Below are 71388 nucleotides of genomic sequence, written 5' to 3' on the forward strand. Positions count from 1 at the left end.
ACAAACAACTTTGCCAAGTGAGCCCCTCTTTCTGTCTCATCGGCGTAACAATCCACTTCCAGCCCGAGGCCAAGATCCTCTTTGTTTATGTAACATCACATGGTGTTCTAGATGACCCTACCTGAAGCGAGAGGCTCGTATCTATTTCCCAGCTCCAACTCAGCATCCCCCCCCCCCCACCCCCCGCCCCCCAGTCAGCCCTCAGCTTAGCCACACAGCCGCTATCCCATTGCTCGGACAAAGGGAGCTTCTCTGGGATGTAACTCATGCCTGCACATATAGAAAGTCAGGACAAAGCCGTCTATTCTCCTCCAGTAACAACAAAACCTTTTGTCCTCACTCACGAAAGAGAACACACTATGTGCATCACAAAAAAAAAAGAAAAATCATATACACAACATAGAGGGTTTTTCTTTTTTTAATGAATACTTCAATGACAATTAAACTGAGTTTCCGCAAACGAGAATTCTTCATTTTTGTAGCCAATTTGCACTTTGAACATGAAACTGAACTATGTAATCAAAATCTTATCTCAGAGCAGTTTGTTGCTGTTCCGATCTGGCGGCTGTGTGAGAGCTCATGTGCGTAAAATGGTAAGGCACTTCATAAAAGTAAAGGTCATAAGGAAGCAGCATGATGATAACAATGTTTCCATGAAGATGATAAGGATCTGAGGTTGAAACATAGAGCAATATTATTCCAAAGTGAACAAACAGTAAGCAGCCTTGAACTGATTGCAATAGATCATGACCACGACTGAGGTGTATTAATAAAAAAAAAAAAAGCAGGTTTCTGTGATGAGGAGATAAACTACTGATAAGCCTTTTTTTGCCTGTTTGAATTATTTCATGCACCACTTCCTGTGTGACATTATGGAGAAACACAAATAAAGCAAAAAAAATAAATTAAAAAAATACACCTTGGGAAACAAAGGCTCAGCGAAAACAAAGATTTTGATGATAATAAAGATTATCGCTACACACTCAACACTCAACACCTTGATTCATTTTTCACAAGGGCCCCCTCTATAAACTCTGATTTTACATCACAGTCCAATCAAACAACGGCGGGCACATCAACTGCCACTAATACACATGAGCTGCAGCCTTCAGAGTAACTTCAGTTTCCCAGATCTGCATTAGATTCTAGGAAGTGTCTTGGGCCCTTTTTACACAACATCGTTTTCAAATGAAATCACAAAAATGTTGTTGCGTTTTGGATGATTGGTTGACTTGGAGCCACTAAAAACACGACTTTTTGAAAAGTAGAGGAAAACAAAATTTTTCTGAACAGCTCTTCCACATGCGTGAGATCATGGACAATAACAACAATGGCGGCCTCCCAAGTGGCCTGACTCCCAGACAGTTGATATTCTACTGCAGCTTGGTACTTTTATACTGAGAGTCACCTGTAATAGCCATCCAACTTTGTTGTCTGTCCATACAAATGTCTGTATGCTCGCTGTTGTTAACGGTTTATAGTATATTGTTCATTACAAAATGGTTTCATTACTGCCTTTAAGTTGTAAGATGAATGTCTTATCTTTATTTACATATTTCCCCCCCTTGTTTTGTGTTTTCTGTGAGGATTTGCTTGTTGTTTTTAGTTTTTTTCTTTCTTCTTTTCTTCATGTCGCATCTGTTTGTCTATTCCTTTTACTCTCTTCGACAGGCTAATAATATACCTAGTCCATATCTGTGATATGTGAAAATGTTTAAGATATTATGTTAAAACAAATAAAGATTTGAATGCCAAAAAAACACAGGCTGAATAAAATGGATTATGAAGATGGAAGATATGGATGCCCTTCATTACTTACTTAAATTCAACTAGTGCTAAAGTCTCCTTGTTTCCACCCCCATCCTCGAATCATCCCGTCTCCTCCCCCTCCCATCCAGCGTTTCTATTATTTTACAATCTGAGAACATCTGCTCTATATACAAACATAAGCCAGCGGACATAACCCACACTGGCACGGCGACTTGGCATGAATATGAATGCAGAAGAACCTGCAGCGAGTTTTCCTCAAAGAAACACATGGCAGAAACTGGGCAAGTACAAACAACTAAAGAAGAACCAGAAGGTGAACTGGGAAAATAAATCAAACGGGTTTGGTGGGAGGTGGACGATTTTAGATATTACACATTTTGTGGGATATCATAATTTTAATTATGCCCATTCAATAGATTAAGTAACCACTTAAAATAGCAAAAAAAGTAAGTACAACCTGAGCCAACAGCTCCCAGTTTCATCTTAAAAACTAATTAGATTACAGTTTCCTTCCAGTAATCAATCTGTTTCCAACACTTTCTGGGGGGAAAAGCTCTTTATATAGCGATTAGCAATTTAGCCGGTGAATCAAAAACTTAATTTTACATATACATTTTTTTATATATATTAAAAAAACGTATTTCTGAAGTCAGTTTAAAATACATTTAGAAAACAATTTTCTCAAAGAAAGAGAGCACAGCATTGTTCATATTAAATGAAAGTGTTACTTTATTAGAATCAAAATGACTAGCAATCATTTAGCAATCATTTCTTTAAAATGCGGCTGAAGTTCAGCCATGTCCTAGCGTCGACCCTTGCGTGACAAAAAAAAAAAAACCTTCGATTGACTTTTATGGATAAACCAAATGGCGGCTACAGCTTGTGGACAAACTGTGCAGGGAAGCCCGGGCAGGCCTGCGACAGATGGTCAGAGTGAACGGGTGACTGTTAACAATGTGTGCTGCTTTCAGGAAAAAGCACATTCAGCAGAATGACACAGAAAGAAACGGAAAACAACCTGAAGCTTCTGTTGTGTCACATTAGACATGTATAAACCCACACTCGCAAAAAAGATGAGGACACACACGAAACGTGCCACGGGACCGAGACATGCCTTCAGAACCCGAAACAGGAAGGACACAGCAGCCTGGAGCCTATTTGCTGCAAATGGCTTAGGTTCTGTTTTTTATTTTTTTATTTTCATCTGACATTTCTCCCCAACTCATCCTCACCTGCGGTCTCCATTAAATCAATCTCCCACCACAGAAATTACCCTTCCAATCCCCACATAATGAATCTTTTTGTTTAGTCTTTGTCCTGCAAGCTCTTTGCAATTAGGCAAATGGGTCATTAATTAATCGCTGCAGGCAACGGGACACACGAGGAGTTAATCAGAGTGGATGGATGGACTGCAGGGAGGAAGTGTGACACACAAACACACATGCACATCCGCATGCGCGCACGCCCCCCTCTCTCGCAAACTATTGACATTTGTGAAAAGTGAGCCTCCAGTAAGACGTGCATGAATAAAATTACAGAAAATGGCAGCGGCTGATGAAAAGCAGCTTGATCATTGATCCGTGTTGTCAAACTGTGCTGAGTGGCAGTTTCTTCCAGGAGGAAACTTTAGTTGAATCCGTGCCTCGGGCCATCAACATTCGGAGAGAGAGCGAGACAAGAGGATATTTTTTTTCCAGCATGTGATGCTACGCAGCTCAATCACTGATACTAAAAGAATGCTGACAAGTCACTTTCATGAAGTATATACAAATAGGCCTATTGATGAGAAACCCACACAGGATTCACGTCGGCCAGAGCGATGCTGAGCAAATTGGTATGATGAGTACGGGGCCGGATCCAGACAGGTGCAGGCTCGGTGCTGAGACATCACTTTGGCTATAGAGACAGAAGCTGATTGTGAATGCAGACATGCTTCCCAGACCTTATTCCACTTTAAAGATGGGCTTCTCTTGAGGCACGTAGAGCATCTCTTTTTATCTGCCTTTCTCTGTTTCTACCCCCTCTCGCTCTGTGTCTGATGTGTGTGTGTTTGTGCGGTTGATGTGTGACGAGTAGGACCGGGGGTAATAGAGTGCACAAACTTTGGGGAATGCGTGGATTCCGGCACCAGCAGAAGAGAATACCAACTACGCCCTGCAAAACACAGCGAGAAGTGCGGAAAAGTTCATCAGACTTAATTACTGTTAAGTGTGAATTAGGGGCCTTTTACATTGGATAGTTCACTTTCACACCTTCATGTGGTTCGGGTGGCGTTCACATTCAGTCTTGAGACCGGACCAAACTGTCTGTAAAATGTCACGCGATTACAACAGCTGCTCGTCTGCATTGTGCACGTCATGTCCGACCCTGTCCTCTCACCCCACCCGCGAGAAAGATCCACTTCTTCGCACGAGCCAATTTCCAGGAGAAATCAAATGTTACAGGACTCTATATTGTATCCGGACATAATGCTAGAACCGAATGGAATAATGGATGGGCATCTCTGGAACGGCACCAAACTGGGATACAATCTTTTTGTCAAAGGGTTCAACCTCAAGTCGAGATTGTGCAAAAATGAAGGGCGGAGTTCCCCAAGGTTCCATCATTGGTCCACTTATTATTCAACATTGACAGTCCAATAAAAACACTGAGTGAGTATATTGAACAGGTCCACCTACAGATGTGCTGGAACTTTATTAAGTTTAAAAACAAAAATCTATTTGAAGTAGCATATTTTCAAGCCAAAGAGAAACAAATAAAGATTAATACTTTCAATCTGGGAAGTTTGAAGCACAGATCAAACCGTTGATGTGGTCATGGACTGTGACTAAGATAATCATAAAGATATCTTACAAGCTGTATTGTAGCCGATTCCGAATGTTGCTGCTAAAGCACTCACACAGATAGTGGACCACAACAGGCCAGTTTTTCTGGTCTTTGCGCTTGCTTCCGGAAACTTTTCAATCCGATATGAAAATACTACTACTACTGGCCTACAAAGCTCTGAATGGTTTAAGCCGAGTGTTCATCTTCCGGTATGTCATGAACTATCCATACCTCTCAGGTTTTCTGTTCGCAGAGGCAGAACAAAACCTGCAGATGTTGCTTCTAGTTGGAACAAGCTCCCAGAAAGCTGCACAAAAGCTTTAACTCTGTTCTTTGAAAATAAGGCTGAATGAAGAGCTGTTTGCTTTCGACTTTCAGAAAAGCAAACACTCATTTTATGCTTCAATCTTGCATTGTATTTACTTTTTCTTGTGTTTATTCTTTTGTATTTCTTTAAATATTGGTGTGTTTTTTTTTAAATCTTTCTGTGTTTTTATTCATTTTTCCTGGTATGATTCTACATGTCTGGCTGTTTCTTTTTTTTGTGTAAAGCACTCTGAAAAGCATTTCTTTTGCTGAAATGTGCCACACGAACAAAATTACCTTGTTTTGGGCAGAATTACAGATTTAGAGCAGAAACTATAATTTGGAGGTGGGAATTTTTTTTAACTTCACTTGTTTATTTCACTTGCCTTCAGTGACTGCATTCTAGTTGAATTTGGCAAGCCTAAATTGTTTGTGTCTTCCACAAATATATTCCATGTTATTTGTTCATGCTAAGATTTTAGTTATTCGCTGTTTGATCACCAAATCTGTTTGGTGTGCCAGTTTTCTCTGGGCACTCTTATTTTTCTCCCACAGTCCATGGTCATGGTCAACATGGTCAATCGGTGACTATAAATGTGAGTGTGTGTGATTGCCTATCTCGCTGTATTTAAATGGTCATAACTTGTTACCCATAATCATTGTGGATCAGCTCCAGCAACCTGCAGTCCTAAATTGGATAAAGCAGCGTTCAAGTTGGACAGATGGATATTCTGGCCTGCGCTACAACAATCTCACATTTTAGGTATCTTCTGTTAAATGGCTGAATGATAGACATTCAATCACATTCATTCAGTCAGTTGTTGACGCTTGGGCACAGGCGCACATCTTGTTCAGTTCTATTATGTCAAAATGTCTGTTACAATTATGGCTGACTGATAAAGTGTATTTGGTGTGTACACACACACACACACACACTCACACACACACGCACACTGAGACGAATAGAAAATTAATAAAAAGATGTCAATATTTATGCAACCGCTATGCCTGCTTTATTGCTTTATTGAACTTAGGGTTGTTTAGGGGTTGGAGACAGGGACCAGAGCTGATACAGAAACACAGTCACATCCACACTCAGGATTAACTAAGAGTCACCAGTATAATTAATCTAATGAGCATGTCTTTGGACATGGATATCACAATATAATCTTGCAAAAGACTGACTGATTTTCCATAAATGATGGTGTTATGCCCAGTGCATTAAAGCAGCAATTTCTATGTTCATTTTGAGCCTGTGTAATGTTTTACTCCTGTTTTGGGCTGAGCCGTGCATATGAATTTTAAATAGAGCTACAACATGACTGTCACTTATTAGTAGACACATAAAACTAGCCCATGATAGAGTTCTTCATCATTAGATTAACAGAATTCTGAGATAATGATATAATTTACATATTTGTTCCAACTCGTCCCTGGCCTAAATTACAACTTCTACCGGCAACACACATTTTAAGTCACATCCTCAGATAATACACAAATGTAACAGTAGTTCTTCATTTGTTAAAATGCTGGAGCTCCAATATTTACTCTCATGAATAATAATCAACCAAATACTGACTAATTAATTTTCTTTCAGATAACAAAACATTTCACGCTCTAAACCATATAAGCGATTAATGATCGCCCTTCTCAAGCCACATACACAAATATCCACATCATGCATGCATAATGACAGTTGAACTCAATGAGGCAAGTGAGCAGGTCTCCCTTGATAAACATTGTGCTGCATCCATATTTCTCCAGTAGATGTCAGGCTTCAGGCCTAATCCACGTACCATGTCTGACTGAAAAGTGAGTGAAATAAAATGGAATGAATGATAAGTCCGAGCTGGATGGAGTGACGCAGCAGACAAGATGTCGGTTGCTCTTTTCATATAGGAGACAGTCAGAAAACCACGTGACATTACATCCTTCCCTTCAGTCCCGGGGGGAGGAGGTGTGTCCTCTTTGGATATCCTCTCTTTTCCTTTAACCTCTGGTGCCTGCCCTTGTGCTGTCAGCAGGAAAGGGACAGCAGTGTAGGGTGAGGCAGCCAACATGTCAAAGGACAGGACGGGGCAGGACCAGGAAGTCACAACAATAGCCGAGGATGAGGTGTGTTTAGCTCCAGCTCAATCTGAGACAACCGCAGGAAGGAAGCAGTGACAACAACAGGGCCTCTCTCACCTGGACAGTCCTGGACCACTGCTTCTTTGCATACATGAGGAATTGAGGCATTGTCTGACTGAACACCACTGGTTTAAAACATTGTTTTGTCAAAACAGCCAAGGTAGATCAAAAACACATGCTTCTCCAGTAATATAACACATTTATTTCAATTATTATTTTAATTGGACGGCCCGACTCCTGCCGATAATGTGACATAAGTCTGCACTGAAGTGATTTGACTTGCATTGTCAAGATTTTTATTTCATTACTGAGCCAAAACAATGCATGAGACATGGAACCGGAGCTTATGTAGCAGGGCTTGTGATCTAATAGTCTGTGTAGGCAGTTAGGGGAAATAAGAAATGTTTTATGTTGCACTTCCTAACTAAATGGATTCATTTGTTTCTACTGCACTCCTCTAATCAAATTTCTCTCCTTCATTAGTCTAATTACTCAGACAGTCTGGAACAAGAGAGCCCGAGACGAGACCGGCTACTGTAATTTAATTACCAGAGAAAGACTTTGTTTGGCTCTGACAAAGCCGCACAGCAGAGGGGAGGCTCGGTAGATAGTTAGAGAGATAAATACCACCGAGAAAGTAAATGTGATAGGTACAAATCATAAAGAGAGGAATGATGAAGATTAAAAAAAACTGCAGTTACAAAACACACAGATAGGTAGCATAGAGGCTGCATGTGAATATAGACACAGATGGAGACTATGGAGCTTGAATGATAAAATTAGATAGATAGATAGATAGATAGATAGATAGATAGATAGATAGATAGATAGATAGATAGATAGATAGATAGATAGATAGATAGATAGATAGATAGATAGATAGATAGATAGATAGATAGATAGATAGATAGATAGATAGATAGATAGATAGATAGATAGATAGATCGATCCCACAGAAACCAGATATCCAGATATAAATCAATATATAGAATAAAAATAGATTGACAGGTAAATCACTCAATACACATACACTAAAGTGGTGGAAATATATCCATATAATAAAACGTTTGAGATTGTGTGTGTGTGTGTGCACGTGTGTGTGCATGTGTGCATGTGCGCTGAATCATCAGTTGGAATTTACAAGAGACCAAAGATGAAGAAGAACAGTCAAACTGCTCACCTGGGCCATTAAAGTATACAGCCAGTGAAGTACTCTATTTCATTATGGCAGGATTTATTACTCTGTATGTTCCACTCAAGCAAGAAATTGCCCCGGAGTGCCCCCAAGACCAAACCTGAGAGGCTGGAGCTGGTTTGTGACGACTCAGTTATGCTGTCCCTTGGACTAAATTCAGATTCATTGTGGATCGTGATTCTCTCCACCAGGTGGTGTTGCAGGGCAATTACAATCATTCACAGTGAGACTGAAAAACACAGAGGAGCCTAAACCTGAACACTGACCATGTAACACAGTGTCTACATGTTTAATTAACCACAGAAGAGGTATTTTCATTAAGTACCCCCCCCCCCCCAAAAAAAGTGCAAACCTTCTGCCAACTTTCTTTCCAGCCATAGAAAGCCCAAGACATTATTTACTGTGATCAGACCATCCAGGAACAGATATGCTTCCAGGCCAATATAGTGGTTAATTCCACAGTTTGATTCCTATCTGGAACTGAAGGTCAAGTGCAGTATTAGAGCACAGCCACAGACTCGTATGCCATTAAATGAAAACCTTCTGACTCAATTTTCTCCTTAACAACTGCAATAAATCAGAGGAGCGCCACCGCTGAGCAGAGCGTGCCTCTCACCCAGGGCCTGCCAGCTGTTCCCAGCCTGGCCAGTTAGTTCGCTATTGATTCTCTGTCCTGCTGTTATACCACTATGACCATCTGACCTATGAATGCTGAGCTCACCACGCTGGCTTGAAATCCAGCGCACGCCACCGTCGGAGGGGAGAGGGAACACCGTGAGAGGAAAGACCCGACTCGCCCTCTGGGCTTTGAAGTGGAGTGTTTTTCTCACACACACACACGCATGCACGCACGCACGCACGCACACACACACACACACACAAAAGAGAGAGAGAGAAAAGAAAACATCTGCCCCCGACTCACACCTTGTTAAGTCTGTTGGCTTTGCACCTTTCACCCTGATCTCCCTGCGCCTCACACACTGTGATTATTCCCACACATATACAGATTTTTAAATCTTCCAGCTCAAAATTAAATACAAAGTCCATGCTATGTGTGATATGAAGCTTAAAAGCAGTTTATACTTTCCATCAAATACTGTATATGTTTCCTTTTAACTGCTTTTAAAATGGAACAATCTGAGGAGCTCACTCAATTCATGTCCACACATAACTCCTGCTCTGGGCGACGTTAAAAAGGTCACAGGTCTGAAAAGGGGTTGTGGTGCACTGACTCAAGGGGACAAAATTAATCGTGGGGAGAAATGCACAAGCCCAAATGAAAGTGACTTTCAATCTGGATTTTACTGCCGATGGACTTTTCAAACACAAGGAAAGGATAATAAGGAAATTAAAAAAAAAATTCCTCCTTGGCACACTTGCATATCTCTGCCTGCTCGGTCAGGCCCTTCCACTTATAAGGTGTGATGATTATCCAGCTCAAGTCAAAGGTATGTGTGCATCGGCTCCCACCTGTGCAGCGGTAATTACACTTTCACTCCTGTCCAACAGTCATATGGAATGAGGTTTTACTCCGAAAGTGAGAAGCTACTTAATCACATATACACAGGCCTGAATAATGTAGAAGAAGCCCACCAGGATGTTCACACTCGCATCCACGCTCCTCTCACACCCATACAAAACCAGCATACAGCTTTGTAAAGTTAGCCTCATTTTGAGGGATTTATTGCATTCTAAAAAGCATCAATGTGATTTAATATAGGAAGTGATAGTACATTTTACAGCACAATTTAAGACTCCTGGAATCTGTAAAACCGCATTGAAAATGATTCAGTACAGGAAAAAGTAGAGAAAGTACCGCAATCAGCATATTCCCACCTGTAAAAAAAAAAAAAGAGGCAACACATTTCTTGTGGTGCTCCGTGATTTACTGAGAGAAACATACTCCATCTTGGAAACATAAGAATTTTAAATAGACTTAAATCTAGCCACGTGATAGTTCAGAGGTAGACCGCAGGGAAGGTATGAACTCTAATTAACATCATTCAAAGACAAAACCTGGAAGACCTGTTCAACAACAGTAATTTGCCCTCAGTGGAGATCACTTCAGAAAAAAATAGACTGTACACATATATATTACCTTAATATCATCAGTGTTTCATGATCAACTGACCAATCTTGATATATTGTTTCCAAAATCAGAACACATAAAGGTACCATCACTTAAGCATAATTGTCTCAAAGCCTCTGATTTCATAATTCCTATGTCACAGTGAACTTTCTTAAACTTCCTCGGAAAGTGAGCAACACTTAATAAAGTGACGTGAAAAGTCTTATCCCAACATGTTTTGGACCAAGCCTCTAATGAAACTCAGTCCCTCGGGTGATTTTGTTTACGTGTACTAGTGCAATGTGGGTCAGGCTGCATTTCCAAGGGTGTGCTCATAAAGGTGTGTTCAGAAATTCAGCCTGGCAACCTGATGAAAACAATAATAACAAGGGAAAAAAATGGGTGAATCCATTCAGATTATATGGATAGAAATAAAGTTTCAAGGAATTTGGCCCCTATTTTCGAACCCACATTTAAACGCTGTCCTGTACTTCCTTGCCGACTTGTGTCGAGCTCCTGTGGTGGACACACACAGAAATTTGACACGGGTGTCACATTACTCCGACGAGCCAATTCTAACCCATCGGAGGTGTTACATCCTGGTCATGAATGAGCCGCTTTTTTTGTGTGTGTGATGTCAATGAATGTGCCCTAATCAAATGGTGTGGAATCAAAGAGGTTAAAAAAATGGGATTGTGGCTCAATCAGGATCAGAAAGAAACACCTCTGAACTAAAGTTGCAGTAATGAAGACGCCAAATAATTACACACCTAAACCAAAAAAAACGACACAAGGAAAATGTAAGAATATACAACAGAATTACTCAAGGTCCATAGGAAATTTAAATCCTTGTATTTATATATTAAAGCATCGCTGCGTTGTTTCTCTCATTTGACATTATCACTTGATTCCAAAGTGCAGGCTCAGCGTACGACAGGGAAACAGCTTTTATAAACAGGGAACTTAACAGCATCCTAGTTCGTTGTCGTTTCCGTTGTTGTTGATGTTGTTGTTGTTGTTGTTCATGCCCTCACAGTCTCCGAGTCTCCCTGGAAGACTGCGTTGTCATAGTAATGCTGCTGACTCTCCGCGTTGAGGCTCGCTGGGTCAGTCAGTGGGACTTCATACAGGGCATCTCCTCCCGTCACCGTGACCACAGTGACCTCTTGTGGGGATTCAGCGGGCATGCTCTCTTTCGTTTCCTCTTCAAACCCAAGGGCCTTCATGATGTCGCACTTACACATGGGGCAGGTTCTCTTATCCAGCAGCCACGGCTCAATGCAGTCCTTGTGGAAGATGTGGTTGCACGTCAGCACCGTCACCACGTCGCCCGCCGTGTAGGATTCAATGCAGACGGCACACATGTAGGTGTCAGAAGTGGTTTCCTCGTCACTTCTTTTGAGTGTGCGTAGTGGCAGACGGCCAATCGCCTTCTTCGCCTCGGATTTCAGTCTCTTCTCTTGGCGTCTTCCTCTGTTCATCCTGTAGAGGCGGTTCGCGGATATAAACCCAAAGTAGGCGATGGAGGCCGCTGTCACGATGAAGAAGGCGATGGAGAGAATGTAGAGCCAGTATGTGTCCATATAGTCGCCATGCGGGCTGCCCACGTCGACCACCATCTTAACCTCAGTCCCGTTCTTCACCAGCGTGAAGATCTCCATGCCCTGGATGTTGCCAATCATGATAGCCACGATACCATCTGCGTCCGAGTGTGCCATGTGAGTTGTGCTGTTTCCACTGCCGTCCACATTGTACACGACCACGCCGACTGCTCCTTGACGTTTGGCCGCGTTGATCTTGTCGCTGAAGGTGCAGTTGCCCCTTTTGACCAGGGCAATCCAAGGTGGAAAGCTGAAGTTGCGGCTGTAAACAGCATCTTGGCCGCAGCCTTTCGGGTCCCCCTTAGGAAGTGCAACGATCCCCGAGGCTCTGAGCACTGGGGAGTTGCGACCAAACACACCACACTCGCATAATTTGTTCACAGTCTCGTTGTTTTTGACGTAATCTGTTTCCACCACGGCCGACCAATACAGAATGGCAGCTGAACTGTGAACGAGCCCGGACAAACACAGCAAAAACGGCAGGTAGTGTCTCTTCTCACCCATGGCAACGCTCTCCTTAAAACAACAGGAACAACAGGAAAGCCTCTTGCTTCGTTCTGTTTTCAGCTTCTTTAAAAATTCCTCTGTTAGTTCCAGTTGCTGGTTTGTTTGAGCCAAGGCGATCTGGATCCAGCTATGGTTTCGCCCAACCTGCCGTCTTTCAGTAATATGATCTGAGGCGGTGGTAACACAACACGAGCTCTGCGTCAGCCACTCACCTCTCGTTATCTTCCTGAACCTTGAACACTGAGCACTCCTCACTGAGGGCAGGGTGCCACTATTCAACAAGTTGAAGAGAACACAGTCCCGTCCTCTGTCGTGTACCAAGGAACAGCTTTGGAGAAGGCAAGCCTTGATAAGGAAATGATAAAGAGAATATTATGACTGAGATACAGCTGCTCTGAGAAAAGCTGCTGACAGTTCCTTGTGTAATGATGAGTTGCGACTCGACCAGTCCTTCTGGTTTGACTCGTTTCCTTCCTCATTTTCTAAAAGCAACGTCACTGTTTTGCGTAAAGTAAACTAACCAGTTTTTTTTCTCTCTGAAGACAAACACCGTCGTCTTTTTACTGTACAGCATCACAGATGTGCACACATAAAGAGACACACTGAGTAAACCACAAGAGATTTGCCTTCAACAATCAAGTTTTTGCTTTTGTCCGATTAACTGGAGACACTTAAAGCACTTCAATCAACAGGCCTGAAACGCCAGGTTAACTGAGAAGGGAAAAGGGTATTGTCAGGTTTCATTGTATCTTCTTACACACCAGTGAAAGCACACATATTACCAGACACAGAAGTTTCCAGTGACAATGAAATGAAGAGGTTCCTTGCCAAGCTGCTGTTTTTAACCTTCATTACGTGTAAGACAGCAGGTCTCTGAAGGATTTGCTATTCAATAATGTATTTCAAAAACCTGGAAATAAGAGGGAGTCTGATGTGCATTCTTAGTGCACCTGCAGTTCACAGCCCTTGATAACATGAACAATGGTGCTCCTTCCACCCCCTAAATTCCTGAACAAATCACCTGCACAAAGTGAAGCACAATCTGAAGCCAGAGGGCGTGTTGAGAAATCACATTTTTCCATCCAATAAAACGAATCATTGCTCTACAGTGGTGTGAAGTTCGCTGTTGTGATTTGAAGTATTATATGTTGCTATGATACTGACATCTACTGGGTAGTTAGTGTCTTTTCACACTGCTGCATTAAGACAGTTTAACAGGTGGAGTATGGTGTAAAGACTGCACAATAAAAGGTGATGATAAAACAAGATCAAAGTACAAGTTGGTACCTCAGTTTTACCCCAGTTAAGTACACCTGAGGAAGTATTCACATGTTTACTAAAAACTGTTGCCACAATGAATGCAGATCCAAAGTATTCACTTTGATATTGTGCATAAATGAAAGGATCATATTATTTTGTATAAGTTTGCAACCAAAAAAAACGAATTGAACCAGAATATATGCAATCCCAACTACAAATGTATATTTGTGTCACATAATTGAATTATTCACCTCATGATCAATACAATGATAATTGGTTTCAGTTATTTCCACAATCACATGTTAAATAATCCACCAGAACTCACAAAATGTTAGGAAATGTACGTTTCAAGCCACACACTCTTCCCACAAATGCTTGAGTCCTATAGCAGTTAAAGTGAAAGAAAATTAGGTTTCCCAAAGGATTTTCAAAGACAAAGAAGCAAACATGAAACTATTGGCAACAAGAACTCATGAATTTAAAATGAACTGTATGTAAAATGTATCCAACAATGAATAAACTTACAGCTATGGAAAAAATAATCGTGAAAGTACAAGTATCCTGTGGAAGCAAGTGTCTGCTCAACCTACAATGCCGCCATCATTATATAGGACCAGCTCATGCCACACAGGGGCGCCACCAACTCACTGTTGTGTGAGTGGCATGACAGGGGAAGTTAGACACAAACAAACTGTTATAATATGACTCAGTGTCATCTATTCCAATAACATGCATGTCATGTGCGCCCTAACAGGGCTTGTGGAGGCTAAAGGTTTCGTTTTACCAGGAAAATACTAAGTTGGGCTCCTCAGGAGTTATTTGTGAAAGCGGTTTTGCAGTTCTACAACAGCTTACAGTTCAAGGAATGAGTGGATGAATATGATCGAAAAGTAAAGGAAACTCACCATGTTTGTCTGCTCGTCCGGAAACAGTCATTCAGTGAGGGAGGATGGCGTGGTGACTGTGGACAGACTCCCTGCGTGCAGGCAGGCAGGCTGAGGGGGGAAATTTGGGGCATGTCCCAACAAGTCTGAGGAGTGGAAGAAGAGACCCCCTTCACCCCCTTAGGATTAATTATGTCTATCATAGGATTTCCTTTGACTGTGTTTCAAACGAAGAGATTTCACTGATCTCAGTAGAATACCTTCAACCAGGTATTTATTTACATCCTGAAATCATCACATCCTGTCAACTCACATTTCTGGAGTTAGATTTGGATCTCCTTCATTATTTATAGTGAGTAAACATTTGTAAATATCAGTATATTGAGGAGAAAAGAAATAATCTTTCATTTCACAGATTTTTTTTTTTTTTGTATGGAAAGTATAGATAAATTGCAGGAAAAAAATAAGGCATATTTAGTATTCATACATTAAAACAGTAACAGGGAAAAAAGAAAAGGAGAAAAAAAAGTCCTGTCTCGGTCTACAACAGGGGTGTCAAACATGAGGCCCGTCGTCCAAAATCGGCCCACAAGAGGCTCCGATCCGGCCCGCACAACCACCAAGGAAGTTGTGACATTTTCACAAATTGCTTGGTGGTTGTGGACAGAAAACAGTCTTTTTTTTTTTTTTTTTTAAACATTTCTTAAGAGTAACAATGTAAACGATGTAAGTAACTTGAGGTCACTCCTCAATTAGTTGTGGTGATTCAAATGGCACAGTTGATAATTTATCAGCCTTCTTCTCAATATCACACACCCCTTTTTATGCCTTCCTGGAAATATACAAGCATCCGGATGGCGTGATGTGACATCGGAATAAATCAATGTATTTTTATCTAAATTCACTGATATTACTGATGGGATTATAGCCTTGGATGTTTGTAGTATAGATATGAGACTGGATTACTATCAGAAGATGGAAAGAGTAATTAAAATGTGTATTCATGTACAACTGTTATGATGCACATTCAGATACATATAAATCTACCGTTGTTAAAAAGTATACGTTTTAGGTACAAAATACTTTTTGTCAAAACATAAACTATGCAATTATTATTATCTTATGAGTGATTTTTAATCAATTTATTTTGCCTTGTCAATTCAATACATTCAATTTAATCATAAAAAGTCACATTTCTCTAATACACAGTAAAGTACTGGCTATGAAATTACACTGTGATTTCAAAATGTTATGAAGCAATGTTTTTTCCCCTATTAAAGGTACAAACACACTATACAAATTATCATCAAAAGTTGAATTATTATGCTATGGTAGTGACTCACAAAACTCATGAAAGTGGGTGAAAATTAGGCGAAAATAATTTCTAAGAGTGACGTTAGTGTTTGTAATTCCAAGCTTCCACCACAGATTATTATGGCTCTGATCAGAATTATTATCTCTGCAGATTATGAAGCCATCAAAACAACTGTTGAGTATTGAAAGGCTGCCGAGCCCCAGGCTGTCATGGGCTTCTTCTCTGATAATGTGAGTGTATTTTGAATTGCACCCCTGATGCGCCTCAGGCTGAAGCCTGCTCAAGTCGGCTGGAAGAATGACTCGCAACTCGTGATCCCCCGACTCCTGGTAGACCTTAAAAGATGTTTTCTCCCCCCAATAATCTCTCTGTCCCGTGTGGGTAGCTGTAGTGTTCCATGCAGTACTCCCACTGCAGTCCCAGTTCAAGCTTGTTAAAGTAGAAAGCCAGATGAGATCTTTAATTTAATCTTTTTTTTTGTTTGTTATTGTTTACATCTTAAATAACCATGAGTAAGATTGAAGCTATTCAGAGAAAGAAGAGAAAAGATTTTATACCTTACTTTCTTGGATTTGTTATATTTTTATATGGCACGGTCCATTTTGTTTCGTTTACAGCAGAATCCTTTCAGGAAAGCCTCCCAGTGAGGGTGCGCCGGGCTCTGGGTGAGTATGTGTGGGGAAAAACAAATAAGTGCGTATGAATGGACCGATTGTAATTTCTTTTTTTTTTTTAGAAAACTGCTTCATTATTTCTAAAGATCTTTGTGGAGTGATCTGTTTAAATCTGGATGTCATGGCTCTTCATGGTTTACATAGTGTGAGTGATCGATTGTGGCTCAGCAGCTGTGACAGTGTTTGTTCGACTAATCTTCGTATTTTATAGGCATGAAAACTGCGTGTAAAACTGGATCTGTGTGTGTGTGTTGCAGAGAATGAGACTGAGTGCATCCCTCCACAGTCCTCTGAGTTCCCCGGCGGTTTCTTCACGGTGCAGGAGAGGAAGGACGGAGGGCTCGTCATTTATTTTATGATTATTTTCTACATGCTGTTGGCAGTCGCAATAGTCTGTGACGATTACTTCCTCCCATCCTTAGAAGTCATCAGTGAACGTAAGTTGCGTGAAATTGCTCTTGTGTGGGTCTACGTGTGTGTGTATGTGTAGTAAAATTTGAAGTATGCCTCTTTTGAGCTAGTGGTGAGCAAGTTTGGCACCAGTCTGTCATTTACCGGGCTTTCAAAGTTTTAGCTCTTCTTTGAGGCCCCGTTTACAGGTTTTCGAGTGAAAACGCAAAACTTTTACTGCATTTCTCGGTGCTCAGAGACATTGATAACGCAACTATTTGAAAATGGCTTCTCGGCACAACCAACTCAGCTCAGCGTAGATGCCGGAAAACGCAACTTTTCCAATCCAACTTTGTCGGCTGTCCATGCACATGTCTGTGTACTCGCCATTGTGAATGTTTCTAGCGTTTTGTTATCTGCACGCCTGAACGTGTGGTTAAATTCCGAAAACATGAAATATGAAAACTACTTTTTTTTCAGCGTTTCTACTATTTCTTTGTAAACGGACATCGTTCTCAAGATGTTGTCGTGTAAATGCGAAACGATGCATTTTCACTTGAAACGTTGTCGCGTAAACGGGGCCTGAAGCTGGGAGTTCAACCTGTTCAACACATAAACAACTCCCCTGTGTAGCAGCTAAGACCAGAAGCCATTTCTCCTGCTGCCTTTTTGAGTAGCTCAACACGCCATCTTCTGGTGCAAACATGTATTGCAACACTAAAATAGTAAACACAATCGGATTGCAAACAAAAGTAAAATGACCTCTTTTTTTGTCTAAAAAGAAAAGGGGTGTGTGTCTATGTGCTGTGTTTTAATGCGTTCAGGAAATGTACTGTGGTCAGTGTACCACTTAAAAATAAATAAATAAGCATTTGTCAGTGGTTTAAATGGCAACCACAAGTTTGACAGTTGACGTCTTATGAGGTTTTATCAAGTGAAGTTGTCTGTCCAACAGGAAACTGTATTTACTATGGGAAATAGCAACAACAAAAATCAGCTTTTTTGCCAGATTAAATAAAAATCCCTGTCATTCTGTTAATGAAATTATTTGTATGTGATAACTGGTACTGTAACTTCTTCTTGTGGATAATTACAGACTTCAGATCATTCATCATGTGACGCATATATTTAGTTTGTTGGGTCTCTTGTTCCTCTTTCAGGTCTGGGACTGTCTCAGGATGTTGCCGGAGCCACGTTTATGGCAGCTGGGAGCTCTGCTCCTGAACTTGTCACAGCTTTTCTTGGTAATCACACAAAAGTAAAGCTGTTATTGTCACCATGTCGCTTCCCAGCTCAATAATCTGTGACTGTCCTGCCATATGTGACCAGCGAGGGAATAGTGGTCTTTAATTAGCACATTTTCACTGTCTGCACTTCCTTTGCAGCTTGTTTTTAAATCAATACCTCCATGTTGTTGTTGTCTTCGGGGGAATTAATGTGCTGCCGCTGTGTGTTATGTGTCAGGTGTGTTTGTCACAAAGGGGGACATCGGGGTGAGCACCATTGTGGGCTCAGCTGTCTACAACCTGTTAGGAATCTGTGCTGCCTGTGGGCTCCTGGCCTCCATGGTACGCTCTGTCATAAACACACACTCACAATGTTTTACAAGGTTGCTGAACTACTCACTGCCTGCATGAGAGAGCAGCAGCGTTGCTGAGTCAAAGTGGGAGAATCACAGTGTTGTGTAAAGCAACTCTTTTTGTTTGTTCTCTCAGGCGGGGCGTCTCTCGTGCTGGCCGCTGTTCAGGGACTGCCTGGCATATGGCATCAGCGTCGCTGCTGTTATTGGCATCATTTCCGATAACAAAGTCTACTGGTGAGTGTTTGTGTGATTGTGTGGTTATCTGATCTTCAGACCATACACTGCTTACATGTGTGCTGATTATAAAAGCGGTTTATTGCACCTTATGATACCGAGGACAACAAATCAAAAAAATACATCACAAAACCGCAGTGTCATGACTCAATGACATTTATGGTTTTGATAGGACAGTGATATACAGTATTGTACAGTACTGTCAGAACTGGTAAAATAAATTTAATAAATAAACAAATAAAAAGGTCAAAGCAACAAAAACATAAAAAGAAAAACAAGTATATGAACACTTGTATTCTTAAAAAGTAAACGTAAATGTAAATATCTTAAATATTAAACTGGATTTTTATTACACTATATTGATTGAATGATTGATTGATTGATTGGGTGTATCAAAATTGTCTTAAATGTAAAGATTTTGCAACAAACATGACAACGATTACGAGTGCATCCGCAAAACTTTCTTCACTTTTGGGAGGTCCGTTTACACAGCACCAGTGTGCGGATCCACTTTATTTTTAATCCAGCTCCCAAAGTGGAAAGATTCTTTCACTGTCACCAGACTGCCGGGGGCCAGTTAGCCTGTTACTGCGCATGCGCATCTCCCCCCCCCCGTCCTCCGCTAATCTACATATAAACAAATATGGCGGACACATAGTCGTATGACTCGCGGTCAGTATTCCAATTTTATCGTCCATACCAGAAGTTTTACAGTTGAGACTCACCCCTGAAAGTATCCGATGCGTCATCAGTCCATACGGATGTCGGGTTCTCTCCATTTGCTTCACGTTTATTGCGTGTTGTTCTCTGCACACCTGTCTGTGTGGTTTCATTACAAAATTATGTAACAGCGCCCTCACATGGCCCGGCATACTAACGACATCGTTGTCTGTGTGTCCAGCGCTGCAGCGTAAACCACAAGGCGTAAACACCCTTTTTATTTTTATTTTTTTTAACAGATACGTTATCGTGTAAACGGGGCCAGAGTCTGCAGGTCAAACCTGCCCAAAGGTCGATTCAGGGTGACTTTGCAAAGTATGAAAAGTATAAATTATTAAAGAGTAACAATGGCTTCTAATTTACTCATTGTGTATCATGGTATTTTACTCAGAGCAAAGACATGAGTCGAATCATCAGCGACGCTGTAATAAAAGCTAGTTGTCTCATAGCAAGCAAATTGGCATTTGAAGTAAATAAAATGCTAATGAATGAATGAAATCAAGTTCATGCTGTTGGGGTGAATTTGTGAAATTATTCTGATGGTCACAAAATCTGTCAGCAACATTGTGAGGCAGTAGATCTTTCAGCAGATTCATCAAATCAAGCATAGAGTGAGATATATTTGTCAATTCCAACAAAATATAAAAGCAATCAACAAGCTGCAAATTTTACTGTTTTGCTTCAGTAAATATAAATCAAAATGGCATAATGTTGACATTGCAGTTATTTCCATCAAACGTTTTCGACATGTTGGGATTTTGCAAAAAGGATTGTTTATTCAATGGAGACATTTCGCATGAGACAGTGGAGGAGTTTAGGCTAGAGAATCAAGTTCTAACTGGTTCAACATGTGTGACTTCCCCAGCAAGGCTGTTAACTCTCAGCTATAGGAGTTATTTTTTGCACACATTTTCTGTGGCAGATATTATCACATGACTCACATTGTGAAGTTACATAACCCAATGACACCTCAGGTTGTTGCAAATGCCAAAGTCAGCCACGGTACTGTGCAAGCAGTACCTCCAAGGTGAAGCTGACACTGTGTGTGTGTGTGTGTGTGTGTGTGTGCTTTGGGCAGGTATGATGCTGCCAGTCTGCTGCTGGTCTACGGCGTCTACATTGTGGTTCTATGTTTCGACCTTCGCATCAGTGAGTTTGTCCTGAGGAAGCTGAGCCCCTGTTGCACCTGTCTGGGCTCGGGCTCTGGCGAGAAGGTCGAGACACAGCCTCTGATGGGCTGGAATGATGAAACTAGCCTGAGAATATCTAGCCGTTCTCGGACAGACAGTGGGATCTTCCAGGATGACTCCGGGTACTCTCACCTGTCCCTCAGCCTGCATGGCCTCAATGAGATCCCTGAAGGTAAACGACACTTTCTGCATGAACAGTTTTCACCATAATGTTGTCTTCTTTGAAGAACTTTGAACTTTAGTACCTCGTGCTCACGGGCACATATCCTCCTGCATCTTTGCAGAACATAAGAGTGTATTTTCGGTGCCGGAGAGCGACCTGAAGCGGATCCTCTGGGTTTTGTCTCTGCCCGCCACCGTTCTGCTCTTCCTGACCATCCCCGACTGCAGGAGAAGGTTCTGGAAGAATTGGTACATGGTAACCTTCTTCATGTCAGCTGTCTGGATCTCAGCTTTCACCTACGTGTTGGTGTGGATGGTCACTGTTGTCGGTAAGACTCTAACTCGTCTTACGAGCTCGTGTGAGTTGGGTTACGTTTGCCGGGGGTTTCAGTTGGAGCTGTAGGAGTGAATGAGTCTCGGATCACAAGTGCTTGAAACTTGTGAGAAAAAAACGTCTGATTTGCAGAGCAGAATCACATGTCGGTCTGCTGGCTAATTCCTGAGATGCCATTGTGCTGCAGAGTTGAGAAGGGGGTTGGGGGGGGGGTGATTGGAGCTCCAGCAGGCCGTGTGCCTTGAGAGCCACAGCAGGATTACAGTCAGCTTCACCCCCGAGGGCACGCAGCCATGTGAGGACTAGGTGCACATACAAAACCCCGCACGGGTCCAGGAGCAGTGTCGGTACCGACGGTAAGGCTGAAAGGGCACCTTCACCATGTGACAGTTGGAGGTCTGCTGGAGCATAAAGGGATCTTTATCCCAGTTGTCACATAGGCTCACATGAAAGGAGAAGTTCATCTTGTGAAGATGCACGATAGTACTGTATATGTGATTTGAAATGTTTCCCTGTGGCTCTTCTGTGTAACGAACAGCAGCAGTCTGCAACACGTGCAGCATTGCAGACCCCTTCTGCTCTCAGAAAATTACACTGAAGTAAGGTTCCTTTTACTTAATTTTTTAATTAGTTGCACAGCAAATAACCTTTTGAGGAAGCACCTTTCTTTCCAAAAAAGTTATATGAACAAAGATATGAGTCACATCCTACTGGTACTGCCTTTAACAGCAGTTGATTCATGCTGAGGTTGGAGTTAAAATACTCACTTTATTTTTAAATGAAAAAAATCACAGGAAAATAAATGTTTTATTCCTTATGGACTGCTATTTTAAAGCTTAAATATACTACGCAACTAAAGGCACATTTTATTAACACAACAAGTGCGTAAGAATATCTCAACTCTTGCCTGGGGGGGCTTTTTATATCCAATTTTCATGTTCTCCATGAGCGTGCATTAATTTTATGTAGGTATGTTAGTTTCCTCTCAAAGTCCAAAAACAAGTGTTTGATGTTAATTGGACAAGTTGCTCATCGGTGAATCACTAGATATATTAACTTATAAAAGAAAATGCCTGATGTCTGCTTTATTTGTGCATTCGTTTGCCAGTGTGCCCCTTTTTCATTTTAATATTTTACCTGACTGTTTTTGGTTAAAAAAAAAAACAACAACAACATAGCACTTAAATACTCCAACTCCATTTTCACCTTAAGGATGGAGCAAATGCTCTGGATAACAGTAATCGTTAGGAATAGTCTATATTCATATCTTAGGGTAAAGCTATTGTGAGTTTTGTTTTTAAATTGTTGAACATTTCTGTCGGACGGTGTAGCTCTGCTGGGTGTTTTTCTACAGCGTTGCTCCTCGTGATGAACTATTAACCCTGTTTCCCGCGCCTCACCTGTCCTTATAACAGGTTCCGGCAGGTAAATGTGATTTTGTATTGATATTCACACAGGTGAGACTCTTGGCATCCCGGACACAGTGATGGGGCTCACTCTACTGGCTGCTGGGACCAGTATACCCGACACCGTGGCCAGTGTGATGGTGGCCAGAGAAGGTGAAATTAAGACATTATTCATGAGCTGCACTTTGCAAAATTCCTTTATGGATGTTGTGTAAAACCCAAACTATTTAAAATCTAATAATTATTTGATGTGATTACTGGAATTATTTTCTTAAATAACTCCCAGCCCTGGCAGCTGCCCAAAAAACAAGTCTCCCACTCCTATAAGCCACTGAGCTTTGTTGTTTCAATGCATTTCGATAGCAACTTACCAGTTTACTCAACCTATTCATCTGTTTAAATCTAATCCTGAAACTTGTCCCGTCCCCCACAACAGGAAAAGCTGACATGGCTATGTCCAACATCGTGGGCTCCAATGTTTTTGACATGCTGTGCCTGGGGCTGCCGTGGTTCATCAAGACTGCCTTTGTGGACACCAACAACCCCGTCGAGGTCAACAGCACTGGGCTGGTGTTTATTTCCGCAACACTCCTCGTGTCAATTATCTTTCTGTTCGTAGCTGTGCACATCAATGGATGGAGGCTGGACTGGAAGTTGGGACTCGTTTGTCTCTTCTGCTACATCCTCTTCGCGACTCTGTCCATCCTGTATGAGCTGGGGATTATTGGGAATAATCCTATAAGACTGTGCAGCGACTGAGATCTGACCGTGGCCAGACCGGAGCCATACTTTCTGAGAACAGCGGTTCAAGTGCACAAGAAAAATGTTAAGCCTTCACAGGCTAATGATGTCGAGGCAAGAAGAAAATGCCCCCCCCTCTCACATGCTTTAGGGCATTACGCCACAGATGACGTGGTCTCAGGTAAAAAGGATGACGAAGTAAAACATTTCACCAAAGGTGGACGAGTGCCAAAGATCATTGTCCTGTGTGGTACACAGCACTTATCACACAGTCAACTGCCTTCTGAAGAGACTCCTGAGAGCATAGGAGTCATTTCAGAGTTCAGATGAATCTTGCCCAGAAATAAAATGGTGTCAATTCAAGTCATTTGGCCTTGTCCTTAATTTCAATGGGTCGGCAGGTTACAAAGGACAGAAGCGTCTTCACATCTGATAAGGTTTTACGAGTTGAGAGGAATGACGGAAAGAGCCATAAATGCTCCAAAACTTTCCGTTTGTCTAGAGTCACCTCGAATACCATTACGTTGATACAGGTGTTTACAAGTCAGTGAAGCTAGCGTGGACTCTGGAACCTGACCTACACCTGAAAAGATGGCGACATAATCGAAAGGTGACCCTGCAGAAGTATAAACTTCCTCAGTTAAACGTGGCAGAGCTGGTAGGATTACATTCCAGTTATTAATCTTTTACCTGTGCACTTGTCCATTTAAGCTCATGATCAGTGACGAATCATGCTAAAAATATTCTGTATTTCTACTTCCCATAAAAAGGCAGTTTCAGTTGACTTCTGACTACAAATCTCGGGGGAAAAAATGCTGTTTGTAACAGGGGTGTGTGACATCACAGACTACTAAAAATGTTTTTAGCCACATCTGCCTTTGTACCATAGTGGAACGTCAACACGTCAGCAACAGATCTTAAAGGATAAAAGACAAAGACCACATTTAAAAATTAAAAAGTTTATTCAAATACACTGCCCGACAAATTATAAAGGGTTTACAAAACAAAGATAAAATAGCTACGTAGTTTATGGATAGACAAAAAAAATTATAAAGAAAAACAAAGAAATGGGTAACCAAGGGCACATGGAGATATGAAGAATGTGTGTTTTTAAAACAAAACAAAAGATCATTGGTAAAGGGGCTGAATGTGTAAGTGTGTTAGCTCAACTTCTACAAAAAACTTTTAAGCGTTGCGGTCGATGCGGACATCCACCTCCCGGCCATTGATTTTGGTTCCGTTCATCATCCTGCAGGCCTTCTCGGCGCTCTCTGCAGTGTCGAACCTCACCGTGCCGCATCCCTTTGACCTTCCGTTCTCCATCTTGATTTCGGCGTACATCACCTGGCCTGCAGCGGACGACACGGATCACACTTGTAATCATGGCTGTTAAATTCATCAATGACAAATCACAACTGTCTGCAGGTTCCTGGGAGTAGTAAATGAAGAGCGTTCATTCATACTGGGCGATTCTATCCTTTTTTCCTTCCTGGTTCTAAAAGAAGGGTCCTTCAAGTTAAAAGGGAGCCTTATCTCTGCTGGCTCATGTGGAATTGCCTGGTCTCACTCTGTTAAAGTGTTTTCAGATGACTGTGTATGTGGCATAGTATAAATACAATAATCAAACCAACAGTAATCAGAAGCCATACCACAATGGCTGAACTTCTCCTTCAGCTTTTGCCAGGTCAGGTCATAGGACAGCTGGAAAACAAAAAGTTGACATTTTATACGTTGAAATACGAGCGTCAAGTGGAAACTGAAAAATGTATCTCTATAAATCCCTGGTAACTCTCCAAACCAGTTCCCCGACACTTACATTCCGCACAAATATGACGCAGCCTCCTTTGGACCTGTCAGACATCCCGCCCATCCCCCCACCGCCACCGCCGCCGCCTCCAAATCCCCCGAAGCCACGGCTCATGTCCATTCCCGACATCCCCAGACGGTCAAAGTTGGAGCCCATTCGGTCCATGGACATATTGCCCATCCCACCGCCTGCATATAACCAAAGAAGAGTGTCAAACTTAAACCAATTACATGAATGCTTTCATACTGAAAATCATGTTGCTTTACTGACTACAGTACATCAAATTCCTTTCAAGAATATAACACAGGCCGTTTTATTTCACTTGAATCACAAGACAATGTTTATAGGTCCTTGAGGACAGGGACACTGAGCACAGCTGTATTCCTAAAAAGCCTCATGAGTGATTTTCGACAATAGTATACTTGGACAAAACCAGATATGTACACGAGAAGGCGGATTGTAATGACGCCATTTCAAAAACACATTACAGTGTGAATAAGCTTTGTATGCTTATGGATAAAATGCCACTTTCCAATTGTTACAGGAAGTTCACAGGTATTTCGAATATGTAGCTTGTGCCACCAAACAAACTCATAAAATAATCAACGATTGTGTCAGTATAAAAACCTGTACCCTTATTTATGTGTGTAATCAATCATTTTTGCTAAAAACACTCTTGTTCGTGTTAATGACGTCAACAAACCACGAGGAAAATATCACATGAAGATGATAGGACAGCCAAAATGCACAGAAATGCTGTATGACGACGCCGTTGTCTCATCATGAGAAAAGACCAATACCTTTACAGCAGCTTCAATGACCACCTCACAAAATCAAAAAGTAAAAGAAAAAATGTGACTGCCCAACTGTCAATGAGAAACGCGGCAGCCAGCCAACACTGAACTTGGCCGTTATTAGTATGAGTTCATCTCTGCCAGAGATTGGATTTATTCTGTCTATTTTGACAGTCAGTAAAAACATCAGTGAGAATGGAGCTCGAGCTTAAAAGCATCAAACTGCACTCTCGGCCGATATTAAATGTATGAGTCGGCTCTATAAACGTTGCATGACGAGGAGTCCCGAGAGTTTTATCTTTAGTCACATTATTCATGTCATTTGTTAGAACTACTCAGCTGATGTCTCGTCCACGAGCTCTGCGACTGTCTGCAGGTTGGTACATTCATCACTATGAGGAATAACGGCACTGTCAGAGGGATATAAGAGTGTTTAAAACCATTCAACTGTAGGAACATGTAGCTGTAACTCACAAACGCCTGTATTGCTCATGATTGTACACCCATTGTTTCTGTCCCGTCACTGTCATGTCGGAATGTTTTCTCATAAGCAGAACTCCCGAAATACAGTCAAGGCAAGTCAACTTGGCTTGATACCCGTCCTACTGCAACCAGCATTCAAACCCAGGACCCCGCCTTTTACACTTAAAGACAAGATTTAATCTGATGAGCCACTAGAGGGGACTCCCACACCATTTATAATACCCACAGAATTCCATACTATAACAACAGAGCACCAGAAAGCAAAGAAATGCAGTGTTGTGCTCATAGACTAGATCCCGCCTCCCTCGCTGGACCTCCTCAGCACAACCGACAAAACAATCAGATCAGATATAACATTTGCTTGTCAAAAACTATGCAAAAAAAACAAAAACAAACTGGAAGCAAGTGAAACTTAAAGCATATGGAAACATGAAATGACCCGTTCAATACTCACTCCGTACTCTCCTGCCACAAACGTCTAAATAAATTGTGCTCGTCAAAAAAAAAAGCAATGCGTTGTTGATACACCTTACATATAAACAAACATTTGTTGACCCGAAAAATTATATTTTTGGGGGGGAAAAAAACAAAGCCTATGAATCATCAGAGAGCACGTGGTCTGAATGTTTGCTGTACCTAATCCAGTCGCCAGGTGACCCATGCCACCGCTGCTCATGCCACCTCCGAAGGTTCCACCTACAGGAGACACAGCAAGTTGATGTGGATTAGATTAAAGGCACCACTATGGAAGAGTCACGTCTGTAGAGATGTATAAAATCAGATTTGGCTCGTGTCCTGGCTCTTAGTCTTGAGTACTTATCAGAGAATCAAGAGTTTTTGGAGCTACCCGAGAAGAAACCGACGTCGTTCAGAAAACTACCCGGCGGTTACATAATAGTTGGGACTACTTGCATTACACACCCCCTCCGGAGTATCTCAAACCACAAACCAGAAGTAAAAGTTCTGTGTTTCCATCTTCAGCCTTTGTGCTGCAAATAACACGTCTGGATGAAGGGGGGGGGGAAAAATGCAGTTTTGAGCTGTGAAGTCCAACATGTGTCTTTAAATGTGACTTCAGTTACGAACATGTTTGCATACGGCAGCTTCGTTATGAAAAATGTATGATTCCTTCTTAGTTCTCCATCTGCGTTTGACTTGTGTAGTGCATCATTGTTTGTAGTCTGCAGCCTCTTTCTTTCACAGAAACATGCTGGTTGGCATTTGACAATGCTTTCCTTGCATCGGGACAGAGGAGGGTGTGGCAAGCAGTTTGCAGCAGTTGTGCATTGAAGAAGACATGCACGGGTCAACCTAAAGAGCCTCGGTTATGTTGGGGTGAAAATGATGATGCTAAGATTTATCCTTTGGTGTTTGGGCACAAAGTATGTTACTAACATTTCAGGAAGACATCCAGGGCTGCAATGGCTGTTGGAAAAAAAGGGCATAATGTGTGACCTTTAAATCACAATGTAATAATGTCAAACAAAAAAAATTAAATAAGAAGCAAAGCCCAAATAGAACTCAAAAAGTTATGTGCACAGAGAAATCGCTAAATCTCCAGAGGAATCCTGGGTATCTGCATGCGTCACTCACCCATTCCTCTAAAAGAGTCCCCAAATCCTCGATTCATGCCAAGGTCACTGGGGCCAAAATCACGGTCCATTCCGCCCATTCCTGACCGAAACATATCTCAACACAAGGAAAAACGAAAAACAAACAAACAAACAAAACAAAACAAAAAAAAACCTTAGACAGCAGCCAACAAGCAGATATTAAGGTGCGACGTTTACACTTAAACTCTGCTTTGTTAGCGAAAACATTCAAACTACCTCCCATTCTGCTAACCGGGGCCATGTCTCTCCCTCCAAAGCCTCCCATGTTGCCCATGCTCTCCATTCCTCCAAAGCCCCCGCCACCACTCATCCCTATCATCACAAGCAGCAGAGGTTCATCAACACCGCCTCCTCAAGCAATCCTCCTGTACAGACAACGCTCGGGAGGAAAATTCTCACCTCCGGCGAGTCTGTTCATTCCACCAAAAGCCGAAACGTCCATTCCTGGGACAGAAGGGGGAAAGAGAGACAACCTGAGCTACAAAACTCAAGGAAAGTTTCCTGATTCGAAAATAGAAGAGTCAATCGACAGTCAACAAGTCCACTCACAATAAGATTTATCTTATCATTTGTGCTCCTTTTCAGTTATGTAAACAATAGAAAGACTTTCAAATAAGAGAAATGAGAGAAAGAAAGAGCACAGTGCATAAAGTGCTGCGGACAGCATTGTGCAAAGATGTTAAGCCCTAAACTTTCTGAATATGTTTGAAGGGTTACCGACCTCCAGGTCCCATGGCGCCCATGCTGCCGCCGCCTCCACTGCTCAGACGGTTCGCATTTATAGGCTGGCCGCCAGGTCCAAGACCCATACCGATACCACCCAGACCACCTACACACACACAAAGAAAAAATTAAGCTTCACAGCACCAGTGCTTCTAACAAACACAGTGGATTTTTTGGGGGGTTAATCACACCAAGAATTCGGGTTACTAAAATTTAATAAAAAATAAATTGGAATTTGGGGACATCTAGAAATGACCCTTTACCGCATCTGCAATGCACCAATGCTCGGGAATAGAAGAACTGCTTGCAGAATACTTAACACTGAAGCTACACTGACATGGAGCAGAACAGATGGTAACTATTCAGCCATCTGTCATCTTGTTAAGTCTGACGAAAAGTTCAAGTCTTTAGGTTTGGTTGAGTCTTGAATTACAGAACATTTAAATCTCATTATTTTCCAGTCGACTTTAGAACCCTAAATGTGTGACATGCTACTTTGTTGATAAGATTGATACAGAGATTAAGATTTTACTCACGTGGCAACTGAGAGGATTTTTCGATTTGACGAAAATCATCAGGGGGGAGCGACTTCTCATCCTGTTAGACCACATGATGAACTGCTGTTAGTTTTGTATTTCCACACTTTTCTAGAACTGGAGTTGGATTATAACAAAAACGACTCACCATTTTAACATGCATTTGTCTGTCAAACAGCATCTGGCCATTGAACATGGCTGAAGTCCAGCATTAAGGAAAGCGTAACAAGAAAACCAGAAAGTTTATACTTTTACTTAAAAAAAAAGAAAGTGAGTCCATGTTCAGTCTGGAAGGATACATATGGCCTGGACAGCTTCCAGCGCCTGCTCAAAAGTCACGGTTCCCATGCCACGGCTCTTGCCATCGTTGTCCTCTTTCACGTCGGCTCGTTTCACCACTCCTGCCATGCCGAACACCTCCTTCAACTTCTTCCAGCCAACCTTGAAATCCAGCTGTGGGACGACAGAGAAAATGCCGTTTGTTAAATGCAAAACCAGCCTTAATGGCCAATCGTTGGAAAGCACCATTTTAGGAATATCCTCACGTTTGCCACAAACACTGTGTTTCCCAGACGTCCGGCCTGCAGCCCGTGGATGACTTCAGGGGGGATGTTGGGGTTGTTGGCGATGGAGGGAGGGATGTTCATGACGCCGGGCCCCATGTCTTGCCCGCGGACTCCCTGCTGACCCCCGATGCGCTGCAGCACACGGCGAGCGTGTTCGCCATCGGGGTCCTCAAGAAAGAAAAGCATTCAAGTTTAGTCCTGATAAAATAATGACCGCGCGAAATCAACACTTTTTCTTTGTTAATTTTAAGGATGAATACAAGAAGCGATTGAGGCATTTATTATGAAAATTACTGGAAAAAAAATTCAAGTGACATTATGATCCCTAAAAGCGTGGCATGAAAGTAATGAAAACTATTTAACTCGAAACAGCTGATGTTTACCTCCTTGATGTTAAGTGGCCTTCCACTCAGATCATGTTTATTCATAGTCAACACAGCTTTTTTCACAAACTCCTCATCTCTGAACTCCACCACACTGTCGACACAGAGAGAGGGAGCGGGTGAGTTCACGCGTCGGCGTCATAAAAAAAAGGAAATGCAATTCTTTGTTTACGAGAGCAAAGGAGTTACTTACCCACAACCCTAACCAGGGAGAGCATCACAGGGGTCCAGGCAACACACAGGGAGCGAACAAAATGCAGTTAAAATCAAAATAAATCAGAAATATAAGGCATCAACATGCTTCTACATTAGTCTACCAAGTATGTTTGTGCCCGCTGACTTGAGTCAGCAGGTTTAAAGTTGTGTTACAATCTACAACAAACATCAATGTTTCATGTACAATTATACTCAATGCAAGCGATGCTGGCTCCATTTGAAAATAAAAAGGGAACACATTTGACACTAACATGCATTGTAATTTGAACAATTATAAACACAAGTAAATAAAAATTGCCATTTCAAATGTACATGGTTTAGATTTAATTATTCTTGACTTTCTCAGAGAAAATGACTAAGGGTTACATTGAAATTAAGAGTTTCTTTTGTCAGAAAATAAATACCATGAAAGAATACATTAATAAAACATTACAGGAGTTGCAAGATTGGTTTGTCCCATAGAAATGAAAGCTGTGCCAGATAACGGATTAAAAAAAAGAAAGAAAAAAAAAAAAGGATTTTGAGACATGAGGGTCAAATAAGACAAATCACACAACCCACATTTCCAGTTGGAAAACAAGCAAACTGTTTAACCAATTGAAATGACAACAACAAAAGCAAAATGTACTCTTAGATGGGTTCATTGGGCTACTTTTCCCAAAGAAATTCAACAGGACATCTCCCTTTCAAAGTGAGTATCAATCATTGGCCATCTATCAGGCTCTAAACACAACCTATAGTATCTCCAGTATAGTAGATCCAAAGAGCAATAGTTTAACAAGAGCCTGCTGAGGGCGTTTAAAACCTCGTGCAGCAAGTTTGCCACATCACTTACCCTTGACTTTCCTTCTGCATCCTTAAAGAGCTCCACGTATGTAACCTCACCAACTACATGAGACATACAAAGGAAAAAATACCAAAAGAACAAAAGGAATTTAAGTCACCAAGTCGTCAAGTTGCCGTTGGCCTTGGCAATGCCGCTACAGATGGAGATGTCCCATTAATGGTCAACAGTCAGCCCAGACCAACATCCCACCAGACAACACCATGCCATTCTGGGCAGTGACTGAGACACCCAAAGGCCAAGGCCAAAGAGAAAAACACAGCTACATTAAACCTGGGAAATTCAAAACACTTCAACATGATCAGTTTGTCAACAGGTTCCATTCATGGCAAGTTGAAAGTGTGAAACTGGCCAGGCTTCTTTAGGCCTCCATGGTTCAAAAGTTAAAACATTGCAAAAGATAAATAGATAATCATTCATATGGTCAAGATACACCTGGCAACAGATGCAACAGAAATATTCAACAATCAATTCTACGACAGATTTGAGGTTACATTTTGGAGCTGACAATGCCATAAAAACACGTGACAATGTAACTACGTTCGTCTTCCTTTACTCACATATCAGCCCAAACTAAGTTAATGTCCAGCCAATATTTGTTTTATTAAAACTCCAATCACCTGAAAAGAATATCACACTACATTGGTTCCTTAGTGTCTGCACCAAGTACAACCAAAGAAAAGCTACAAGCTAATTGACTACAGCTAGAAGCTCCATCTGGTAACAAACAGAAACAGGTCAGGAACTTCTAATCAGCTGAAGCGATAGAAAGAAGAGAGAACACCGTCCCCATCGCTGGGAACATTACCTTTCTCACGCATCAGGTCTTTAATGGCCTGCCACTTCATATCGTAGGGGATGTTGCTGATGAACACCCGGTTCCTCTGGGCCACCTTCTTTTCTCCAAACGGTTTGTCCTTGTAGGGATGGAAGCGGGTTCCTCTTCTGTTCATAAACGACTTATCTTTACCATCATGGTTTTCTTGGGAGGCAGTCTCCTCGGCATCTCTACAAAGCGCACAGAGCTGCAGGTCAGAGTTCAGCTTATCCCAAACCCTTATATCACACAGTGCATTTGGTCACTTATATAGTAAGACTCAACATATCCTATTAATGTCCCGGAATCTTTAACTTCCATAAAGTTGGCCAGATTAAATCCCCCAAAAACTTGTCAAACCTCCCAGTGTAGCTCGCCAACACCAGTAGCCGTTTGGTGCAGGTTATCATACAATAATTTGATTTAAGTGGCTGTGCACCACTCTACAAGATACCTTGTTTCAATCGAATGTCACACCAGGCGGCTCTGCTTCAACAAGACAATTTTCAAATAAACAGCAGTGTTGTAAAACTGCTGTGGAGGTGTACTGGTGTAGCACCCCTGTCTTGGATAAAACACTAACCAAATGTATCTGGTTCAGACTACAGAGGGGGCAGTAATTTAATTGTTTAACTGACTAGTTGTGCTCATCCCTACTTTTCTTTCACATGGTTCCACTATTGTAAGGAATGTGCATTTGTTGAAATAGCAGTGAGGCTGAGTCCATTGTATATTTCCAAAATCTTCTTTGCAGGTCACTCTTGCTTGGCGGCACAGACCATTTAAGTCTGAAGCATTAAAAAAAAAGCCACACACCAGTGATCAAACTATTAAATCAACAAACAGGAAGCTTGGTGGTGTTTGAAAGAACCACACACACCTCCCCAGCCTGCTCACACACTGATGTGAATGGATCCCAACCACTAACTTGCTTTGTCCACAGTGACCAGACATGACTGTTTCCCACCAACAGCATTAACACACCAATCCTGTAAAGACTTGCATTCTTCTTGAGTAAAATTCACATATTCAATTCTTCTGCACATCCTACAAATGCATGTTCCTGGCAATCATGGCGCCAAGGAATAAATAACCTTTTCAAATGTGTACAATTAATTTGCAACATTCCTTCGAACAACAAAGGATCAATCCACCAAACACACTTGTGGCACGGCAAGTAGTTCTAAATCCTCCCATGCATTTAAAATGAATGATTAACATGCAGTTTTATATTTAGATCGTTCACAGAAAAAAACAACAAACAAACTACATACAGATGAATGAAAATGTTCACTGGCTATAATTAAAAGGACGTGTGCTGAAATCAATCAAAACTGCCCAGCAATCATAGTTGGATCGCTTTAGTTTGAAAACATTGTAGTATTATCGACAGTAGTGTTTAGAAGTGTAGTAGTGTTTATAAATTGTTTCATTGTTTAATCACAAAACAAGGGATTAATCTCACATAAAACAAAGCATGGGGGAGTGAGTGGTTCACGGCCTGTCAGAATTTCCAACATTTCTAAAGAAATAAATCAAAATATTTAAATGTGCACATTTTGAAACTACAAGTTGGGTGATAACTGTATATCTAGATTCATATAAATCCGTTAGTACTTTTAAAAGTTTCCGATAAGAAGCGCTTTTAGCAGAGATTTAGCACAGCCGCCTGGAGTTCACTGAGGCTACTTTGCCTCGCGGAGCCGTTGCCATCGAACGTTATTGTTAGCCTAGTCGGTTTATCCACACACGACTGGTCAAAGGCAATGCCGCCGCTATTTGCAAACAACACTGAAAAAAACCGACTATCATATACGGTAGGCTCATATCATCTATTTATAATGAAGGGAGCTGAAAGATTACGTTCAGACAACGATTAGCGTTGGCTAACACGCAAACGAGATTAGCACTCATTGAAGCACAGTCGCGTTTAAATGTGACCACACGTTCACCGCATTCTTAGACTTTGGCAAAAAATCACGTAGAATTTTTTTTCGTCTTTAAATTTGCACAACATTCGTCCCTCGTTCTCAGCTAAGACTGCTTTTCCCCAGAGGCAACACGCTGCTCGGCTAACAATAGCTGCGTTAGCATCCACGACTCCATTTTAGCTGAACGAGCTAACAGCTGCACCCGGCAATGAACGGGATGAGATCATCTACACCCACGTTTTCACTCCATTTGGTGTTTCTTGCGAGGTCTCGTCATGTTCGGGAAGGATCAGGGACTCGGTGGGTTCCTCAAGCTTCGGCTCCGCATCGAGATCCACGATGTCTTCCATGTTGAGATTCGTCCGCACCAAGAGAAAAGACGCCGCTTCGCTACGCAGTTCAAAATGAGCAGGCGAGAACCGCGCGCCTCTCGCGAGACCTGGGAGTTGTTGCTAGGCAGCCTGGGAGAACAGAACAGAACAGAACAGAACAGAATAGAATAGAATAGAATAGAATAGAATAGAATAGTATGTGCTAATACTGATACTAAATATTAATGTTCAGTATTTTACAATTTGCAAGCTTTCTTAAAAAAAAAACCAAAAAAACCCAACAACACACATGCAACCAACCACACCACCTGGAACCTTTCTCCTTGAATATGAAGTGAATTTTGTATTACCTTGGTCCTTTGCGCCCTGAAGTCTGGAGCAACGTATACAATAGAATAGTTTCAATTGCAGCGATGTATATATTAGAATAGTTTTGCATTCTGTTGTGTCAACTTTGGCTTTTAACCAACCCTGAATGAAGACCAGCTGTTCTGATGGAATTTTACTCATTTGCATACCTTATATAGAAGCTATATCATGCATTACCATTCAGACCCCTATATAAAATGAGACTAGATCCTGCACTCAGCAGAGAAAGCATATCAGCGGCCAACTCTCCAGGTTGAACTTGACCTGTTATTCTGATGCCATTCAATTATATATTAAATATTTTTATGCAAGCAAGAAGGCATCCCTGAAGTTCCCTTTTTCAATCTCTTCTCACCTAATTCACCTCAAATAAACAAAACAAAATAAAAAAAACCTTAAATAAAATAACATATTTTACAGCTTGATCATTCTCAACAGGCTTCACATTAATCCTTCACGTTGACACTTTCACATTCGCAGGCCAATGGAAAAACCATCACTGGAGTTGAGGTTTAGTGTCTTCAAGTACATTCACACACAGACAGGAACCACCAGTAGCTACTGGAAAACATGCTAATGCCACTGTGCGATGGATCTTGTTTTTCATTAATTACTACCCATAATATCTCTGTCCTACAGTAGCTTTCCAGGCAGCCCACTCAGAGTTAGATTATAAATGTCCTGACTGTTTGATTAAAATACGGAGCCAAGCCAATTCATCATTTCTGAAACTTTATTGATTGATGCACTTTTACTCCACCAGAGGAATCATTTCATTGTCTCTATACAATCTGCCTCAGGATTTGTAGAGTGAGCAAAACTGGTTGGATAACACCCCCATCAAAGCAACATCTCTTAATCTGACTTATCAAAGTTACTATTTAAACAAAAAACTTTGTCCAGCTACTGTATGTTGTTACCTCAATTGTAGAGTCGCTAATTCACTGTAAAATATGTTTTTGATCTATGGGTTGGGGGACCACAGTACAGATAAAATGTCTTGCATGCACAGAAAAAAACATGCAAACTCTGCAGTGCTTGAAGTCGAACTGGTTTTAGATGTAATTAATGCTTTGTGAGCGGGTCTCTTCCTCTTACAGTTTCAGAACCTCTGCATTGCACCAATGCATGAAACAACATGCTCAGTATTTCTACTCTACATGTAAAACAGCATCATCGACAGTACAGACAATGTTAGTTTTAGATGGACACCATTAATCAGAGTGACGTTCTCATTTGCTCAGACAATTTGTCCTCTTTTGAGAGATCAAAATGTGGTTATCCTATCTTAATCATATTGTGTGGATTGTTGTTTGTTTGATTTCAACAACTAAAGATTTGACTGGTTACTGTAAGATGAGCATGGCACTAAGCATCGCATAGCTTATGACATGTACTCCAGAATCATTAATACATTAATGAGTCATTCCCTTGTCAAAGTGTATTCATTTTCTTTCCTGGTTCAGTCAATCAGTCAATTAAAAACTATTTTTAAAGTCTGTCAGTATTAAGGTTTATGTCAAAAATTATATATTGTTGTTTTTTAATATAATTGATCCAAGTTTAGATTGCAGGGTCTGTAGAAAGTCATCCACTGGTGCTAGTGTTGTTGTTTGTTTTGCAATGATAATAGCTCAATTGCTTAATAACAGTACTGTAAGTGTGTAAGTGTGTCTGATTTTAACAGTTAATGTTCAGTTACTAAAGGTTCTGATCTTTCTCCATGCTGGACAATATCTCAGAAACTTGCACAACCTCTCTCATTGATAAACATTTTGCAGCGACAGCTAATAAAGGGCAGGTTGCAGCAACTTTTGGCTCCGATCATAAATCAGGCTGACCTGTAACAAAGCTTTCAGTTTAACATATAACCTACAGCACTGAACACCCGTCACCCTGTGTATATAAAATCGGGTCAATAAACTGATAGTAGATTTCCGTGAGGACTTGCTGTCATCAAAGCATACCCTACATTCCAAAGTTCCTGTACCGTTCATTCACTCATTCATTCATTGACCAAGTGTCTTCAAATCTAACGTCCCAAGTTGTCCGTTCTGGTAAGTTGAAGATTTAGTAACGTTGCAGCTTGTGATGTTCGTCCTTGATTGATTGGAATAAATATATTATATATATTATAAATATAAGACAATTTGTAGATTTTACTACTTCATATAGGCCTTTTAATCCTCCCCATCCCTCTTATTAATATCTTTTTTTAAATGGACTTAAAAATTAGTATATGATTAAAAATATTGTAGATTATAACATGTATACATAAAAAGTTCAAAAAGTTAAATATGTATGTGAACACAAGTTTTGGCTTAAACAGAAGTAGTATTTGCTGCATGTTAAGGGTGAGGCATACTAATATTGATGTCTTTATTTCCATACATTTGTCCTTGTCTTTCTCATGAGATTGTGTTGTTACACAAGGGTGTGGTCTGAGTTCATTAACATTAAAGGGGATACTGTGATGGCAGTTCAAAGAGTCACCGTTTTACAGTTCTCAGTATCAATTTAGCTCCTGGCTTGTTGTCTGTTTGAGATAAAAGCTGAACAATCTTAATCCCTGAGTCCTATGGTCACTGGATCGTATTCGAATCTGCTTTATGCAACAGGTTTATGCCTGTGTATATTCCTCTCTCAAAGCCAAGAGAGTCCACAGCCAACTGGTATTCCTTGGCAGCTGTAAGTAAAGGCTTATATCCTGTTATCAACAGACATTATGGCTGTCATTTTGAAGACGAATACTCAACGTAGGGTCGCAGAGCAGCCTAGTGGATGGCACTATTGGGACACAGGTTGGGCTTCGGGTCCTTTCTGTGTGGAGTTTGGTTTTTATTGAATCTCCCACTAGTCCAGTTTTCATTCACAATCCAGAAACATGTGTTGAAGGTGAAATGTTGCCCCTAAAATTGCCTACCAATACGATTGTGTATCTGAGTGGTTGTCTGTCTCTCTGTGTTTGCCCAGTGTTGGACTGCTGACATGTCTGGAGTCTCTTCTGGCTTCACACGCAGTATGCTGAGATTGGCTCAAAGCCCCAAGCAGCCCTTCGTTGGATATGCTTAAGAGGAATTGGTTTCATTATGTAAGTGAGTCATAAAACCTTTGCGACAGCAAAGTCTCCCAAATGATTTAATAATAATGGAAAATAATTCACGCTAACTGTAATTTCCTTGGTAATGGCCTTACTATGATTTGATCAATGACGTTATTTGAAATATAAAAAAAAAAACAACTCCTCTCTCAGTACATCGTGACATGTGATTTGGAAGATCTGTGAAACAAGTGTTGCCTTAAAAATGTATTCACGAGCTGCGCCACACAGTTTATTTCTGCTCAAGTGTCACCAACACAGGAAGACTGTCAATTGTTACTGACCCGAGAAAAGCACCACTCAGAAGACACTGCAGAGGCATAAACTTGAAAAGAAATATTCTCTCAGGGAATTGTTTTTCAGCTGTTCACAACAGAGGGAGAAAAGGCGATGTGAAATATTGCGCATCACACACCAGTGATGACCATCTCCCTCATGGCATGCCTTATCCTTAGATCCGAGTCGCTGCAGCGCTGTGACAAAAACTACATTGCTGATATGAATTTGCACTGCATAACAACAGATGGCCAGATGCTTTGCTGCTGCATTGTCTTACAGTGGGTAATCAGATGATCTGCTGTTTGTTTTTCCTTCTGCTCAGGATTTCTTTTACACTTCTGCAAAATATGATTGAAAAAAACAAAAAACTAAACAAAAATACCACCAGCTTTTCTCGCATGTTCCATGCAGCTTGCGTTCCAAAGCCTTTAAGCAGAAGGGGCTAATTTAATGTGACCACAGCAAACTGCACCAATTAAAGACACATCATCAAACCAGGCTTGGAGGATAATGCTGTGCTGTACCAAAAATACCTTTGCAGCAGCATTTACTGGCCAGAAGCAGTGAGAGGCAGCATTTCTCCTACAGGCTGGACCTTGATATTCCTGTTAGATTTGGGTGGATTCATTCTGAGAGATCCAAATGAGCTTGACAAGAAAGAACGAAGAGAGAAGAAACAGAAGAGGCAGATTGATTGTTTATGCTGCTGCATCTATCCTGATGTTGCTGTGAGAGAGAGGGAGAGGGAGGGGGGGGGGGCAATGTTGTGAATGACTGAGGCAGCAGAGCAGCTGAGTGAGACTAACAAGTGGTTGCCATGCAGCAGGAGCAAGCGTGCGTGCTTCTGGAGGGAGAGATAGAGAAATGGAATGATAATGAGCAGGAGGCAGCAAGTAAAGGAGCATGAGGACAGGAGCTGTATCTCTCAGAAGAGACACAATATAGCAGGTTGATCCAGCCTCTCCCTTGCGTTTCTCTTCACCTCCAGCTTGCTGCTCAGATGAGCGGTTAGCCGGGTACATCCAGCATGTCAGCAATGGATGGAATAATGGATGTATGTGTGAGGTCTTCAAGGTGGAGGAGTTTTTGGCAAGAAACAGCAGCAACAGGTCTGTAAGGAATGGCACGACAATGATGGTGAGATGCCTGCGTTTTCTTCCGAAGACACCCTCACGAGAGAATCTGTCAATGCAGTCTTTCTTTTTTAAACCTCCCTCACTCCCTCCCTCTCTCTTCCCTCTTTCTGTCTCTCTCCCTCACCATGCATACTTGTGCAGCATCCTCCTCATCAATCTACTTCCTTCTACCTCATCTGTCTTTCCTAATTCTCTGTGTTCATTTCCCTGTTGCTGTCTGGATATACCCTCGCTCTCTCATCTAAAGCCCCCTCCTCCCTCCCGTCCTCTCACTCGAGCCACCTGCTGCTTGTGTTCATATGGAAGAATTGGAAGGACAAGAATGACAGGAGCAGACTTCCACTTGTGTGACCGCACCAATTTTGCGATTATGTTTGGCAAATTACTGTTGCTTTCTGACCGTCTCACGGAATTACACTGTCTGGCAGGCATCTGCTCACACGCAACAGGTAGAGAGCCCTTCCTTGTAAGCTGAACATATGTAACATCACATCTTCATGAGATTTTATTCGTACCTTGCTGCTTTGCTTACGCTTATCAGCTGGCCATGCACTGCGGCACACTGTAATTGTAGCCAGACTTAAAGGCATGTTGTCTGTTGTTGCTTGCTTTCACAGACCCGTATCCTTGCAGTCTCTGTCACACCTTTCTTCATGTTTGCTGTTTGCAGTTGTCTGCAAAATCCTCAGAGGTGCAGAATGAGATAGAGAGAGAAGTCTTGGACATCTGTTTGGCACCACATTCAAAACAAGCTACATGCGTACATACATATTAGATTCTTGTAATATTTCACATTTTATTCAGCTCAATGCTTGAATGCCAAAATGTTTAATTTCCCTAACCTTATCTGCACTCCTATTTCTTTCGGGCTATGGAATGCATGTACTAGTTCTGATAATACTCAAAAGGGGTGATGAAATGGATTTTCTCTGCACTCGAGACAAACTAGCAGTAATCTGAAGCCATTGTTTAACCTCTGTCCAGGTAACATGCAGGCTTCTAAATGCCTGACCCTATCAGAGGAGAGATGAGGCACCTAGATGCTGGTTTACCATGAGCAGCGTCCACTACAACCACTCCCTTGCTGCCATGAGCGGAAACGACATGATGGCGCACTCTCTGACTCTGGAACAGAAGACGGCGTTTGCTTTTGTGGGGATGCTACTGGTGTTCTTGGGGCTGCTAATAGTAAGGTGTTTCAGGATCCTGCTGGACCCCTACAGCAGTATGCCCTCCTCCAACTGGGCTGATGGCATTGAGGGGCTGGAGAAAGGAACGTTTGAGTATGCCCTTACTTAACACAGGGACTCACAGAGCCATGGATGTCCTCACAAACAAAAATGTCCATATAAACACACAGGAATTGGGACGGACATGGACACACTTGCAGATCTGCAAACACACGCTAGCCACAGCCCTGCACAACCAACTCACCTGACCCTGACACACCACCGGGACATCTCAACGTGAGCCACTGAACTGTCACACTGAAGCTGTGTATGTGTCCAATGTGTGTGTAATGTAAGTTCCGAGTGTCTCCCTACTGTATGTGACTACCTGTTTGTTGCGTGGATGTGATTGAGTGCGAGGCAGATGCTGTGTCATATTGTCTGCCCTTCTGCCACGGGGTGTGTGTTTTCAGCTCATCGATCGACACAGAACTTGGCTGAAGCTCCCTTTACCCATGCCTACAAGTTGAATGTCTGTTAATGATAACAGGTGATTGGAGGCAGATGCTCGTGGCACAGAGTGGGGAGTTAATGTGCAGTGTTCGTGTACGGTTTGAAGACTCAGGGACAAGATTCCTTATATCGACTTAGAATGGGATTCAGAATGGTTGCACCTCTGCACAGCAAAACTGTTCTGCACCAGAATGTATATGGATGGATACAGGGTATTAAGTCAAACTAGTGTTTTGTGTACTAATTAAATCCAGTCTGTTGATGATTCAAAAGGATGCTGCTGCTGCTGTATGTGCTGCTGCCGCTACTGCTGCTGTGTACAGATTGATCCTTTCTGTGGTGTCTTGTTTTCTGAAGTCATGCGACGAACGGCAACTGAACAAACTGTGACTTACATTATGGTGTTACTGTTTCTAAATGATGCAAAATCATCTCTCAGAGTTTGCAATGCTGCTGTCTTAGAATGATGGTGCACCGTGTGTTGATACGATTGCGTGTCTGAATGAGACAAGAAAGCCAAACTGTTTACTTTTGACAGTATGTCTTTAAGGACATACGAGAATGTTGCTTCATGATTTGTCACCTGCTCCCTTTGACAAGCATTCTGCCCGAAGGCTTTCTCTGGAGACCCCCCCCCCCAAAAAAAAAAAAAAACAACAAAAAAAAAAACAAAAAACTAAGAACTTTTAAAGAAAATAAGGACATGGGAAGGACTCTCACTCTCAGTGCTGCTAGTTTTCTAATGACAAGGAGAAACTCTTTCTAAAAGAAAAGGTCACATAGAAAACAGGTGGAGGATGTGTGTCAACCCTGGACGTCAACATCTTCCTCTACTCTCAGCCACCGTCAACTTTTTCTCACCTGTTCTCTTCCTTCCAGACAAGAGGAAGACAGGACAGTCCTCAGCAGAGACTCTGAAATACGACAGACTGCTCAAAGTCTGGAGTGCTCCTTTGCTAATTTTTACGGTCTCCGGTTTCTCCTTAGTGCTGTGAATCTGCCTTACTGTGACCTTCGATGGGTTTATGTGCCTTCATCTAGAAACATTAGAGCACCTGTTTAAGCGTGTGAATGAGAGTGTGCCTGTGTGTGTGTGTGTGTGTGTGTGTGTGCGTGTGTGTGTGTGTGTGTGTGTGTGTGTGTGTGTGTGCGTGCGTGTGTGTGTGTGTGTGTGAGCGAGTCATATCACGATGACAGACCTGTTGCTTGCTCAGCTGGTGGTAGAGATTTCTCATTGATTTCATTTGATTCAATGATGTGAAATAAATAGTATTTCTTCACTTTAAAATACTGGCATTCAAGTCTTTGCATTCTGAATCACTTACTTTCAAACTGTGCAGCTGCAGAAGTCAATATTGCACATCAGTTTGTTACAGAAAAAAAAGATGTGGTCATAACATTCAGAGCCTTTTTGAGCCTCTGTGTGTTGAAGCTGTAGTTGTCCAATATGGCTGCTGCAGCAGAGAGGAAAGCCACAGAGTTGGCAAAATCACCATGGGAGGAAAATATGTGATCTGAACCCTTTAACAACGCTGCGAGAAGCAGAATGTCATACAACAGCGTGCATGTGTATCTGCAGAGAGAAAGCGACTAATGCGGCAGAAGAAAGTGATACACGACAGCCTTGCGGCGATAAGACAGGTCCCGAGCCTTTTAGCCAAACGGTGCTTCCTCTTGCCAGTTTACAAAGGCCAACACACACACACACACACACACACACACACACACACACACACACACACACACACACACACACACACACACACACACACACACACACACACACACACACACACACACACACACACACACACACACACATCTCCCTGGACACACATCATTTGTCAGGAATGCAATCATTATTACACCATTATCTCTGTCACCTGTGTGACATCCTTATCTGGGATCTATTTTTAGTGGAAAAAGACACGGTTCTCTTCCTCTTCAACCTACAAGCCTACTTTGAAGTTACCTATCAATCTTTAACAAATGTTCACATCCCGCTATGTCATCAGGCGATGTGCTGCCTGACGTTTATTTGAAAAACAACAAATTATTTATTTTTTTTGTCGATTTGAGCAAAAGTTCTGAAAGCTACTCATGTTAAACGTGCATGTCAGAGAAAGAAAAATCCCTTCTTTAGATTACTTTGCATGCATGAGCAAAGAAATATCCCTTCATATTCTGATCTCTACAAGTTTCTTCAAGTATCGATTATATTTTGTTGGAGATACCTATCAAACTATGTACTGTGAATTTACAGAACAAGGATCGAAGAGCTTGTTCCATAGTGCCTGGCTGACGAGAGGGCTGAATAATGAACCTTAGCGTCACTGATTATCAATCATTAGCTCTTTTACTTGTGGTCTTCGGACCTCATAAGCAATGATCTTGATTTGTAGTGATAAGATGAAGCTGTACAATTACTTTTCCCCCATTACATTACATCTCCAAATATGTAGATCCTGCTCATTTTACTATTCGTAAAGTAGTCATCCAAAACACAAGGCAGGTTAGTGTAATAGTGAACTAGGTTTTTCACATAATGTAACTTTTTTGTTATGAAAAAACATCATAGCCTTTTTTCTAAAGAGCCAACTTGAAATCAGAGATCTGAGGCGTGGAGTTTTACCTCTTTAAACACCTCCACAAGGCCATTTAAATGACTTAATGCATAACAACCCAGGATTGCATACATTAAAATGTTCTAATGGTTAATAATATTTATGATGCTGGTACAGTTAATAATTTACCAGAAACATTCCAATGCGTCCCTCGGCAGTGGGCCATTACTTTCTGTTACTGAATAAATTCCCCCCCCCCAAAAAAATCCATTGATTATTTTTTTCTTTAAGAAAATTTGAAGTTGTTGGAGATCTAAACAAGGTTTAAGTACTTGAGAGAGAGTACGATCCACTGAAAGTAAACATTTTAATCAAAGGACTTTCAAAATATTTAAGTACTAAAAAATGATTCAATGAAATTCTGAATTATAAGAATGCTAATTTACCTCAATTAAACATTACAACAAAATGTACTTGTGGATATGTGTGTAAGTTGTTGAACAGCTGCATCTTTAGAGAAAGGATGTTAGGAAATCATTTCAGTCTTGGGTGCAGGCTGTAATTTTACCCTTTGTACTTATCATTAAGTCATCCGCTTTTCACTTGTTTTGTTCTTTGCTAGTATTCAGAATAGAGCTGCAAGTAACTCATCATCTAAAAGGACCTTCTTAGATCTCTCTATTTTCGCTTTAAATGTCTCTGTGCATACAGAATTAGCCATGGAGGCATTCATTTAGCCTCAGCTTGACAGTTATAATCAGCATGTCTCTACGGACTTGAACAAGCTGAGATCTACTACAAGGTTCAGCAGCCTTTTATTTATTGCAGCCCTTTAAACTGTCGTATCTACGTCTGTTGGTAACTGCACTTATGCATGTAATGACTTTTTCACATTACAGCAGACCATAGTCAAATGCTGCAAAAGGACTGATGTGCTTCTTTTTTTTTTAATGCCCATTGGACATTAAATAGAGTGCAGATTTCCCTTGTTCTGTGTGCAAATTAAAACACACGCACCTGCTGCCACATGCTCTTTCTGCAAGCTCAACAGATCTCTGAGGAGCTTTGTATACTCCATATTTATTAGAGAAGAGCAGAAAAAAAGTCAAGCCGCCTTGATAATAAAAATGGATCACCTTAATTTCAGCTCCAGGCTGCCGAACAGTCGGCACGGCCGGAAGATTACTAACTGCAACGAAACAGCTACAATGTAACATGAGAAACATCAAAATAAACTGTTAATATGATGTGTGAACATGTGTCACATAACTGAAAACTGAGACAGTCAGGATTCGTAAAAAGAAAAACAACCCCCCCCCCCAAAAAAAAAAAAAAAACACCTGTTGCAGTCTGAAGTCAGGCAGAAACTGAAGCAGCATTCATGATGCTTCAGTTTCATGTGGAAAATTTTCTTTCTTCAGGGTGACTCAGTCAGTCTCATTCACGACGAAAATTACGACAGTTCTCAACCACTGCGTTTCACACCTGATAAGCTTTGTGCAATTGGTTGCCTCCTTTCAATCTACATATAAAAACACGTGCTTGACTATTTTCCTCTCCAAGGTCAGATTTGGAGCTATTAGCCCGCCTTTCACCATGCACATAAATCACTGTGGTGGATCAGTAATAAGGAAGCTTACCTGTTAAGAGGTCTTTTAAAGGCACTTTAGAAGTCATGTGGCTGAGGTGAAGCGCCTCTGGCATGTTCCTGGAATTCATGTTCTTATATTAACTCTAAATTTTCGTCATGAGTGTAGGGGCTTCTTTTCATGTTAGCCCTCACACCAACTCTCCTCCTAACAAAATAATTATCAGCGACATTTATTTAATCGGTTATACAAGTCTGTTACTCACAAAAATATTACCTTGCTTCCCATTATCACACTGTTTCTTTTGATCGGATCTTATTGCATTTATGCAAGTCATGAAATTAATCTTCTCCAATTATGCCATATTTTTTTCCACTGACAGTCACATGATAAAGGCTTCGAAACCTTGAAATTTTTCCCCCTTTGTTCTAAAGCTTTTCTTCCGCCGGGAACTCCTAAGCGGCTGTTTCCCGATGATTCATCTGAAGGACCCATAGGTCTGAGGAAACACTAGAGTCCCATAAACCGCAACCACAGGACAACATGTCCTGTTGATCTGCACTTCAGACAATAATATTAGTAATCATTTCTTCTGAACTCAGGCAATGAGCACCTTTATCTCTTGTTTGACGTTTATGACTTGGTTAATCGTTAAGCAATGCCTTTGTGTCCCCTAGTATGGGGCAAGGACATATCTGACACCCCTCGTTCACTTTTCTGAGGGTTGATCCAGAGAGTTAGCCAATAGTTGACAGGCAGTGTATGACCCTGGGATGGAGGGTATAAAGGTAGGTTGTCTCAGACAATCCGAGCTCACATACAAGAGTCTCCAAGCTGCAAAGATCTCCGTCGGTCTAATCCTAGCCTAGTCTGTAGCTCAATAAACAAGGATAACCACCAGTTGATGCAGTGCGCTGCTGATTTAAAACCCTGCCGGATGCCTGAAGACTAAGAGCGACAACCACTTCTTTTATTTTTGAAAATTCTCGACTGCTAAATCTGAGCGTCCCATTCAGCATTCCTGATGGAGAGGTTCAAGTCTAACGGAGGAGAGCACGTTAACGCTGCTTATGATGCCACTTTGGATGAGCCTCCTGTCTACCAGGAGCCCAGTGAGAACCGGATGATTCGGCCTTCGGTGGTCAGTGCCTTTGGCCATGACACTTTGGACCGAGTGCCCAACATTGACTTCTACCGTAACGCAGGCAGTATCAGTGGTCACCGAGCCGTGCGACCATCCCTGCAGGAGCTCCACGATGTCTTTCAGAAGGTAAGTACACGTATATTTTTGAGTAGTCTAATATTCAGAATGTTGCTCATTGCCACACATATTTTCTCTCTTATTTTCTCCTTGTCCTGCAGCACCTGATCTACTCAGCGTGCTCTCTTGTACATGACGCTTGTTTCTCGTCTCAATAAAAAAGACACCTGCTTTCATCCCCAACCGATTGCTTTGCTGAAATGGCTGTTCTGGTCCTGTAGTACACAATTCATTAACCCATGTTAAAGACTCAGTAAGACAGTTTACAGTTGTCTAATTGTGGTCGCATCAAACTTTCTCTCCAAAGTTCAACAAGTGTCATTTCCTGAAATAAAAACAGCAATCAACGCACTTGACACACTTCACTGTTTTTTACTGCTTTTTATAGGCTGTATTGCCACAGACCTGGAGTTACATGTTGCTACAGTTTATAGGTTGACCGAGAAATGTTTTTCTGAACTCATAAAATTGGAGATGCTTCCGCGCTTGTAATCTGTCTTGTGTTGGAACATCCAACGGATTACTATTCTTAAATACACGTGTCTTAATTCTTCAAAAATCAGAGATCTATTTCACAGTCACAAATATTTAACTGTCAAAGATAATGTTGAAGAAAACTAAATGCATACCTCAAAGTGAAGGCGCTTATATTTCCACACGAGAAACACTTGAAGACGCTCCTTTTCCTTCTGATCAAAATTATGCATTATCACCAACTACTCGAAAGTCACAATCACTGCAAACATAGCTCAGTCATTATATTTTTCATCGTTTGCTTTCCTGTAAACTCCTCCAACAGAACGGAGCGATGTCTGTGCTGGACACGGTCAAGGACGACGACGAGGAAAGTGAAGGGACCCCCACCGATGATGTGGAGTCTGCTGATCCCATGCCCAGCAACAAGAAAGCAGTCAAGTTTGGCTGGATAAGGGGAGTCCTGGTAAGTTATTTTGGGGTCACAGAGAGCCTACATGCCTTTTCACGAACTAATAAAATGTTCCGGCAAAAGGAGGCACCGTGTGTCTCGTTAACACAGCAGTATGTTGTCCACACCAGAGTCGTTCACGCTTACTCAAGAGCTGCTCGGTATCGTTGCTGCCTCTGGCATAAAGATATAGAAAACATTATACCGCTATATAAGCTTTTGTCTTGCACTTTTCAAAAATGTTTTGAAATGAATAGAAATACATCATTGAAGCTTGTGAAAATGTATAAACTGAAATTGTTTATTTCTTCCACAGGTGAGATGCATGCTGAATATCTGGGGTGTCATGCTCTTCATCCGGCTGTCCTGGGTATTTGGTCAGGCAGGCTGGGGTGAGTGAAACTAGATTTTGTTTTTAATATCTCAGCATTTTTTTTTGTCCGAGTTCATCACTTTCTTCCAATAGAATTAATATGAGGTTGGAAACTGTAGTTACTGTAGCTAATCTTTTAAAACCCACAGTAGAGTTGATTTGTATAAACTCGATAATCTTGTCTTGTCTATTACAACCGCAGGTAGATCATACAACTCTGTGTTCTGAGACAAATTACCAGCAGTTGTAGGAACTTGGTGGAATTAAGGGATCACAAAGTCCTCCACTCATTAGCAGAGAAACACTGAATTCAGGCAGATTCAATTGAACGGAAGTTACTGAGCTCACATAATGATCTATACGTATTAAAGATCTGTTATCAGAGGCAAACTTAGACAGGCAGCTGATGGAAAGACAGAGAGAGAGAGAGAGAGAGAGAGAGAGAGAGAGAGAGAGCGAGAGAGAGCGAGAGAGCGAGAGAGAGAGAGAGAGAGAGAGAGATGTGTGGGTTCGTTTCTAAAGAACTTATTGATCAGTAGCAGCTTCTGTTCAGGCAGCGTAACTAAATGGTTTTGCAAAGCTGAGAAAGCCGCTGGCAGCAGGCAGAGCAGGTACAGCAGATGAGTATAACTTATTGCCTCTGGGCTCCGTGTGTGTGTGAGTGTGTGTGTGTGTATGTATGTGTGTGTGTGTAATGCAACAACTGAGTGACTTGCAGTTAATAATTGTTATTCTAAAGTGTCACATTTGTGCTTTCTAGGTCTGGGAATTGTTGTCATTCTTCTCAGCTGTGTGGTCACGACCATCACCTGCCTCTCCATGTCTGCTATTTGTACCAATGGCGTGGTCAGAGGGGGTAAGTTAGTGTACTGCCAAAGCACCCAACACAACTTCATACCAGGAAAAGCATGCAAACATGATAATTGAATTCAGCTATTGACCTACCTCTCATGCAAGTGTTTCACTCATAACTCATGAGAGCCACTGCGGTCAACAGAAAGAAAAGCATTATTTATGAAATTATATTACCTGAGATAACGCACACTGATTCTGACAGAAAATCTCTGACAAAGAAAGTGAATACACCACAAGGTCACTGTGTGCAAATAAAGACACAGGACTCAAAGCTGTGTCTGGATGTCACGTTTCAAAGCCTCTCCTCTGTTTTACAACTCATCAAACTTGTCCGGCCACCAAATCAATCAATCAGTGATGTGGTGATTAATCATCCACTAATGTATTTGTGGGTGTGTGTGTATGTGTTTGTGTGTGTGGACATTTCAGGAGGAGCATACTACTTGATATCTCGCAGTCTGGGTCCAGAGTTTGGAGGGTCGATTGGTCTGATTTTTGCCTTTGCCAATGCAGTGGCTGTGTCCATGTATGTGGTGGGCTTTGCTGAGACGGTGGTGGAACTACTACAGGTCCGTGATGCTGTAAAGCTGTCATAGGAAAAAAAAGAAAAAAAGAAAATTAAACACATATTTCCCAAGTATTTATCAATGTACTGAACTGTACTTCTTTTGGTCACTCACAGGACTTTGACTCCATCATGGTTGATGAAATAAATGACATCAGAATCATTGGCTGCATCACGGTGGTGGTGCTTTTGGGTATTTCAGTTGCTGGAATGGAGTGGGAGGCAAAGGTAAAGAATAAGCATCATGCAGGTTCTAATTTAGTTGTGGAAATGGATCCCATCTCAAATGTAATCAAATTCAAATATTTGTCCTTACAGGCACAGCTTGTCCTGCTCGTTATTTTACTGGCGGCCATCGTGGACGTATTTGCAGGAACGTTCATGCCTGCCCTCCCTACAAGGAAGTCCCAAGGCTTTTTCGGTTATAACAGTAAGACACCCCACTTACACCATTGCAATACCCTAGTTACAAAATAGTTATTATTTTCATTTACCCCATATTGTAGCATTTTCTGCATCTCACTAATCTCTCTGTCTTTTGTTTACAGTGGACATCTTCATGGAGAATTTTACTCCAGACTTTAGGGGGCCTGAAAACTTTTTCTCTGTCTTTTCCATCTTTTTCCCTGCTGCGACGGGTATCCTGGCAGGAGCCAACATCTCAGGAGACTTACGGGTAACTTGTTTTATACAGAGCTTGTTTCACAGAGGAAAAAATCCTCAGTATATAGAACATAGATTTACAACCAAAATTCATTGATTAAACATGGAACAGTAATTTTTTTTCTAGCATTAGTCAATATTGATTTTTGACTATATTTTCCCCACATAAGCATGTTACTTCATAACCAAAACACATTATTTTACAGGACCCCCAAGGAGCCATACCTAAAGGTACCTTGTTGGCCATCCTCATCACTGGTGTCACCTATCTGGCTGTGGCCCTTTGCGTATGTAAGTATTGTCACTCATAAAACCCAACTAAAGTGACCACAATTATTCATTTGAGAGAGTGAGAGAAATGCTTATACACAATAATATTACCCTTTAGAGGGCAAACCCAGTAACACGTACAGTATTGTGGATCATTTACAAATATTCATACAAGCCAATAGATTGTTTAAGTGAAACAAAAGAGGATTTTACATGAACAAAACCATGAATTCTGCTATCTTCTTTGGTCAGCTGCTTCTGTTGTCCGAGATGCCACAGGGAACGCCACAGGCCTCATCGCTCCTGGAACCGTGTGTAACGGCACAGCAGTTGCTGCCTGTAAACTTGGCTATGATTTCTCGTCTTGCGCTGAGGAGCCGTGCGCCTATGGCTCAATGAACAACTTCCAGGTATTTGGTCTTTCAATTTAATCTGCAGACATGAATGTTTCCTGTCGCCCTGCTTTATCACTAACCATCATTCCCGATTCAGGTGATGACCATGGCGTCTGCGTTTGGCCCTCTCATCATTGCGGGAACCTTCTCAGCCACCCTTTCTTCTGCTCTGGCTTCACTCGTCAGTGCACCGAAAGTCTTCCAGGTCAGTAACTCACCACGTCGCCTGAAGTCTGAAGGTTTGTTGGTTCTGTTTTCCTAACCGAAACACTGTCCCACATTAGGCTCTCTGCCAAGACAATATCTACAAGGCCCTGCACTTCTTTGCTAAAGGATACGGCAGGAACAACGAGCCGATTCGTGGATACATCCTCACATTCATCATTTCTGTGGCCTTCATTCTCATCGGTCAGTTTATTGATCTATTATGGTAGCACAATAACTTTTGATCAATTTGTGAATTGTGTTCATCCTCTTTGTGTGAAATCAGCCTCACAAACAGCTCTTTAAAAAAATGTACGTTTGACATTTTGAAATTTCCATTTATATCATAATGGATGGCCACATGATGGCGCAGTAGTTAGGATTGTCACCTTACAGCGAGAAGGTCTGGTTCAAATACCAGCCGAGGTCTTTCTGTCTGGAGTTGGCGTGTTCTCCCTGCATGCATGTGAGACTAATTGGTGACCCTAGATTGCCCCTAGATGTGAGTGTATGTGGTTTTCTGTCTCTGAGTGTTTGTCTTGTGATGGACTGAAGACCCGTCCAGTGTGTATCATGCCATCGCATATAGTAAACTTGGTTTGGAGCCAGCGCTCTGCAACCCTGAACAGGTTTCAGCAGTAAAGAAGTTGGATGGATCATAACAGACAGTGGTGTCCATGCATTACGGTCCACTTGAAAGAAAATTTTGATTTCTTGTCTTGCATGGTTTTGGACATTATGAAAAAAAACAAAAACACTAATTTGACTAAGATTTAATTTGTCTTCATAGGTGATCTCAATGCCATTGCACCCATTATCTCCAACTTCTTCCTGGCATCCTATGCTCTCATCAATTTCTCCTGCTTCCATGCATCTTATGCCAAGTCTCCAGGTAGGTTTCTACAAAGTAGCTTATAGATGAGAGATATCCCTCTTCGGGCTCAGTATTTAGACTTTTAATTATGTTTTTCCTTTGTAGGTTGGAGACCAGCATACAAATACTACAACATGTGGCTGTCCCTGCTGGGAGCTCTGCTCTGCTGCGTTGTTATGTTTGTCATCAACTGGTGGGCTGCCCTGCTGACTTACGGCATTGAAATCCTCCTTTACATTTACGTCACCGTCAAGAAGCCAGGTGAGCTCGCCTGCATGATTTCTTCAGAAGTGCTGTAGGGACTGTGCTGTTTTGCACAATTAACTTGTTGGGATCCATCCTTTGTTTTCCAGATGTGAACTGGGGTTCATCCACACAGGCAGTGACATTTGTGAGCGCAGTCAATAACGCTATGTCTCTCACTGGTATTGATGATCATGTCAAAAACTTTAGGTGAGAGTCTTCATTTCGTCACTGGTGTGCATACTGTATATAGATTATTATAAACTATACACCGTTAAAAAAATGTCTGTGACTAAATCATTAAAGCTGAGTGACAGCTCATGTAAGCTTTTCGCCCCTCGCTCAGGCCTCAGATGTTAGTACTGGCGGGCTCAGCACGGGCCAGACCAGCCCTTCTGGACCTGGCTACTTCCTTTTCTAAGACCTTTGGGCTTTGTATCAACGCTGAGGTGTTGGTGGTAAGTTATATTATAATCTCAGCATTCAAATTAAAAAATTGTACAATTCTGGTAAATTGTATATTGTTTAGAAAATCCTTAGAGTCGGTTATCACCTAAAACTGTCTGAGACTACGAGTGAAAAAAATGGTAGATTTGTTGTGACGTGTCATTCTTTCAGGGTCCGAGAGCCGAGGTCCTTCAAGAGATGAATGCTGGAATGGAGAAAAACCAGCTGTGGCTGAGGAAGACCAAACGCAAGGCCTTTTATGCAGCGGTGGCCTGTGACGAGTTCAGGCAAGGAGCTGACAGCCTTCTGCAGGTCAGTGGGATCGTAGTTCGCTCACCTTTTCCCTCAGCGTGTCCTCGGATCAAAAGTCAGACGCCAGTTTAGCAAAAACAACTTTTGCACGATCAACATGTTGACCCATGTCTTCCTTTGGTGAATGAGTATCTACTGCTCTGTTATGACTCTGGCCCAGATATATCTCCACGATCTGGCCGGGACCTTAGTGCAGGAGGAAGAAGAGACTTAATGAGGAGCAGGAAAGCGGGGTTATGGCTCTGCCTATCACACTCTGGAGATAAGACATCTGTTCATTGTCAGGATTGCTTACTTCAAACAGCATGGCAGATTAAAAGCTATAATTGATTAACACTGCATTGGATGAGTCCCTGCAGACAAAGTGAGATCCGTTGAGTGATCTGGTCATAACTTCTTGGTTGTAAAAACGACTTCATTGCCTTCTTGTCTCTGCCATTTGGAAACTTTTAGGAGAGAGTTTTCCCCTCTCTGCAGTTGAGAAACCAGGCAGGGTAACATGGTGCCCGTGTTGCTTTCAGTTTATTCTGACTTTAGAGTTTGAGCGTTATCATTGTTTTCACAGGCCTCTGGTCTCGGCCGCATGAAGCCGAACACACTGATGATGGGCTTCAAGAAAAACTGGAGGACCGCAGGCACAGACTCAGTGCAGAGTTATGTGGGAATACTACAGTAAGTCACAAATAAAGCACTGATATCTGACAATAACAGACATTTATAAATTATTTACTCATTGACACACTTGAGAGAGTGGTCTTTAAAACTTTTACGTTTATTCAGGTAAGTGACTATAAATTATGGAGTTCATTCAAAATACACACAATACTTCTAATAAGTCATACTTAGGGCAAATAATACATTTAATTTTGTACAGTAAAAGTCAATAAAATGGCAGAAACCTTTTACAGAGATTCAATTAGATTTTTGTCCAATTTTGATCATTTTTGGATGTGGAATGTGGGTGATTTTGGTAGATTTAATTGTTTTTCAACATATATTTGTATATAAAAACTACATTACAGAGTTTGAACATGCGTTATATATCCTCAAATTTTCAACTTCAAGTGTTCTGTAAATGGTTAATCTCACTAGAAGATCTGTTGAATCCAACTAAAAATCTTTTTTTTCACAATCACTGTATTAAATTTGGTACATTTCCCAATATATTGCTGTTAAAGATGACTATATATTGTACTTTATAGTGAAAAAAAATTAAATACGACTGAAAACATTTGATGTGTGGACATACAGTCACTTGCAGTGAGTTTATGTTCAAGCATGCGTTTTTAAAATCAATTTAAAAAATGTTCAAATTGATTCCTAGTTGCTGCTAATTGGGTTCTCTGATTGAGACACAGACATGATTTATAGTTTTGGGAGAAGCAGGGGAAAAAAAGCACCCCAAATAATAACTTAATAAAGGGTAAAACACAGAGTTGAGGTCTTTATGTTGAGTCGTCTTTCTCTTCTTGATAGTGATGCCTTTGACTTGGAATATGGAACAGTGATACTGAGGATAAACGAGGGACTGGATATGTCCCACATTGTCGAGGATGAAGGTGAGTTGAAATGTTTTTTTTTAAACTAAATGATTCTGGTGTGAAAGGATAGACAGAAAGCAATATCCAGTTGGTGGATAGTTTCCCATTAGTTGTTCACAAAGTTTGTTTGAAATTGTGGGAGAAAACTTTCAAGATTACAGTTTAAAACCCTATTGAGTCCCAGTTAATCATATTTGTGTGTCACCAGATGAATGTCTCAATGTGCCTTCAATGATCAGGTTTTCATGTTTTAATTCTCTTGTGTTTTCTGCGTTTGTTGTTGCTGTTATTGTGGTGTCACCGGGTTCCATAAAACTATAAATGAATTACTGAGCAACAGTGCTCGCATCACGGCTTGGAAAGTTTATTGATGCAGCAGCTACCGTTCAGACATGAGGAAATTCAAAGTGGTCCACAAAAAACTTTTGAATATATTGAAATAAATGATCCAGGGGACTTTGAAATTACATTTAAGATCATTAATGACAAGTGTGAAAAGCAAGACAACAAATAATCCAAAACATTATAGTTATTACCCTTATTTTTTCTTCCATCAAAAGCAGAAATAATAAATCACACAGATGTAATACAAGACAGCAGAGATGAAAAACACAGAGCAGTCATAACATTATAACCACCGACAGATGAAGTGAATAACCCTGATTATGAATAGCTTTTGCTTTTAACGAGTTTGTGAAAGGTAAACTTGATATGTCTACATGACTGGGACAGTGCATTTTTAAAGCTGCAACTCAAAAACTGTAAACCAGTGACACTAACTAACAATTCATTTTGAATGCACTTTACATTTAAAAAGGCTGCAGAAGCTGATGCTGGTTTTGATCTGCACGATATAAGGCATTTGTTCATTTTGGCCAGGCTAATATATAGAGACTTGCAATAGCAACATAACATGCATAAAACGGCCATCATCAGAAAACAATGACGAATAATCTAATAGACCAATGAATTATTAAAAAAAGAATATCTAACCCAATTAAAAGACAACTTGATGGAATTGTAAGTATCTTCAGAGTTTTTGAACTACAGAAATATATGAACTATTATAATGGGAAGGAACTTGACCACCACTGTTTCAAAGGGCCCACAGTCAATAATTATAACAAAACAACACTGATAAACAAATGCACTTTGTTCTGTAGATTACAGGTATTTATTACTGTCAGGTAGTTGGCAGACACAATGGTAAAATAACAGGCAGTTTACAGCTGTGACAAAGTTGAAATCTTAAAGAGACGGCGAATCATATGTAAAAAAGGGCCACGGTGATAAGATATTATTTCCACTGTCTTTCAGATGAGATGATGAAGGCAGCAAAGGAGCAACAAGCACTTGAGAATGAGATGATGCCAAATGGAGGAAAATCCAAAAGCTTCTTCAGAAAGTCCAGGAACTCTTCTCAGCAAGTGCTCACAACAAGAGGTATCTCATTATAGATTGTTTGTCTTTTTTTGTGAAAAAAAAAAAAATCCAAGACATTTGCAGCATGAAAGTTATTAGATATATTGAAAATGGAAGTGCCTTCCTCAATCCCCAACACACTCGTATTTTCTCTCCGTCAGGCAATAAAATGACATACATTAAAAAAATTAAACCAATGACACATCTTTCTTTCTTTCCTTTTTTTGGAGAGGTGGGAATAATTTCTCTACACTCACATTGAGATATAATTGAATCAACCACTCCCACTAAAAAGGTCTCTGACAGTGTAATCCAATAAAATGGTCGGTTTCGTTCCAGTTTGAGGAGCATCCCGTTAACCCAGACGGCAGAGTGTGTGTGGGGGGGGGGCGGGGGGGGGGGGCTTGCAGCCTCTCACTCTTTCACACAAACACACACTGGGCACCGAGCTGCGTCTTGGCAGGGCAGCAGTGGTCCTGCATCCAACTGATTGGAACATTACAATAGAGCAATGGCCACTTCTGCTGATGTACAGCCTGTTCTTAATGTTTGTTTGCGTTTAGCTTTCCCATCCAACTTAATCTTCTATTATGTACAAATGTACTGTGTATACATTACTTTAACCTCCCACTGATTCTTTTCTTCATCCAGCTCTGATTTTCCAAACTTTTTTGTCTCTCTCTTGCAGTGTCAGTGTGCGGCCCTCCGCCTGCTCAAGTTGTCAAAATGAACGAGAGGCTGAAAGAAGCCGGCAATCAGTTTAAGAAGAAGCAGCCTAAAGGCACCATAGACGTGTGGTGGCTGTTTGATGATGGCGGTAAGTGTTGATTTGTGGACACATTGCCTCTACTTGTGCACCGCCCCTGTAGACTGTAACAAACACACCAAAAAAGGGACTGGATACATCCTCTGTCATATCGACATAAATCAAATTGAGCAAAGTTGTAACCATTGCACAATAACAGCAGTTCAAAAACAAGGAATAAATGTGTTAAACTGGCAATTGTTAGTGCAGTTAAATCAAAAATCTATTTGCTTCTCTAATATCTCCCTGTATAGCTCACTCGTCCACAATAGAGCAAACTCAAAAAACTAGAGATAATATAATTATAGTAGTTGCAGAAATGACCCTAATGATGTGAGAGGACAGTCGGATTTCTAAGACACCAAAATGAATGGATTGGAAAATCTTTTAAAAGAAGAATGTTTTTTTTCTTTCCGTCAGGCCTTACCCTGCTGCTCCCCTACATCCTCACCACCAGGAAGAAGTGGAAAGACTCTAAATTAAGAATCTTCATTGCTGGGCAGCCTGGACGCAGCGAACTGGATAAAGAGGAGTGAGTAAACAAATTAAGGGCTTCACTATCAATTATGGCTTAATGTGTGGAAGTGAGATTAGGTCCATTAGCTGGCAAAATCCCAATATGAAAATTCATGAGCCCATAACATCACATTAAAGAAAACGAGATAAAATGATTGCCCGCATTGATATGAAGCCTAATCGATGTGTGATGATTTGACTTGCAGGATGAGCTCTCTGCTGCAGAAATTCAGAATCAACTGCAGTGACATCACTGTCATCGATGACATCCACATCTCCCCCCGAACTGAGAGGTATCTCTATCGCATTCCTGTCATATAATAGTGAGCCAGACGTCGCCACGGTAATAGTGGAATTTAATAGGGTTAGTCCTAACCCTAACCCAACTGTTAATATGCGTTCATCATATGTTTGCAAATGAGAGTTTCTCAAAGTCAGTTCATATTGTTATCTGCATTCCTCCAGCTCGAGGAAGTTGGACGAAATGATCGAGCCTTTCCGTCTGCGTGAGGGGACCAGAGACACCGAGCATGCCGAGGCCATGAGGAAACAGCACCCCTGGAAAATCAGTGACGAAGAGCTGAGCACTTTTGATGAGAAGGTAAAACCTAATGTCATACAGGGCACCATACAGGACACCTATAATGACGCATGTACTAGTAATATGTGATTGAAATAAGATTATTTTAAAAAGTGAATGTTTTTTGGGGCTTTTTTACAGACAAACCTCCAGATACGACTGAATGAGCTCCTTCAAGAACATTCAAAATTAGCTAACCTGATTATTGTGTAAGTATCAACAGTTTTCACATACCGAAGTCATTTTAATTAACTATCATATTACATTACATTACAATATATTATCTTATATTATCTTATATTATATTATCTTATATTATATTATATTATATTATATTATATTATATTATATTATATTATATTATATTATATTATATTATAATTATCGAATAGTCACTTATTTATCATTTCTACACTTTGCCCTTTGCAGGAGCATGCCCATCGCTCGTAAGGAATCCGTTTCTGATTTCCTCTACATGGCCTGGCTGGACATCCTGACAAAAGATCTCCCGCCAACTCTGCTCATCAGGGGCAACCACAAGAGCGTGCTCACCTTTTACTCCTGAGCACCTCGTGGCTATTAATGCGAACAATAGTAGAGCTGGAACATTCAGCCATTTTAAACTAAATCCAGCTGAAAACGTTTATACACCAGGAATCATTCAAACATGCAAGAAGTTAGGGACACGTGTTTTTTTTTTTTCTCAATAAAACTTCACATTCCGTCTAAAATGTTTTTATATTTTGTTCACTTTTTCTCAGTCTGATAAGGTTGTCTATGGAAAGTTGTGTACATTGTAAAATGAGTGCTTGAACTTTGTGAAGTATTATATCCCCAAGAAAAGCATCTAAGCACAACACTGTAGTTTATGGCGACAAAGAAAAAAGCCAGACTGTTGCAGCCTGGCTGTTTGCTGCAGCCAAAGTTCAATACTGCCAGATGTACATGCATAAATGTATTAATTTGATGTCTATGAATGAGTCTGAAAGTGAAGTTAGCAAAACAGGTGCAGTTAAAGCTTCTTGCAACATTGAATAAGGACTAAAAATATAGTTAAAAGTGTAGACGAGAAACTAAAAGTCATAATTTAGGGGAAGGAATGAACCTGGAACATTCAGTGAACAAAAGCAAAGACACAGCTGCAAAGGGTACACTTGAGTGACTGTGATTGTAAAGTAAATGTACATAGTAGACATATGAATTCAATACAAGTAAATTAACAGGATTGCATTACCTTTGTTACTATGTGTTCATCTAAATATATGGTAATATTGATTTGATCTTCTTAAACATATTCACTTTGTGTAAAATACATAGCCATTATACAGTTGTTTACCTTTTCCACATTGTCATTTCAATATCTGTAATGTTACCATCACGGTACACTTGTGATTAAATGTCGTTGAAAAATGTAAATCCAAATCATTTGTATATTTTAGCATTGTGAAATTTTAGCTTCTTATGAAAAATGGAACTGTGATCACATAGGATAAAGACTTTAATGCAATTTTCTACCTGTTTTACCAGATTCCTTTATAGTCGGCAAGTATATGGGATAATGTATATTGGTGTTTGTCTATAATAAAGTCTCACTGGTGGAAGAAACTGTATCTTTGTTTGAGTACCGAAAGGTTGGGAGTAAATACCGTTGCACATGAGGGAACACTAACAAGGATCAACAGACCTGGGCAGAGCTGACAGCACTCAAGGGTAATAGGAGGGAGACACCTGCAGGGAGCAGCACTTTAGGTCAGACATCCAACACCACATTAAATGTGAACAAGCATAAAAACATGATATGCGAGGAATCGTGAGGACTTCGGGAAAACAAGCCATAAATGCAGGGCAATAGATTAAAACAACAACAACAAAAAAACCCAATACCATAGCAATGTGTGTGTCACTGAACTATAAATTCTCAATTCACAGCTGGGAATAAAAGTTGTTATTCTATGATGATTATAGCTTGCAACAAGGTTTCTGTCACTAAATACTAAAGAAAATGTGGAATGACGAGTATTGGATGTGTATATGACACCCGAACTGCCCTGCTGATTCATCCTCTATAGGAGGCAGCAGTGGGCTGAATTCACCTCAACTGAATGAGGCTGAGATGGAAGATAAGGTCATCGATCATAAGTGTCGGTGCGTCATACTTTTTGAGTCTCTATACATGTTAACATGAGATTAGACAATCAGATTAGTGTAGTGATGTGTGCCCCATTGAGACAGTTGTAAGTTTCAGTGTTGATGGACTAATGACCCGTAATGGCTTTCCCCCCAGTGTACCCCGACACCTTGAATCAAATAAAGAATTACAGAAGATGGATGGATGTATTAATAGCTAGCGCTTTTGTCCCAAAGTGATAAGACCCTGGTTTGATTTGTCACTCGGGGACTTTCTTTCAGGGAATTACCTCCTGTTCTCCCACTTCAAAGACATGTTTGTTCGCTGGACTGTGAATTATGCAGAGGCGCGCACGGATTGTGTTGCGCCGTTATTTATTGGCAACTTGTTCAAAAGAAGCCGCATTTGTTTGCATTGTGAATGACATCTGCAATGCTTGGTGGCTGACTGAGAATGAGGAAATGAGGAAATGAGGAGATGAGGAAGAGGAGGCAGAGAGGAGGAGGAGGAGGAGGAGAGGGGAGGAGGAGGAGAGGGGAGGGGTGGGTAAGAATGAGGAAAGAGTGGAGGATGACTTAAATAATGGATTTTCAGTAAGTTGTTAAAAATCTATTTACAATATCAGCACACTTATTGACATATTTGTGTTCTGATATATTCAGATATTTACAGGTCAAAATATTTACATAATTATTTACAGAAGTAAGCGCTTACGTACAAGTTTGTTGAATGTGCCTCCTTCAGTTGCAGATATGTTTAAACCCTTCTCGCTGTTAATTGGTCAGTTGGGGCACGTGATTGATGACGAGTAATATAAACAGGAAGTGGAGACCGTCTCAGTCTATGTCCTTCTGTGTACTTCTTTGAAGAGTGAGACGAGGACAACACATCGACGCCTCACGTTATACGATGACGTTATGAAAACAGCATGACAGGCACGTTGTTGAGGCGACCGCCGCTTCAGCTCCGCTCGTGGGTTTGTGACGCTGCTCCGCGTTTCTTCGGAGGACACTTCCACACTCAGGTGGTGCCTCATAACAAAGGCAAGCAGGACGCTGGGTGTTCATGACGGTAGCTGTGCTAGCCTGTCATCTCTGAACTATCCCGCAGTATGTTGTGTCACATCTCGATCATTTGTTGGTCGCATTAACAGGACCGACGCGACGCTAAAGTTAGCTTCCAATTCGTCGCTTCCTATTTCAGTTAAGGCTGAGTATTGTTTTCACAGATACAGTCAAAGTTTGACATATATGAAGCTTCGCCTATTGCAAAATCCGCCACTCTAGTACAAAAACCGGATAATCAATAGACAATATGTCAAGTTAGTTTACCCTGAACTGGGATCAGAAGCTAACTTCAACTCTCGCGAGATTCCGCCGACGCCGTTCAGCATATTTAATGACGTGTGGGAGGCGGGGCTAATTTGGCGCGACTTCAGGGCGGGAAATTCATTCTCACATAAACTGTGCCGCCAAGGAACTGGAGCAGAGCTCTGGAGAAGTGCACTGGTAGCAGTTAGGTAGATTTAGCTTATTTATTGTGCCGTCGAGGTTTATAAATGCTGTGAACTCTTTGTCAACATGCCCGTCCTAGACGTAACAGACGCTTCTGCAGTCTATCCATCTAAGAAGGCCAAGACGGAAACGAAGCCAGCAGAGGAAAAACCCATCCTCAGATTTGCTAAACTTTCTGAACATGCTACTACACCTACCAGAGGCTCGGCTAAAGCTGCAGGATATGACCTCTACAGGTTGGTTTAACTTCAATTCAAGACAATGTTTCAGCTCACTGACTATGTGCACCATAGTTAGAATTATATGAATTCTGTACAATTCTAACCGAACTTGAACTTCAAACAGTGCCTATGATTACACCATCGGTCCTATGGACAAGGCCATTGTGAAAACAGACATTCAGATTGCTGTACCACATGGCTGCTATGGAAGAGTGGGTGAGTGTTTGACTGCTACTCCATGTTTCTGTCAGTTCATATGTATTCCACTGAAAGGCACATCACACGTTTCATCTTGTTTTGTTTTTCTTTCCAGCTCCACGATCTGGACTTGCAGCCAAACACTTCATTGACGTTGGTGGTGAGTCTTTACCTACATGACTAAGCCGTTTGCACACACATGTCCATAATTTCAATCCCTCTAATAATAAAGTTGTTCCCCTCAGCTGGAGTTGTAGATGAAGACTACAGAGGAAATGTGGGTGTTGTGCTCTTCAACTTCAGCAAGGACTCATTTGAAGGTGAGCTGGGCCTTCTATTTATTAAGGAAGCATTATGTTCTGCTTCATGTTGACACTCTGTGGGTACATTAGTGATAGTTGGGTGAATTTTTCTCGCTGACAACCTCTCTTATATGATGTGTATTATTCCTCTTGTTACCTTTTTAAATAGCTCTTTGACTCGATTGTATTTTTGGGGTTGTTTTTGTGCTGCGAAATGATTGTGGAGTCATCCCACACTTCCATCAGGGATGCAGATCCAAGTATTGATGTACTTGAACACTCACTCCCCACAAAGAAGGGCCCAAAGTATTTGTGTTCTCTGGTCCATGCAACACATTCAGGTCATTGGATCTCTGCAGAAATGTGTCAAAGTGATCCCGGTGATGTTTCATTAAACATGACACTTCAGTATTCTGCTCTTCACTGCATCCTGTACAGATTGTCACACAGACGTTAATAAAGGTGTTTGTTAACTTTTCACTTTGTCTCTCCTCAGTGAAAAAAGGCGACAGAATCGCTCAGCTGGTGTGTGAGAGGATCTGCTACCCGGATCTGGTGGAAGAAAAGGTGACCCATTTTTGATATACATCTATTCTGTTACAGTTAATTAAAAATGCAACGAAGTGGCATCACAATGCTGATGAATGTATCTTTTACAATAGGAATAAGAATATTTTAAATTACTATTTTCTTTGTCTTTTTTAATCTTTTCTTTCAGACTCTTGACGAGACGGAGCGTGGTGCCGGAGGTTTCGGGTCAACAGGAAGCAACTGACAGCTGAAAATGTGCTAAAAGTTTCAAGCTTCTGTATGTTACATTTATGTAGATTATGTGCAAATAAAGATGTTTTTTTTTTCATATTTTGATGGGTCAACTCTTCTCTTATTTTCTTGAATACGTTTTTCATAATAAGTAGGAAGAGAAAATTTAAGTCTTTCAGATGTCCACACGGGGGCAGTGCAGGACAAAAGCAATATCATCAGAATGTCCACAGATCAGCCATAACGACCACCTGGATAGCATTGTAAAGGTTTTCTACCGTGGTGCATTGAGGCATGCCCTCCACTGAGGCTGTGGTATCTGACTTCAAGTAATGTTGGCTGTGATGTGGGCCCTCCATCGGCCCACTTCCACGATCCACTTTCGACTTAATACCGGCCATTAAAGACTGCAAACACCTGACATAAGCTGCAGTTTTTTTAAGATGCTCTGACCCAGTTGTCCAACTTGTGAACATTTTGTCCACTCTTTTGCACCGTCATGATAGATGGGGAAACAGCAGTGAGTACATGTACACCAAAAAATGTTTTTATTGTGAATTTACAACTAAACCCTCACTGATGTGAACAGAGAACACAGACTGGTGTCGGGCTGGTCCGCGGCAATGAAGCACTGATTTTACTTGTGAGAGATTGTGTGGCCAGGAAGACCTCAGTGCATAATCATGAAGGCCCAGGTTTGGCATCATCAATGTGTTTTGTGTGCATGTGTGTGTGTATGTGTATGTGTATGTATACACAGTTTATAAAGGAAGTAGTTGGTCATTATAAGCACCATTACAACCCCCACTATTCCAGGGGCTTCCTCTAGTTTACAAAGGCTTCATAGATTAAAAGTGGCATTGATTATTACAGTATAAACACAATGTACATGTAGTATAGAGGAGAGCAGACAGGCTATGAAGCGAGCTGTTACGACTGCAAAGACATGAAATCTTCAGGACGGCTGTTGGGATTGTCTTATTGACTACTGAGTTTTGAATAGTAGTACAGTGCATTCATGACTTTATGTGGATGTGTTGCTAGCACCAGTAAATACGAAATATTCTAATCAGTAGGAAAGATGGAAAAGCGTAGTTTAAATATGCAGTAGAAGTCATTCAAGCTCAGACATGGCTACATCTCAATAGTCCATAGTTTGTTCCTTTCCTCTCCTAATAAGTCTCAAATGTTTTTTTTTTTTAAATGTATTTCTTTTTCCAATCTTCAATCCTTTAAATTAATATCTGAAGGAAGGAGAAATGAGTTAACTTCCAGGTTTGTTCAGTCATATACCTGAGGGGAGGAAATGAATATATTTCAGACTATTGGGACTCACCCTTCTTTTCCTTCAAAACAGGCTGAGTTCTAAAAAAAACAAAACAAAACAAAACAACAAAAAAACAAAAACAAAAACCCAGCTTTCTGCAGTCCACATGCCCTTCAAAGTGGCACCTGATTCCACATATCATCATACAACAATAAACCCTACAATTAAAAACCCTATTTACGCCATCAATAGTGCGTTAAACACAGCTGGAGTTGCGGGTGGGAGCAATATGTGTTTCATTTGCCTGTAATCTTTCACACTACCTCATTCAGCTGGTATTTCTCCACAGAAATTGTATCTATGATATGTAGAATCATCTTTGGCTATCAAATGACGCAGTCCCTCTCCCTCCCACCCCCTTTCTTTGTCTCTTTGGTGGCGAGCGCTTCTCCTTGTAGGAGCAGGCAGAAGTTGCCCCCAAACTACCGACCCAGAGTCAGAAACGTTTGGCCTTTGTGGGGAGTGAGAGGCTGACACCGGGTGAGCAGCTGCTGGCAACATCTGCCTCTCTCAGTCTGGTGATGGTTAATGGAGGATGATCTGCACCCTCATCTTCAGTACGTCTCCCAGCTGTCCTGTGAGGTAGTCTTTATCGTGTCTGTCCTCCAGCTCAGCCAGTTCCTTCTTCCTGAAGAGGGGCATGCTGCTGATCTGCAGCTGGTACGCCCCCGGCACCAGAGCCTTCCTCTTGCTCAAATGCAGGTAGCTGACGCCATTTCTCTGGTTGATTTTGAAGTAGCCGTCTTCGTTTCCGAAGTCAATGTTGTAGCGCACGTGGTCACTGAGCGTGGATAAGGCCGGGGTGAACTCGAGGATGTGGTCACGGTTACTGAGGTCGCTGATGTTCAGGTGGAACCGGAGAGTATCTTCGATGTCCACACTGGCCAGGCTGACTACTTCTTCAGTGAGCTGCAGGTAAGAGATGATCCAAATGACATTAAGAGGATTTAACATCAAAAGGATAAGAAAGTACAATTTCTTCCTATTTTCTCGATTAAAAATCTCTAAGACGTATTACAAGGAATTTCCTCCATTGTGGAGAAAAACACAATTCTGACACATTCTATTATTTGTTTTGAAGATTTAAAAGTAGTCGCGTTTAAACACGGTGAGTCAACCATGACTTATTTCTATATATTTACATATTTTCACTGAAACTGCTTTGAAGTCGAGGGAGCGTATTCAGAATGTGACAGTTGCTGCTGGAGATGAAGTACACATCACAAGCAAGTCGTGCCAATGCTGTTGATGCAGAGAACACATGTTATTCTTTACTGACTATCTCTTCTCATTTGATGTGTTTTGACTTCCGGCCTCTGTATGATTATTGCAGCAATCCCATCTTAACGTGTTTCACCCGTTTCTACCCCCCTTGTGTATAAAATCTGTACCAGTTCGTCTTTTTTCACAACAATTTCTTAATATGTCTCAAATAAATTTTTGACTGCCACTTGGTTTTGCCAAATTATCTGGCCTATATGTGTAGCGAAGCTCCATCCATCTCCATCTACACACAGATTACCTGCATGTTTTCAAGAGGTTCCTCCTGGGTTGAGTTGGTGCTACGTCGCTTGCGTCCCTTCTTTGGGTAGCCATTAATTTTGCATTCGTAGCAGGCCTCGGGGGAGAGCGAATTATCATCTGCTTCACCCGCCTCCCCGCCGGGGGTGCTTGTAAAGCCCATGCCAGTGACACAGTGCCTGAAACATAAACAAGGCCATCAGTCTAAAAGAAACACCTTCGCGAAGCTTCCTATCACACGGACAGCGGCAAACTCGCATACCCTTGCCCTGCTCGGAAGTATCCAGTCGGGCACCCGCACAGGTAGCCCCCGTCGGTGTTGGAACAGCCGAATTTGCAGGGGTTCTGGGTGGTGGAGCACTCGTTGATGTCCGAGCAGCCTCCGCTGTTCTGCTCGTAGTTGAAGCCAGTGGGGCAGAGGCAGCGGAAGCTCCCCAGGGTGTTGTGGCATGACGCTCCCCCGCAGATCTGGCTGTTCAGACACTCGTTTTCATCTGGGTCAGGAGGAAGTGGAAGGGAAGTAAACAAACCAGGGGTCATTCAAGTTAAAGGACACAAACAATACTGGGAAAGTATGCCATGTCTGCAGTGAATATGAAGAATGATGCGAACTAAAAATAGGAGTTTGACCACCAAAAAAATGTGTGCAAGATGTTGAGTATTTCCTTTTCCACGTTCACTTGACGGGGTTAAACTTCCAAGGAAAAAGGGTTAAAAAAACATGTGAGAGATATTTATATTAGAAGGATAGTGGAAGTCGTATTGTTAAATCAAAAAGTTTCCACGCCGGACTTTAGCTGAGAGCGTCAAGGTTTCATGCGTTCTTATTTTAGCAACCAAAGAAACCAGGAAGCTCTAAAGGAACTGATCAAATCTGGTATAAAAAAGTACTTGTCACACACCAACACACTGGTTCCACTGGTAGTGCTGCAGGTAACCTTGAGGACAGCTGCACCGATATCCACCCACCAGGTTCTGACAGCCATGCTGACACCTGTGGTTACCGTCACACTCATCCATATCTGTCAAGAACACACAGAGAACAAAATTACTACAGAAACCTATTCATGTCTGTGATTAATCAGCCGGTTCGGTGTTCGGACCTTCACAGCTTTGTCCATTGGGATCTAATGAGAATCCCCGCTGGCAGTCGCAATTGAAGCTCCCTGGAGTGTTTTGGCAGACGCCGTTGGAGCCGCACATATTAGGGTCTGATGCACATTCATTGTTGTCTGCAAAAGAAAAGAGCGAAGGTTCAGCTGAGGGTAAAACTGGAAACATGATATAAAGGCTGATTATGGTCCTGATTTGAATGTGATGAGTCACTTTAAAACTTTGTACCGATCTGACATCAGTCATTTAAAAAGACAAGGCAGATTTTTGGGTTGCACAGTCTGATGTGCTTGAAAGGTAAAATTCCTCACTTACTCAGAGTGAACGTTTACTCTGAATCTCCACAGCAGTTGACATTCGGTTCCAATTTTCACTGGAAATTTATGACACATATTTGATTGTTGTGACTCAAATCAATACAATCTGAAAACTATTATGTTGTTTAAGCTGTTTGGAGACTCAAAGTGTTGAGGCATGTAAACTTTAAATCTCAGCAGTTGGGTGCGTAATCGCAGGGTCTTTTCAGAATTGTGTGAGATTCTAAGCTCAGGCTAAAACCCATTCAGATATATTTTTTGAGGTGAAATATGTCTGATTCTGGTAAAAACATGGCAAGAGATTAGACTGTATAAGTGACACATAATGATGTATCCTTATGGAGCCTGTAAATGCTCCTGAACAACAACTTAGAGTTAAAATGTTTAAGTGACACGTATTTCAGTGAGTGGCATACAAAGTATTCTGGCTCAAAGAACATTTGTAATCTTCCCTTTTGCTGTGAATGTTCCAGACATTTTAGGTCATCTGGATCAAACTTACTTTCTGTCCTCAGAGCTAGAACAAAACATGCAGAAGCTGCTTTTAGTTTTTATTCACCAACCCTCATTTAATTTAACTGTTCCACGAAGCTTTTATACTTTGATCTCCTCTTGTTTTTAACCTTTTACTGTTTACATCCTTTTTTAGATTAGTATTTGCGACCAAGGATTTCGGTTTGTGTTTCAGTGCTTTACATAAACAGATCAGAATGTTACAATTCATAGAATGCAAGTTGTTTTTCCAATTTGTCTTTATAGCTTAATACCACATCCACACCGACTGGATGTCATTTTCCTGGTGTAAGTCCTCAGTCAAACCTGAGGGTCCCATGTCTTTGACTTGACGTGAGGTCATGGGAGCTGCTTTATGGCCTGGAAAAAGAGCTCGTGGTCGTCAAGGTGATCCACTGCGATGTTCCATAACAAAGCATCGCTAAGCCGACAAGACTACAAACCGGTCCGGCCTAATAAGATCAGTGTGATATCAGCCGGAGTCCATTAACACTGACAAGAAGGAGCTTCAGGGGTCCTTTTGAGCTAAACTGGAAGACACTATAATACAAGAATGAAATGTGTGTGTGCAGGGAAGCACACATAGAAAACTGTCATAATTAATGTAAAGAGCAATTCACTAGAATCTGACAGGTCCTGAACAAAAATAACTCAAAAGTTGTAACCCTGGCCCACAACTCACTAAAATGTGGCGGGTCCAAACTACTTTGGAGTCGTACTCACATACCAGTAAGACCCTCAGATTAGAAAGGAGAGACCCTCTGATACAACAGCACCCACTTTCTTTCAGTTACAGGATGAACTCAATGAACCCAATAACGGCAAAAAGGGTGAAAAGCCATAGCTAATTCAAAGCCTATCTGGAAACCATTTCTTTCAGACGTTTTCTGTTCCATATTTAGCATGGAGGATTCATATTTGTGATTCTTTTCCACCTATTTCTGGTCCCCAGCAGGCCAAAGTGAGCTCCATTGGATGTGCTTCCTTCGTTTCAAGTTATTGGGCTATTTCCTGTATCAGCTCTACATCCGGCCATTGAGGACTCTTTTTCCATCCGTTCCGAAATGATTGATTTACAATCTTTGGCTGTGATGCAGCCTGGGTTATGTACCTTCAGTTTTACACTGTTTTGCTATTTTAAATAGCTTTCACTTCTTTTTCATGTTGTAAAATCACTTGTTTGAAATGCTTTGTCATTTCAACCTGAATTTCTTTGCAGTTTATGTATTTTTTTTAATCATCCGTTGGCCCTGTATGGGTTTTGGTATTTGGTAATTATTTTGGTTGCTGTTGCAATTGTGTTTGGACTTTGCAAAAATGGCTTAAATATACTTGAAGTCAAGATATTCTTGTTTGTCGCTGTATATATATATTTTTTTATATGATTAATGCATTTTTATTATACAGTTTGTGGCAGAGCATTCTGATTGCACTGCATTTTGGGGGATCTTAGATCTTAAAACTTGAATTATGTCCTCGTGTACAAAATGTGCTTTAAGCATTTACTAGCTTTGCTGTGATTGTGTATTTACCAATGCAGGCAGTGTGATGCTGGGTGAAGCCAGGAGGACACTTGCAGGTGAAGCCACCGATGGTGTTCACACATAAGAACTGACAGTTGTGCTGTTTGGTTGAACACTCATCCAGATCTGTGGGGAAATCAAACAAACAAACAAAAAAAAACAACCCGAAATGTAAAGATGTACATGGAATAAAAACTGAGATTGTACAAACGGTTCATGCAGTGCATTGGAGTCGATGTGTTTGGAGTTGTGTCAGATCACTGCGTGCTCTACTGTATGGGGGCTGCTCTCAAATTCCAGTCCTTCTACAGTCACTGACCTACAAATGAACTGCAAATGAACCAGACACCGGAAACACAGAGGGGTACAGGAGTGGGGGGGGGGAACTAAAGCTTTGGTAAATAAAGATGAAAGAGGCACTCAACACTATGGAGCTAACCTATTTAGTATCTGTAAACAAGTACGATAAACAGAAACACAGACAAATGTGCTGTGTCACAGGCTCTGGACACATGGTCCATCTTCATAATCAAGTATTTGCACGTGCGCACACTATGTGAGACGAAGCGTCTCAGGACAGTGAGCAGAACACTGGCACAGGGCCCAGCCCACTCAGCACTATGGCAGATCTAACCTGGGAACCAACCCATGCACGAGGAGAGTCACTGAAATCGACTGATCTGAGAAGCATCAGACTTAATGTCGGCCACATTTGAAATGTTTAAATATCACCTTTGCAGCTTTTTCCATCTTCCTGCAGGATGTATCCTCGGGGGCAGGAGCACTGATAGCCTCCCTCTGTGTTCTTACAGATGAAGTTACAGGGCTTTGGTGCCTGGATGCACTCATCCACATCTAGAGAAAGAGGATGAGACGTAAAGAGGGGGAAGACAGAGTGAGTTTGATTCTCAAGCCAGAAATTCCATAAGGGGAGATGATGAGACGGACAGACTGCATTTTTCAGAGGAGTGTGTGGGAAGTCCACCCACATAGTTTCAGTCCTTTACTAGACAGCAGGAATGAGAACGGGAGGTCGGGAAAAGAGTCCATAAAGTGCAAATTCTGGAGGAGAACTTGAGCCTTACCCACACACAGAGTACTGGTGATGTCCGTGGTGTAGCCGGGTTTACAGATGCAGCTGTAGGAGCCCAGAGCATTGATGCACTGGCCGTTCTTGCACAAGTTGCCCATCACACGACACTCGTCGATATCTGGACAGAAAATAAGATCCCAGACAATCCTTTCAGTATTTGTGGAAAAACTCTGCAATCTTTAGTTCAGTCGCTGCAAAGACAATGGAGTCCTGAGCAGGGAATATTTCTGTGACTCAACCATACTGTATGTCATATCCTTATCCATTTCGAATTAATAACAGAGATCAGAGGGAAGGAAAAGTTAAAGCTATTGTGACTCGTGATTTAGGGAAAAGTTAATGAATAAAGGAAAATAATGTCCTACTTGAGTGCAAAATACCCTTAAAGAACGATCAATTATGTAAAATAACCTGTGGGATGTTGACTTTTATTTCACAGTGTGAATTAAATCATACTTAAATGTTTTCATCTGTGAGGTACCTCTGCCATCAGTAGTGTATCCAGGACCCAGAGGACACATCTTCTTGAACTGTGTGGTCCCTGGCAGGGGGCAGAGCTCACAGTTTGTGCCCCAGCCTCGGCCTCCATCGCAGCAACATTCGGACTTGGTCACCATGTTCCTGTTACTGGAGGTCATCTGACAGAGGGTGGTCAGGACTTCAGTGTAGCAGAAGCCTTCACGGTTATCTGAGGGTTGAAAGAGGAGGAGGAGGAGGAGGAGGAGAGGGAGCATGAGTGCCAGACAAAGAGGGCCCAGGGGAGGCTGACCAAACCACCCAGACAGGACCAGGCCTGACACAACCAGACGTAAATAGATAACCCACACTTCTCTATCTGCACTGTCTGTAAGGAGAGAGATAGGACTAAAAACCTCACAGCCTGCAAAGTCCGTCCAGAGTTCTTCTCTGCGAGTTCATCGCAGTTATTCAGTTTATATTTAGACTTGGGCAGGAAGGCTCAGGAAGTACTTCCCTGCTCCTGTCTGGTGTCTGGATAGATTTTTTTTTTTTGTTGAATGAATGAAACAATGGATGCTGTTATGGAAAAAGAATGATTTTTAACTGAAATGACGCACCAAACATTCTTCTAAATTAAGAACATAGAATTATTAAAAAACAAAAAACAAAATCTATTTGCCATGCTTGAGTGACGAGTGAGGAGTCAGCTGACAAAGGCTTTGTAGTTCATTCGTGTGAATAAGTACGATTTTTCAGGTATCTGCATTTATAATTATTATGCATGTATCTGAGTCACTTTTTGCTCCCCAGACTTGAATGCAAATACCGATACTTTCTCCTCCTTACCTTCTAACTACTTGTTAGAGCTATTTTCTTATCTCTATGAGGAAGATTCAGAGCTGCATTGAAAGAATCAAAGCAGCTGATGTTAACTTATCAATACTGATGGTGCAAAAGAAGAAGGATTTAATCAAATTCTTTGATCAAATAAAGTCACACTTATTGTTTACATACCAAAAACCAGTGCTTTAAATGTTATTCATTGGGTTTTATTTAAAGTTGAGTCAAATTCAGATGAGAAACATCA

The 71388-nt window shown here is 41.3% G+C and overlaps 6 protein-coding genes across 7 annotated transcripts in view; 3 read left to right on the forward strand and 3 right to left on the reverse strand.

The window, feature by feature from the left end:
• Window positions 1–10212: 10212 nt before the first annotated feature.
• Window positions 10213–12768, reverse strand: LOC308129540 (E3 ubiquitin-protein ligase RNF128-like). The gene has a single exon (XM_080495490.1). The coding sequence runs from the start codon at window positions 12398–12400 to the stop codon at window positions 11318–11320; it is 1083 nt and encodes a 360-aa protein (XP_080351616.1). The 5' UTR covers window positions 12401–12768; the 3' UTR covers window positions 10213–11317.
• A 3602-nt stretch (window positions 12769–16370) lies between these two features.
• slc24a5 (solute carrier family 24 member 5) lies at window positions 16371–23499 on the forward strand (the record flags this gene model as incomplete). Its single annotated transcript, XM_080499479.1, has 9 exons — window positions 16371–16527; window positions 16794–16973; window positions 18087–18170; window positions 18391–18494; window positions 18642–18742; window positions 20541–20824; window positions 20937–21143; window positions 22606–22707; window positions 22991–23499. The coding sequence occupies 9 exons, from the start codon at window positions 16371–16373 to the stop codon at window positions 23311–23313; spliced, it is 1542 nt and encodes a 513-aa protein (XP_080355605.1). The 3' UTR covers window positions 23314–23499.
• Window positions 23500–24246: 747 nt separating this feature from the next.
• myef2 (myelin expression factor 2) lies at window positions 24247–34394 on the reverse strand. The gene is made up of 17 exons (XM_080499193.1): window positions 34246–34394; window positions 32069–32268; window positions 31252–31304; window positions 30394–30401; window positions 30201–30294; window positions 29797–29985; window positions 29551–29704; window positions 29400–29449; window positions 29252–29312; window positions 28714–28821; window positions 28392–28436; window positions 28209–28304; window positions 27973–28068; window positions 27016–27075; window positions 25112–25290; window positions 24945–24996; window positions 24247–24644 (listed from the first exon to the last, which is right to left on the reverse strand). Exons 1-17 carry the CDS (start codon window positions 34356–34358, stop codon window positions 24481–24483), a joined length of 1722 nt encoding a protein of 573 aa, XP_080355319.1. The 5' UTR covers window positions 34359–34394; the 3' UTR covers window positions 24247–24480.
• An 11689-nt stretch (window positions 34395–46083) lies between these two features.
• Window positions 46084–57875, forward strand: slc12a1 (solute carrier family 12 member 1; the record flags this gene model as incomplete). Its single annotated transcript, XM_080500299.1, has 26 exons — window positions 46084–46329; window positions 47120–47260; window positions 47562–47637; window positions 48379–48474; window positions 48903–49042; window positions 49156–49266; window positions 49357–49468; window positions 49587–49714; window positions 49908–49992; window positions 50224–50381; window positions 50464–50571; window positions 50651–50774; window positions 51361–51462; window positions 51550–51705; window positions 51798–51897; window positions 52034–52145; window positions 52306–52446; window positions 53012–53118; window positions 53923–54005; window positions 55305–55430; window positions 56098–56226; window positions 56635–56746; window positions 56937–57023; window positions 57196–57331; window positions 57452–57519; window positions 57740–57875. The coding sequence occupies 26 exons, from the start codon at window positions 46084–46086 to the stop codon at window positions 57873–57875; spliced, it is 3120 nt and encodes a 1039-aa protein (XP_080356425.1).
• A 2389-nt stretch (window positions 57876–60264) lies between these two features.
• On the forward strand, window positions 60265–62534 carry dut (deoxyuridine triphosphatase). The gene is made up of 7 exons (XM_080502029.1): window positions 60265–60481; window positions 61032–61188; window positions 61298–61389; window positions 61487–61531; window positions 61617–61691; window positions 62170–62240; window positions 62392–62534. Exons 1-7 carry the CDS (start codon window positions 60367–60369, stop codon window positions 62446–62448), a joined length of 612 nt encoding a protein of 203 aa, XP_080358155.1. The 5' UTR covers window positions 60265–60366; the 3' UTR covers window positions 62449–62534.
• A 426-nt stretch (window positions 62535–62960) lies between these two features.
• Window positions 62961–71388, reverse strand: part of fbn1 (fibrillin 1) — a 67834-nt gene continuing 59406 nt past the window's right edge. For both annotated transcript variants that reach the window (XM_080494663.1, XM_080494662.1), the window contains exons 58-66: window positions 70324–70530; window positions 69835–69960; window positions 69482–69604; window positions 68759–68875; window positions 66387–66515; window positions 66186–66305; window positions 65546–65777; window positions 65285–65462; window positions 62961–64671 (exon numbers count right to left, since the gene is read on the reverse strand). In XM_080494663.1, the coding sequence (XP_080350789.1) occupies window positions 64288–64671; window positions 65285–65462; window positions 65546–65777; window positions 66186–66305; window positions 66387–66515; window positions 68759–68875; window positions 69482–69604; window positions 69835–69960; window positions 70324–70530 (1616 nt within the window). In that variant the 3' untranslated portion in view covers window positions 62961–64287. The remainder of the gene's footprint in view (window positions 64672–65284; window positions 65463–65545; window positions 65778–66185; window positions 66306–66386; window positions 66516–68758; window positions 68876–69481; window positions 69605–69834; window positions 69961–70323; window positions 70531–71388) is intronic.

The sequence above is a fragment of the Blennius ocellaris genome (genome assembly GCF_963422515.1).
Source record: "Blennius ocellaris genome assembly, chromosome: 1".
NCBI lineage: Eukaryota > Metazoa > Chordata > Actinopteri > Blenniiformes > Blenniidae > Blennius > Blennius ocellaris.

Excerpts from the sequence above, each read along its gene's own strand:
- LOC308129540 (XM_080495490.1), bottom strand. The coding sequence starts at position 12,400 with ATGGGTGAGAAGAGACACTACCTGCCGTTTTTGCTGTGTTTGTCCGGG.
- myef2 (XM_080499193.1), bottom strand. The coding sequence starts at position 34,358 with ATGGAAGACATCGTGGATCTCGATGCGGAGCCGAAGCTTGAGGAACCC. Across the intron at positions 29,986-30,200 it reads GGCCACTTAACATCAAGGAG|GACCCCGATGGCGAACACGC; the intron begins GTAAACATCAGC and ends TTCTTTCTTGAG. Across the intron at positions 25,291-27,015 it reads TCACCTGGCGACTGGATTAG|GCGGTGGGATGGGCAATATG; the intron begins GTACAGCAAACA and ends GGTTATATGCAG.
- dut (XM_080502029.1), top strand. The coding sequence starts at position 60,367 with ATGACAGGCACGTTGTTGAGGCGACCGCCGCTTCAGCTCCGCTCGTGG. Across the intron at positions 60,482-61,031 it reads GGTGGTGCCTCATAACAAAG|ACGTAACAGACGCTTCTGCA; the intron begins GCAAGCAGGACG and ends TGCCCGTCCTAG. Across the intron at positions 61,390-61,486 it reads TGGCTGCTATGGAAGAGTGG|CTCCACGATCTGGACTTGCA; the intron begins GTGAGTGTTTGA and ends TTTTCTTTCCAG.